Source organism: Notolabrus celidotus, chromosome 16, assembly GCF_009762535.1.
Source record: "Notolabrus celidotus isolate fNotCel1 chromosome 16, fNotCel1.pri, whole genome shotgun sequence".
NCBI lineage: Eukaryota > Metazoa > Chordata > Actinopteri > Labriformes > Labridae > Notolabrus > Notolabrus celidotus.
In genome coordinates, this window is record NC_048287.1 from 31,145,675 (window position 1) to 31,206,147 (window position 60,473).

At 40.0% G+C, this 60,473-nt stretch overlaps 1 protein-coding gene across 1 annotated transcript; it reads left to right on the top strand.

Annotated features, from left to right (window-relative positions):
• Window positions 1-3,791: 3,791 nt before the first annotated feature.
• tmem65 (transmembrane protein 65) lies at window positions 3,792-50,382 on the top strand. The gene is made up of 7 exons (XM_034705665.1): window positions 3,792-4,394; window positions 33,868-33,912; window positions 36,791-36,858; window positions 37,013-37,067; window positions 43,344-43,386; window positions 43,779-43,884; window positions 47,895-50,382. Exons 1-7 carry the CDS (start codon window positions 4,169-4,171, stop codon window positions 48,018-48,020), a joined length of 669 nt encoding a protein of 222 aa, XP_034561556.1. The 5' UTR covers window positions 3,792-4,168; the 3' UTR covers window positions 48,021-50,382.
• Window positions 50,383-60,473: the final 10,091 nt, after the last annotated feature.

Here is a 60,473-nt window from a genome sequence, read left to right on the forward strand (position 1 = left end):
TTTTTTAATATATTTTTTGTCTTTAATAACAGGACAGCTGAAGAGAGACAGGAAATGTGGGGAGTAGAGAGCGCATGGTCGAGCGGCCAAGAGTCCAACCGGCGACCTCTGCGACGAGGACTGTAGCCTCTATACGAGGGGCGCTTAAATTGCTAGACCAAGAGCGCCCCAGGTACACTTTCTTTGTGATGCTTTTGGCGCCCCCCTGTGGACAAAGCGGTCCTTTACATGTTTTTCTTTCTTGACAAATGACCTCATCCTGCGCTCCTTTCACAGACAAATCACAACAGAGTACTTTCAGACATTAAACATGACTTTGATGGACTTATTTGCAGTTTAAGGTCTTTAAAAGGCATCAGTCTTCCTTTCAGTTTGTTTGTTTTCATAAAAAAACTTCTCATAGGAGCTTTAAAAAAAATTAAAAAGTTAAAATTCTGAAATTAAAGTTTTATTTTTGAGATTAAAGTCAGAATTCTGCGTTTATTTGCAAAAAATAAGAAGAAAAAGTCTAAAAATCAGAGCTCCAAAAAATCCATGTGTCCCTCAGAAACCAGTATTCCGACTGAACACTGATCCGGACTCTGTTACTACTGGCATTAACTCACCTGACGCAGATCCTTCAGTGACCACACACAAATCTCCCTTTTGAATTTGTATTAAAAAGCTTTTAAGCACAACTCCTCTCCTGCGAGTATTACCGCTCTTTAGACTTCCACAGCCCGGGCGTCCTCTGGAGGGTCCCAGAGAGCTCCATCTCGCCGCTGTCGTACTTCCTGTTGGCGGAGAGAATCCGTTGAGTCGAGGATTCGGATTCTGAAGCGATGTTTTTTCTTGACACGTTTCAGTGATGAAGGACTTTGAAGATTAGTTTGATTGTTCTGAAAGCTTTTTAAAAAGGTGAAAGCTTGTTCATTTTGCCTTTTGTTTTAAAAAGAGATTTATGTAAATAAAATCATCTTTGATATTGAGCTTGGACTGGATCTCTGCTGCACACACCGCTCATGCATTCACTGTACACATGATTAGTCTCAACACTCACCTCCTGCCTGGAGGAGATGAAGGCGTGGAGGAGTCCCTCAATTCAACTTCTCTATATCCGAAGCCATACTTATTGGCACCCCCCCACCAGGTCCAATCATCCTCCTTAACCACCATCACCTTTTCTGGACAATTCATCCCCATTTCATCCGCCGTCACCAACCTCCATGTGAGATTGGACCCTCACCTAAATTTTGACAACCACATCAAACATCTGGAAATCCTGCTTCGTCCACTTAAAGCTCCTGTAAGGAACTTTCTGTTTGTCTTCTCTTTGGCGCCCCCCTGTGGACTAAGTGGTCTTGCTTATTTTGTCCTGTACATGTGTAAATTATGTTATCTCCTCCCACTTTCAACTAACAGTCAACTATTTCACTCATTAAGAATATTTACTGCAGGAAAAAAGGGGTTTTCTTTGATGCGCTGTCAATCACCTCATCTGACACCTACCCCCTCACAGCGATTTCAGGCTTTAAAATAACAAAACAGAAATGATCAATTCCTTTTCTATCAATCTTGTTTGCTTTTTCTAGGTCATAAAAAGGCATCACTGTTAATTTCAGTCCATTTCATGACTACTAAAAAACTCCTCACAGGAGCTTTAAGGAACATGGCCAGACTCCGCCCCTCCCTCACCGTATCTGATGCCAAAAAAGCTCGTCCACGCCTTCATCTCCTCCAGACTCGCCTGCTGCAATGCCCTCCTCATTGGGACCCCCAGCAAGTCTCCATAAGCTCCAACTAATCCAGAACACAGCAGCCAGGACCCTACTCAGACCGCAGGAACTTTACCCCTGAACTACGTGCATTTCGACCGGAGGAACCAGGGTCTAAATTTAGTTCAGGGGTAGATAATCTCCCCCCTGAACAGCCCCTGCTTTTCAGGGGGTTGTACTTCTCAAAGGTCCTGGGACTTTCGGTTGAACGTGTCAGTGTTTGTGGAGTTTACACAGCTGTTGAAACACAGAGGGAGTTCCTGGGAATGCAAACTAGTTTAGTTTTTCTTAAGATTTCAAAATATTATTTAATATAATTTATTTCTTCCATAAGTCACTGGACTGATTTACACAATCTACCCGGGACTTCAGCCCGCGGTCGAAAAGCACACAACAATGGGGGCACAGGAACCTTTTAGTAGTTCATGGGGCTAAAAGACCCCAGAACTCTTGGTCCAAATGCACCTAGAGTCAGAAAACACGAACCCCAGTACTCCGCACACTTCACTGGCTTCCCATCACTGTAAGAATCAAACCACAAAGTCGCTCTCATCACCCGTCAGTGCAGCTATGGAAACGCCCCAAACCATACCTCAAAGAACTCCTCACCCAGCAAACCCCAACCTGGAATTCACACTCTGCACATCAGAACCTCCTCCACCCTCCCAGAACCAAGCTCAGGACCATGGGAGACCGGGCCTTCTGTGCTGCTGCACCACGTCTGTGGAACTCCCTGCCCAGCCACCTCAGGACCCCACAGACCGTGGAAGCTTTTAAAAACCACTTAAAGACCTTCCTCTTGAAAGAGGCTTTTAACTCATTTAAGCACTTTTTTTTTTTTAATCAAAGTTTGTTCCCTCCTTTTTACTGTGTGTCTGTAGCACTTTAAGATTTCCTGAAATAAGAAGTGTGTTGTAAGTAAAGATGTATTGGTCACTTTAAGGGTGGAGGGTGACTATTTGACCAGTAGATGGCGCCATTTCATCACTTAGAATTCAGTGTGTCCTCAGTAGAAGGATTTTAAGATAGCTGAGGCTGAAGCAACAAAAGTAGAAGTTCTGCCACATTTTTTACTTGAATCCAACTTTAAGACAAACTTGAAGTCATCCACTAAAATGTTCATAACACCACGTGTCCTGTAGACGAAAACTGAGTACTCAAATGCGTAAAGTACACTTCGATCATATCATACAAGCCCTTTGTCACCGGTTCTCTTCATAACTTCTATGGACTGAATTTCGAGGCAGACACCCTCTCTACTTTTAAAATTAGGCTTCAAACTTTCCTTTTTGATAAAGCTTATAGTTAGAGCTGGATCTGGCTTGAACCAGCTCTTAGTTATGCTGCTATAGGCTTAGACTGCTGGGGGAACTGGCGCACTGACACACTCAAATTGCTACTGAATAAATATCTGTTGTCCCTAAATGGTGGAATGAATTGACCAACTCCATTCAATCTGCAGAGTCCCTCTCTACTTTCCAAAGACAGCTAAAGACCCAGCTCTTTAGGAAGCACTATGCACTTAGCTAGACTGTTCTCCACTGTTGTCCCCAGTGGCAGATCATGTCTTCCAGCTACAGTTGACTCACACTGTCCTGCTCTACTCTGGGAATCTGTGTTCAGATCTGGAGTGACCCAGCACTTGGTGCTTTGGTCATTATTGTGGTGATGTTAATTGTTGATGATGATAATGGAAGGTCTTAAATGGTTTGGTTGCTTCATTGTAGATGTTCCTTACTTACTTTTGTGCATTGCCTTTACACTGCTTGGCAGTACCTGCACCCAAATGGACTTGAAGCTCTTTGTTCCTCTTACTGATCTTGTTTCCTCTTGTCTAGATCTTTGCTTGTTGTATGTATGTCACTTTGGATAAAAGCGTCTGCTAAATGACATTGTATGTTCAAAAAACACTTAAAACACCTTAGATTTTTATATTAATTTTTTTAATTATTTAATTCCAATGATTCAGTCTCATTATTTTGCAAGTACTTTTAGTTTGAAAGGTTACCACCGGAAACACAGCATTTTACTTTCAAAGCCACCACCGGAAGTGGGGCACTACTTCGACGGGCTGGCTTCACTCGTGAATCTTGTTCGTCTTCGGGGTGAACTTCACGAGTCAAACTCCTGCGGACCCGACCATGAGAGAGTTAGTCCGGCTGTCAGAGAGAGAGGAAGAAGACATGAGCTGTAAAGTGAGTCTGAGTTTCAGAGAAAGCTTCCAGAAAACTCTTCTCTTTATCTCGCTTTGAATCGAGCGTCACAGAAAGCAGCGAAGAAGAAGAAGAAGAAGAAGTTCTCCCTGAGAGGCGTTCAAAGACGGCTGAAAGAGGCGTTTAAAGACAGCCTGAATCTCTCTCTCCTCAGACTCCACAGACTCCACAGGCTCCAGAGGAGTTTACTTTGACTCTACAATGTTCAGGCTGTCCTTCCAGAGGGCTCTGGTGGTGGTGGTGAGGATGCCGGGGACAGGGCGACACACGCCGAGCTGCTGTCTGGGGACACACGGGAGGAACGAGCCGAAGGAGCCGCTGAACTCCCCGAAGAGAGCCAAAGAGTTCATCTACCGGCTGCAGCCCGCAGAGAGGACGTGTTTACTGCAGGAGCTGCAGAGCTTCGAGTCTATAGCTATCACTCAAGGTGAGGAACACACAGCACGAGGGGGGAAAGGGGTCTGACTTTACACAATACACCTGTCCTGATACTCATGGACTCATTTCACACCTTTTCTAAAGAGTTCAGGTGTAAAAGTGCTCCAGCAGGTGATTTCAGTGAACTGAAAGCGCTCCTGAAGGAGGTGGAGTCACTGTTTGAATGAAGACCTGCACACTGTACAGGCACGTGACTGGCCACACCTGAGAAAAGTGGTGTTATAGGTGTAAAATGACAAAAATGGGCATTATTAAGCAGCTGAGGGGTGAAAAGGTGTCTTTATTTTAAGACATTTTTTATTTAGTTATTTTTTTATATAATTTTTCCTATTCACAGAAAATATTGCCAATAAACAGACAATAAATAAGCAAATTCACAAAGTTGGTTACAAAAACATTAAAATAATCTGAATAATATATTTACTTTACCTTTCGTATTTATTTATTTCTGAAATATTAAACTATTTATTTTATCGTATTTTAATATTAATAATAATTTATTTTTTCTCTTTTTATTTCTCATATTTAAAATTATTGTAATTATAATTTTTTATTATTATTTTATTTAGCTAATTAATTAACTTATCTACTTATTTTTGTTTTTTCTTTTACAAGAAAAAAATAACTTGCCTAAATAGTTTAAGTTATTAAACTTAAATATATATTTGCAAAAATAATATCAAATAAGTATTTTACCTTTGGTATTTATTTAAATATTTACCTATTTTTATTGTATTTCTATTATTGTCCTTTATCTCTTCTCTATTTATTTGTATTCTATTTTAAATTATAATTATTATTTATTTTTATTATTAATATTGTTTTATTTTTTTTAGCTATTTTATTCATGTTTCTACTTATTTTTATTTTATTTTACAAGAAAACATCACCTGCATTTTTTTTTTATTGATCATCTGTTTATATTGTGTAAAAGTTCATATATATATTAAAGAAAGAAAAGAAAAATATATTTAAACAGAGAGTGGGCTCAAACACTTTAAGATTCAACTTTAATCTTTAAGGTAAGACTTGTGGAAATGCTTTAAGTAACTAATTCATGAGTAATATAGTTTTAACAGATTTTAAAAAATATTTTCAGTAACTACAAACAATTATTTGTGCATTTTATAAGCTATGAAAAACATTTATTGATATAACTTTCAATAAAAAGTGTTGATTTCCATCTAGAAAAATAACATGTTGGTCAGTGCATGCCTGCAGAAACACAGCACTTCATTTTAATGTTAATTTTTCATACAATTTACTTTATCTAAGTTAAGTGCTCCCCTGCTAGGTAGCTATTTCTATTTACTGATCAGATGTTCAGCTTTTGTTCTTATAAACCAGAACTCCCACACACCACAAGCTCAAACTGAGATGAGTGGATGCAACAGTGCAGCAGCTAAAATTAGCATTTGGTTGGAATCCAAATACCGAATGCATGGCACAGACTTGTAATTGATTTTCACCCCACGCTGACCTGAAACAGCCTCCTGCAGGTAAACTAAGTACGACCTACAACTCTGAAATCTGACACACTTTCAAAGGTCGCATTAAGACGGTGCTTTAACGCATTATCACCTTCCTCTTGGCAAACATCCCACAGACTCTTCATGGGGTTCAGGCAGGGCCAGTTACAGACAAATCCCACTGTGTCCGTCTCAGATCCGTCACAGCACCAGATCTGATAGGTTTCTATTCTAGTCAATGTGTTAACTTCCACTGGATCCGGCTGCGTCTCCGATCCAGCAGGTAGGAGCCCCTGGGATCAGATATGCACGTTAAATTTCATATTCTGCTCTATTTCATCAACATATATTGGTCTAAGAGGTCCCCAAAACATGTCTTTAAAGTTTATTGCTCATAAAAACGCTTTGAAATCAGATTCTGGTCTGCCTGTTAACCCCTCTTCTTCAGCCCTGCTCAGAACAGGCTGTTTTCTGTGTCTGTGCCTTTAAATGAGAATGAGCTCTCTGACCACGCCCCCTCATGAAGTGGGTGTGGCCTCGGCTCTCCAGCACGTTGATCTAATGTTTACATGTTGGCTGAATATACACGGCTGCTCACAGACCCGCGTTACTTCAACCCTCTGAATCTGATCCAGAATCTGATCCTGACGGAGAGGCGCCTGCAGCAGGACCTTTCTGAACCATTGGTCACAGATTTAGTGTTTCTTGTTGTTTTATTTGTCAGTATGTCGACGTGTGTCTTGGTACACAGCTACCAACATGTAGCTATGTGGCTATGCTAACTAGTGCTAGCACTTTTCCATGAGAAATAAAAATCCTCCACTAGATCTTCAAATCTGCAGACGTGGGGAGTAAAACCGACCTTTGTGTTTATTAAGACAGCCTACAACTAGCATGCCTCCCTCCTAAGCTCCTTGTTAGCACACATGTGTGCAGGGAATGAAAAACAGAGGAGGGGTTGAGTTGTATTTTATACTGTCTATGGGCTGAACAAGCTCCGAGCTCTGACTTCCTGTTACAGACCGGATGGCGTTGTGACGTATGAAAAACACTGAAAACTGAAACGGCTGGTTTCAGCACACATTTACAGAAAGGTGGAGAAATCAGAACAGGGGCAGAATGGATTCTTTTACTTTTCGGGGGGTTTGTAGACAGGGACACAGATTTCAGGGAGAGAACCATTAAAAAGTCCATTTTGCATGATATGTCACATTTAAATAGTGAAAACATAAATCTTTGAATGTCTTGTGTTTAGTCTGCCGTGACATAAACGAAGGAAATCAGGAAATTACCTCATTTCAAACGCTGACAAAATTGCCTTATCATGCTTAATTGGTAAGCGTGATAAGTTGGTGATTTCCTCCTGAGCAGTGTTTACTCATCTTCTGATCAGTGCCGCTCTATTTACAGTACTTTCTTTTTCACTGTGTCGTTCGGTCCACAGTCAGCGAGCATATGCAGGCGGGCATGTGTGTGTGTGTGTGTGTGTGTGTGTGTGTGTGTGTGTGTGTGTGCATACATTTCCTCCCCTGAGTCACCACAGGGTTTCTCTGTGTTTATTTGGAAACACGAAAAAAAAATCTCCACGTGAACGAAACCACGCCAGGGTGAGTCACCGGACACTGAAATATCCAGATCAGCTGAAGAAGAGTCAGTAGGAGAGAGATGTGAGTAATGTGCTCCTTACAGCGTCTTGAGGACTCTCTAGTTCATGGAAAGTAAAGGCGTGGAAATTCAGGAGAACGATTATTAATTAAATAAATAAATAACTTTCATTTGAGAAATGTTGAGGGGCCACAGACAGGAAGTTGTCACTCTCAATTACAAGAAAAAAAAAATCTACATCTTAAGCTCAGGTTCAAGCTTATCAGTTGATATCTGATTACTCTAACAGCCAAATTCCACCAGATCCGTCCCCGGTCTGTCTCTGGATCTGATAGGTTTCTATTCAAGTCAATGTGTTAACTTCCACTGCATCCGCTCCGTTGCGTTCCTTCTGAGTCTCTGATCCAGCAGGTCAGAGTCCTCTGGATCAGATACACAAGACTTGTGTTCTTGCCGGATGCCGGAGCACGACGCATCAATCTCAACAGAGCAGCTGGAGCGGGACAGGAAGTCAGGTTTCACTGGTCTGGTTATCACCAGATTGTATTTCACTTAACTACAACAACAAACCAAAGTAATGATGAGAAAGACAACATGGATGAGGAGAGGAGGAGGAGGAGAATCCTTGATTCAGTGATTACCACGGGGGAAACCTCGGTCACATGACTCCAGCTGTCCGGCGGTCCTGCAGCTTCCTTGAAGTCTGGCGTGAGCACCTGCCGACAACGCCAAAACTTCCACCAAACGTTACTCTGCTTGATTGGCCTGCAAACTCACCTAGCCTGAACCCTGTGGAGAATCTGTGGGATATTTATCATATCTGAGTTGAATTCACTGACAAATACTCAAAAACTTTGTTCAATTATTACCTTTCTTTATGAATGAATGAATGAGGCTTCAGTGCTTTACAGAACCTCTATCCATACCTTTGCACAGACCACAGAGGACACATTCCTACAGAGAACACCTTACACAACACTCTCTCTTAAAGACGTGTTTGCCAATGGCAGGGTGTGGACTGTAAACTGGTTGTCTGGAGCATATTTTTCATTCATTCCTCCATTTTTCTACAAAGTACAAGTGATGTAATGCTGCCAACACATTCCTACATCCTCTTTAATGTGATTAAACCGCTGTTGCTCGGGTGTATGGATCAGCAGCCAGAAAAGGGGATCAATCCCCCTCAAAATCAGCATATGAATCATCTTACATAACACCCAGAGATAACACTTCACGGCGCCACAAAGAGCAGTTCAACAAAGTGATGTGGAGCTGCTTCAGAGGCACAACCGCAGCGCTCAGTGTGTCAGCATTATCTGACTGCAGCGACAAGAAGTCAGCACAGAACAGTGGGGTGCTGCAGAGACAAAGAGGACAGTGAATGCACCATGAAACGCAGAGGAGTCGGACCACCTGGTGGGCTGGATCCAGGTGCGACATGTGCTTCTTATTATTAAGCTGCTGCTGAGAGATTCTCTTTGTAGTTGAGCACAAAGGTCAGCTCTGTTTGCACACTTCAACGCTCCTCTTACACATTTGCAGGAACTTAAAGAGTGAGAGATGATCTATGTTGACGTGTTCTCACAGCTAGAAAGGCTGTTTGGTGTCAACGAAGGGTGGGGACCGGGTAGACCCTGAAGAAGAAGAAGAAGGAGTTTTACCCGGGACTTCCACCAGATCTGTGTCCGGTACGTCTCTGAGCCACTGTGGTTCGGACAGCTGGAGTCATGTGACCGAGGTTTCCCCGCTGTAATCACTGAATCAAGGAGTCTCCTCCTCCTCTCCTCATCCATGTTGCAGAAAGGGGCCAGACACAGATCTGGTGAGAGTCTGGCGTTAGCACCTGCCCTCAGCGCCAAAACTACTACCAAGTGTTACTGTGCTTGCTTGGCCTGCTAACACAGGACTGGATTGAAAGGATGCCTTGAAAGGAGCACGACGCATCAATCTCAACAGAGTAGATGGAGCAGGACAGGAAGTCAGGTTTCACCAAAAAAAAAAGAAAACATCCGGTTAATTTTCAGAATAAAACACTCTGTGTTAACTTCCACTGGATCCGCTCCGTTGTGTTCTGGTGCTCATTTAATTTCCTCACTTTCTTTTCTTTCCTTTCCTTAGCACTCATTTGCTCTCCTTTCCTTCCCCAAGCGCTCATTTCCTTTCCTTTCCTTATCGATCATTTCCTTTCCTTTCCTTATCGATCATTTCCTTTCCTCAGCTTTCCATTCCTTAGCTTCTTTTTCCTCTCCTTCCCTCGGCGTTCCTTTCCTTTCCTTAGCGTTCCTTTTCTTTCCCTTAACGCTCATTTCCTTTGCTCATCTTTCCTTTCCTTACGGCCAAATTCTACCAGATCCGTGTCCGGTCCGTCTCCGATCCGTCACAGCTCCAGATCTGATAGGTTTCTATTCTAGTCAATGTGTTAACTTCCACTGGATCGGCTCTGTTGCGTTCCGGCTGCGTCTCTGATCCGGCAGGTCTGAGTCCTCCGGATCAGATACGCAAGACTTCTATTTTTGACTGGATGCCGGAGCATGACTCATCAATCTCAACAGAGCAGATGGAGCGGGACAGGAAGTCAGGTTTCACCAAAACAAAATGAAAACTTCCGGTTAATTTTCAGAATAAAACACTCTGTGTTATCACCAGATCGTATTTCACTTAACTACAACAACAAACCAAAGTCATGATGAGCGGAGCCAGGCCTGGAGTCAACAGGTCAGAGGTTTTCAGAGGACCAGAAAGACAACATGGATGAGGAGAGGAGGAGGAGAATCCTTGATTCAGTGATTACCGTGGGGAAACCTCGGTCACATGACTCCAGCTGTCCTGGCGGTCCTGTAGCCTCCTGGAAATCTGGTGTTGGCACCTGCCGACAACGCCAAAACTTCCACCGAATATTACTGTGCTTGATTGGCCGGCAAACTCACCTAGCCTGAACCCTGTAGAGAATCTGTGGGATATTTGCCAAGAGGATGATGAGAAAAACCCAGTCCAAAAATACAAACCAGCTCTGGAGGCTCCTATCAAAGGAACCTGAGCTTCAATAACACCTCAGGAGAGCCACAGGCTGATGATTGGCGCCATTTTTATCACGTGTCTTGAATTTTTGAGCTTCCTAAAAGTTTTATGGGACTCATTATCAGCAGCTCTTTGTCAACTCCATAGATAGACTCCTAACCCCAGTCCTCCATTGTGTGGACACAGTCCAAAGTTAGCCAAAACCTTCTTTGAGCTCTGACCAGGCTGCATGTTCATCGAGTTTGGCTCTGAGAAATCTCACTAACAAGCTCGTGTCTGCGGCTCGGAAAGCCCTCGCTCCTTTTACTACTAATGAGCTAAACACACCAGTGAGGAGCGGTGAGGGATTTGGAGGCTTTTACTTTAGAGTTGTGAAAAGTGTTCAGTTCAGTAAGTCAGTTAGACAGCCGGCTTTGCTGCTCATTAAAAACCTTACAACTGCTTTCACACGTTTAGCAGACAGTTCTCACTACAGAGGCTCGTTGAGAGGGTAAAATTAGAGGAAGTGTGTGTGTGTGGTGAAATTGTGTAATAGTTGTAAAAGCTTAACGCTGATATTGGAGGAGTTGTCACTGGCTTTGTGACACTTCTACTGAGTCATTGTCGCCATTTTTGTGAGAAATTCATGTGAAGAAATGTCATAAATATGTCTTTACATGGACACTGTATCATCGCGTCCCTCTTAGGTCATACTTTAGCGCCTTTCAAGAAACTCAAGGTCGCCTCACAGGGTCAGGTAGGGGGTCTGGGGGGTAGGTGGGGATGTCTAACGGGGACAGGCCTTGAGGAAAAGGTGCTTTTTGATTGCTTTCTTAAAACTGTCCAGGGTTGGGGCGCTGCGGATGTGGAGAGTTCCACAGAGTAGGGGCCGCCACACTGAATGATCTGTCCCAGAAGGTCCGCAGCTTAGTCCGGGGGATGGAGAGGAGACCCAGGTCCGAAGACCTTAGGTTCCCTTAGGGTGGAGTGTGTTGGTGGAGGAGGAGGTCAGCCAGGTATTGGGGGGGCGAGGGCATGCAGGGATTTGTAGGTGAGGAGGAGCTTATAGGTGATGCAGTACTTTACAGAGAGCCAGTGGAGGTGAATGAGAGTGGGGGTGATGTGCTGCCAGGGCTTAGTGTGCGTGAGAACCCTGGCAGCTGAGTTCTGCACGTATTGGAACTGGTCCAGGGCATTGCTGGGTCCCCCGAACAGGACTCCATTGCAGTAATCCAGCCGGGAGGTAATGAAAGCGTGGATTAAGGTCTGGGCAACTGAATCTGAGAGAGATGGACGCAGACGGGAGATGTTCTTCAGGTGATAGAAGGCAGACTTTGTGACTGATTTGATGTGTGAACGGAAGGAGGACTTCAGGAGATGGGGAGATGGAACAGCCATCCACATGGAGGAGGAGATCTCCAACCTTCCTGAGCACTGGCTTGGCGGCCACAACCATGAGCTCCGTCTTTGTACTGTTGGATGTCATCCTGGTTTTTATGGTGTGAAGGCAGTCTGAAGTTTACACTATTGTCTGATTCTTCTGATACACAGCCCTAAAAATAAATGCAAACAGAATCCAAACCACTTGTAGTGAAATCTGATTTGTGTTATTCGCCTCAGCCTGTGAAGCTTTCCTTCAAGACAGCAGGCCACAGCTTGAGTGTCACTGACTCCAGATTCTGACACCATAACTGGCAGTAGGTCATATCAACTGTCACTAACAGAGTAAGTGAATGAATTAACTCTGTGACCGATTGGCTTCCGGCTGGTGAAGTGCTCTCTGCAAGCTGGTGTTGGTACCGTGCCAAAGATCTTCTCTACGGGAAGACGCTCCTGCATCATTCTACTGTTCTTAATACGATTTTCAGACATGAGAGAAAGAGACTCCTCACAATAGATAATCATCTCTACCTGCTTCACACATCAGTGACAGTGAACTTACACTCAAGTAGAAGAAAAGCACAATGGAGCTGTGTTGTCATTTGTTGTTTTTTTGTCCACAAGGACTGAGCGGTAACAGATTTAGTAAATTGTCTGAAATGTCAGACCGCTAATCCCTCATTCTCTCTAATAACACTCCAGAGATCTGCTCGGTTTTCATATAATTGAATCGGTTATTGATGCCATCCTTATGTGGTGACAGGAGGAGGAGGAGGAGGGGGGCTAAGAGCTGCGGTTTGAAAAACCAAAGAGGGAGATGTATTTATGAACAGCTCTCTTTGTCATTTCTTTCAAGGGAGAGGTTGATGTAAAGATCTCTCTTCACACTTTAAAACCACAAATTAGATTCACACAAAAATCAGACTTCAGTTAAAAAGCTTGAGATTGTGTTGAGTGCATCAGTAGATACACAAAGTGGAAGCAAGTCAGGTTCAGGTTCAGGTTGCTTTATTTGCACCCGTAGGTAAACTTGTTTTGCAGCCAGTGAGATGTTAGGTCGAAACAAAATTACAAGATAGACTTCAGACAGAGCAAACTACTTAATGTGCAAAACATACAAAAAATATCCTAAAACTACTCTAACACTAAAAATGGTAAAATGAATAGACATGATAAAATGATAGAAGTGCTTAAGGTTCCATTTAAAAAGCATATCAGAAAACAGTCAACCAATAAAAAGGATAGAATCACATGAATAAATAAGACAATCTGGGCTCACGTCATAAGATCGGGGGCTGACTGTGTAAGAAAATAAAAGCTATTGCTTGTTCAGCTCAGTGATAGCAGCAGGAACAAAGCTTTTCTTGTGACGCTGTGTCCGGCACCTTGGGACTAAATACCGTCGTCCAGAGTGTGGAAGCTGGAAATCACTGAGCAAAGGTGTGAGGCATTCTTTAAAATAGAGGTGGCTATCCGCTGTAACTGATTAGTGTTAGATGCTGTGGATGCCTGTGGCTCACCAATCAACTTGCTTGACCATTTACAGGGTGGGCCAGAAAGATTTACCCATCACATATTTCTATCCTATTTCCTTAGCTTTTGTCCTAGAAGCTCAACATTTTGTATAGTTTCTCTCAAGAGCCATATCTTTTGAGATACCTGAGTTCATTTGTTTACTCCTAATGAGTGTTGAGTATGGCATCGAAAGGTAAGCGCGACCAGATTGTGGCCTTGAAGGAGGCTGGACTGACAATAAAGCAAATCATGAAAAAGGTGAATGTTTGTCGCAAGAGTGTCTACAACGTCATGAAAAGATACAAGGAGACTGGCAAGACCACCAGCAAGCCAATTCCTGGAAGAAAATGTTCAGTTCGCACCAAAAGAGTTGCTGAGATGGTGAAGAAGAGAATCCAAAGGAATCCTCTCAGGAGCATGAGGGCAACAGCGAAGGAAGTGAAAATCTCAGGATCTCGGACTGAAAGCACTCAAAATGCAACGCAGACAACTGATTTCAGCCGCTTCAAATAAAAAAGGCTTGACAGGGAAAATGATGCTGCAGGAGATCCAGAGTGCCACAGACAAAGTCCTGGTTTGGTCTGATGAGAAGATCTTCACCGTTCAGGCTGTGGTCAATTCCCAGCACCTTCCCGAAGGCTGCAGAACCCATTTCCGGCGTCAGAAGCCAGCTGGAGTCATGGTGTGGGCTGCTGTTGCATCTGATGGCTCGAAGTCTCCTTTGGTCTTCATTGAGGAGGGTGTGAAAGTGAACAGCCAGGTCTACCTTCAAATGCTTGAAGAAAAAGTGTTGCCATGGTGTACCAATGCATTTGGAAACAAGTATATCTTCACACAAGATGGTGCAGCCGCTCACACATCCAATGTCACACAGGCCTGGTGCAAGCAACATTTGTCTGGCTTCTGGGACAAGAACACGTGGCCTCCGTCAAGTCCAGACATCAATCCTATGGACTTTGCAATCTGGTCTATCCTGAAGAGGGAGGTCTCAAGAGTATCTCACAGCAGTGTCACCGCTTTGAGGGAAGCTTTGATGAAGTCATGGTCAAAACTTGATGCAGAGACAGTGCGGCGCTCATGCCAGGCAGTTCCAAGTCGTCTCCAGGCTATGATCAAGGCAAAGGGTGGCCATATTGATATGTCAATTTTTTGGGGTGGCTGACTATAAAGTATAGAAACTGTGTTCAAAGTGTGTTTTGTTTGTCTGCAAGCATTTTTGAATAGTGTGGAAAAAACGATGGGTAAATCTTTCTGGCCCACCCTGTAACTATCTGGTTTAAAGAGTTCCTTTCCTTCAGAGTGATTTGGCCAAACCATGAGACTAAAGAAAAGGACACAGCAGATTCGATAAAAGCATGGTAGAACATGATCGTGATTGTTCGATCAAATGAAAGAAAGCTAGTTTTCTCAAGCAATGCAGACGCTGGTGAGCCTTTTTACACACTGCTGCACAGTTTGCCTCAAAGTTCAGTTTCATGTCAACACGTCAACATGGACGTAGTATCCGTGACGTCACCCATCTGTTTCTGAAGCGCTGTCTTGAGGCCAATCGGCGGCGGCGGCCATATTGGAAATGCTGAACTCAACATAACTGCTGTGGAGCGAGTGTGATGAAATATCTTTGAAGTGGCCGCGTTATGAAACAATTCACCCCCCGTACAGTGTGTGCGGATCCAGACTACACTCGTCTTTTGTACCAGGATGACATCTAAACTCCTCAAACTCAACAGTACAAAGACGGAGCTCATGGTTTTGGCCCCCGAGCCACTGATCAGGAAGGTTGGAGATCTCCTCCTCCATGTGGATGGCTGTTCCATCTCCCCATCTCCTGAAGTCCGCAACCCTGGGTGTCATTCTTGACTCGTAAGAAGGCGCAAGGCGTCTCACTCCTCAGCGATTCAACTCCAGAGAAAGACCTTATCATCAGTTTTGTCAACTACGTAGACGAGTTGTTGCACCTCTACCTCTCATTGATTGAGTGATTACTGAGTGGTGTTGGGCTGTTGATTAACACCTCTGAGCAAGTTGTTGGAAAACTCCTGATAGGTGACACAAAGTCACTTGCTGACAAATTGCCTTTTTAAAAGCTTTCCATGCTTCAGTGACAGAAACACAAACACAATGTTTGTGTGCTGCAGATTATTTTGCAGGACTGAAAAAGGATGCATGAATATTTTAAAGTTAACCCGCAGCACGAGTTCTGTGTTTACCTCAGACTCCACATTAGTTTTATCCATACCTGCTGATTTCTCTGATATTAACGAAGTGAACTTTTTATTCTCAGGTCTTAGACTGTTCCACTGAGACCAATTAAAATGCACCGTAAGAGTGGGAATCTGTCGCTGCTGTCATGAAGGCAATTACAGGAAGCTGGGAACTACATTCTTAAAAAAAAGCCCTGCTGAGATTCAAACGGTCGCTCACACGCCGGCTCTGAGGTGTTGGATACTCGTGCCAGCCTCAGTGTTGTAAATGAACGAGTCTGGATTATCCATAACAACTCAAATGATACATCAGCGGTATCAGTATTGGAAAATTAAAAGCGTGGCCTTTCAGAAATTAAATTCCATCGTCCCTCTGAGGCTCCACTAATTGCCTCTGCATCAGCAAATCAGTGCTGTGGCAGAGCGCCTGAGGACAGTGGAATAACTCCTAATGTTATAGATTTAGTTGGAAATGTCAGGCCTGTACTGTGGATCAGCATTTCACCGTCTCACTGGATTTCAGATTACCTTAATTTAGACAACACAGTGAGGTGACATCTCATCCTGTTGATGCAGAGCAGCCAGGTTATAATGCATCCTCAGTTTGTGGCTCCACTCATTAGCCACTTATGAGCAGTAGAGAGTCTGCTCACACTGTAGCTGTTAATTAACCACTGAGCTCATATCACACACTGAACAGCATGCCACACTCAGGTTACACTCTGGCTCTTTAAGCGTGCACTTCAGACCTTTATCTGGACTAAATGTCCCTCTGGGTTTTACTACCGCTGCAACTGAGGTTTACATTTTCAAGTCTAGACCGTACTCTATGTTCTATTATTAACAAAGACCCAACATCAAGACCGGATCACATCCAGTCCCATCTTCCAGACAGGACTCAGTCTGATCTCATCTTAATCCACCATGAGCAGAGCACTTTGCAGCATTTAGCAAGTTACAGTGGCAAGGACAAACTTCCTTTAACAGGCAGAAACCTCCAGCAGGACCAGACTCATGTTAGACACACATCTGCTGAGACCGGGTTGGAGAGAGGGATAGAGGGAGATGAAGAGAGAGAGAGATGATAGTGGGGAGACGGATAGTAGTAGTTGTAGCAGCTGGAGTCTGGCACGTCCACAGCAGCAGAGATCCAGAGGAACCTACGAGACAAGGGAGCTCAGGGACTCCAGAAAGGTCTAAGAAAAGAGAGAAGAGAGGGAGACCAGAAGAAAGAAAAAGAGGAGAATACATGGTGAAGGAATGATAGAAGGAAAGGAGGGGATAAGAAAAGGAGACAAAGGAATACGAAAGAAAAGAATGAAAGACAGAAAGAGAGAATTGAAGGAAGAAAGAAAGAAAGAATGAAAGGAAAAGGGAAAGAATAATAGAACAAAAGAAAGTAAGAGGGAAGAAAAAAGAGAAAGAAGTAAAGAAAGCAAGAAAGAAAAAATCCAAGTAAGAAAGAAAGAAGGATAGAAAAGAAAGGAGACAAAGGATGAAGAAACATGGAAAGAATGAGAGAGAACGAAAGAAAGCAGAAACAAATTAAAGGAAAATGGAATAAAAGAAAGAAAAAATGCCAGAAAGAAAAGCGGGAAAGAAGGAATGAAAGGGAAAATGAAAGAAAGAAGGATAGAAAAGAAAGGAGACATACATGATGAAGAAACATGGAAAGAACAAGAGAGAAATAAAGAAAGAAATAGAAAGGAAAAAGGAATGAAAGAAAGAAAGAAAGGATGAATAACAGACCCCAAAAAAGGAATCTACAGCAGAGATCCAGAGGAACCCACGAGACAAGGGAGCTCAGGGACTCCAGAAAGGTCTATGGTTAGTAACTTTAATGGGACAGGAAGAGTTAAAGTGAGAGACAGGCAGAGAGAGGAGAGAGAGGGAAAGACAGGATCCCAGTGTGTCAGTCTAAGCCTATAGCAGTCTGATCCTAAAGTAATCTGATCCTATAGCAGTCTCAGCCTATAGCAGTCTGATCCCATAGCAGTCTGATCCTATAGCAGTCTGATCCTATAGCAGTCTGATCATATAGTAGTCTGATCCTATAGAAGTCTGAGCCTATAGCAGTCTAAGCCTACAGCAGTATAGGGAGCTCAGGGACTCCAGAATGGTCTATGGTTAGTAACTTTAATGGGACAGGAAGAGTTAAAGTGAGAGACAGGCAGAGAGAGGAGAGAGAGGGAAAGACAGGATCCCAGTGTGTCAGTCTAAGCCTATAGCAGCATAACTAAGACCTGGTCCAAGCCTGATCCAGCTCTAACTATAAGCTTCATCAAAAAGGAAAGTTTGAAGCCTACTCTTAAAAGTAGAGAGGGTGTCTGCCTCCCGGACCCTGACTGGTAGATGATTCCAAAGGAGAGGGGCCTGATAACTGAAGGCTCTACCTCCCATACTACTTTTAGAGACTTTAGGTACGATTTTGATGCAGTGTTGACAATAAGAGTGTTTTTTGAACCAAGTTGCTCTTTAACAGATGAAAATACTCAGTATTTCTGACACAACTTGTTAGTTTTTAAAGTTTTAAAGGCAGTAATGAGTGCAGCTTCAGTGGAGCGGACAGGGTATCGATATTTTTAATGACTTCAAATCTCATTCTGATTCTTGTTCTTTTTCATGTTCAGCTTTTATCCAAAAACGGTCAATATTTGATCATGTTTGGATGGGTGCAACAGGCTTACCAAATTTCATATGCACTCCTGTTTTGAATATCATATTTTTATGACTCCTGCTGCAAAGTTCGGTGACTTTAAGGTGTGTTGAAACTTCCAAACATGCAAACTATTTAAGAAAGATATAGGAAGAAGAATTCCTCTATCTTTTATTCTTTTATATGGTAATAAAAGACTCTGAAAGGAAACACAACACCTCCTCCCGGCTTTGTATTCTGCAGAATACATGCTGCACAACATGCCTGTGATGGGCCTTTAACAGTCTGTAACGGAGGAAGCAGACGGATCTATTTGTTGAGCTTGTCTTTGGACTGAGCTCTGGAGGTTTGCCATCTCTCCCTCTGTGTGTCTCTGCACAGAGGAGCGACTTTTATAGACGCCTAAAATTAATTCAAACACAGTGTAAATCTGCAGGGAGGTAATTAGTGGGAACAGGACACCTCCCTCTGCAGAGGAAACACACCGTGCATTCTTCTTTGTGTGTTTGTTTTCATGCTAATCCTGCTGACTGCAGTCATACGTGTCGTCCTTATCCAGGTTTAGGTAGACGTTTGGAGCTGGATGAAGAAGACGGTAATAGGCAGTTTAATCATCCTCTAACGGTGATTCATTCAGTGTGTTATTTATGAAGCAGTAACAAAAGTAAAAGCATCCACAGCTCAGTTTGTCATTTCACTCCAGCACCTCTCAGACACTTGTCAATCTCCTCGCGTGTGGTGGATGCGAGGTGGAGGAGTGCCGGGGATGAAGCTGTTATTTCCTCTGAGACTTCAGAGGGATGAACAGTCTGAGACGGAGGGGGGTCGGAGGCACTCGGCACACTCGGCAGCACCTGGGAAGTTTAGAACAGATTAAAAAGGAGAGGTGATGTTTGATTGACACATAAATTTAGGCCCTCGCTCCTTCTTGAGAGCGAGCCCGCCGGATCGACAGCAGCGTGATATCCCTCTCAGCCGAGCCTCATGCCGGGAGATTGAGATAAACTCGGCGCTCATTTCGAGCTGACAATTACATAAAGAGTCAGAAGAGGGAGGATGATGGAGAGCGACAGGGGGGAGAAATACAGAAAGAGAGATGTGAGGCAGAATCAGCTGCAGAGTGACACTTTAAACCTCAAGAATGATTTCAAAATAGTGCTCGTAAAGACAAAGAATAGTCCCGAGGGAAGTCATATTTAGCGACAACTACCTTCTGACTGAATCCCTAAAAATAGTGAAGCGACTTAACTTCACAGGCAATCAAACAGACATTGAAATTCTGACTTCCTGACTTGTCTTAAGGTAAGAAAACACTGACAAAGTTCAAGATGAGAACATTTCATCTGACACGGCTTAACAGAAGATCAGAGTCTGCAGGTAAACAGTGGCTGTTTTCCAAACCAGCGTCAGGCATCGTTTGATTTTCGGTTTTGGAAAGCGGAATTAAACAACGGCCAAGCTGAGAGTTAAACTGCTACTTTAGCATCACTTATGTTACAATAAAATAAAATAAATATATTAAAGCACTGGACATTGTCAATGAAATAGTGCAAAGAGTGCATTTACATATTACAAAATTACAAGTATGTATATTATACAAGGCATACAATTCCCAGACTTCTATATACAGACAAGTGACTTAAAAACTAACATAAATAAGTAGATAAATGCATAAATTAAGTAATTAAAATAATATCAATAATTAACAATGTATTATAATAACAATTTAAAAAGATCATATAAAATAATAATAACAGTCATAATAATAATAATAATAATAATTAAAATAATAATAATAATAATAATAATAATTAAACATATAATAATAACAGTCATAATAATACTAATAATTAAAATAATAATAATTAAAAATACATAAAGAAAGAAATACAAAAATAATGAATACAAATAATAGTAATAATAGTAATAATATGTTAAATATATAATAATAAAAACATATATAATAACAGTAATAATAATAATAATAATAATAATTAAACATATAATAATAACAGTCATAATAATATTAATAATAATTAAAATAATAATAATAATAATAATAATAATTAAACATATAATAATAACAGTAATAATAATAATAATAATAATAATAATAATAATAATAATAATAATTAAAAATAAATAAAGAAAGAAAAACAGAAATAATGAATACAAATAATAAAAAAGAATAATGAAAAAAAAATTTTTTTTTAATAATTATAATAAAAATACTAAAACAACAAAAATAAATAATGAATTTAAAAAAAATGAGAATAAATTGAAAAATAAGTAATAAAAAGAAGAAAGAATAAACACCCCACATAACTACTGATTTCTTTCAGTTTAACATAAACAGCTGTTTATAGTCCGGTAAGGTTTAGTTTTATCAACAGCTATGTTTGAGAATCCTGAAAACCTGGAGCAGTATTTAGACCTTACAGAAAACAGGAAATGCTGTTGTCTCACAGCTTTGTTTGTGTTTCAATGAATCAAAGTGTGCAGATCTCTCTGTTACATTGCTGTATTTATAACCTTAAAGATGTTTGTCGGCTCTGCTGCAGGTTTGCAAACAAATAAAGACCGTAGTGCAGAATGTTCCAGACTCTCCTCCGGCTCCCAGACCTTGTTTGCATTAAAATATGCCGGATTTTCTGCAACAAGCTCTTCCAATGTGACAGTAAGTTGTCCTTGAATGAACGACCGCAGTGTTTCTGTGTATTTCTAGAATCTTTTGGGGATTGTTGTGTTCACTTTAGAAAAACTGGTGACAGTTTACTGGAAAGTTTTCAAGGACGAGGATCCGCCTCCTGCCAAAACTCTGCAAGTTTTAAAAATGCAAACGTCTTGTTTTTCCTCTTTGAATGATCGTACTCTAATACTGAAGAGCTTCAACCTTACACTGTGGAGTTAGAAATCACGACACTTTTCACAATGGTTCCTTTTTTAATTGTTCACTCAGTCGTTTATCTGTCTCTGACTTTGTGTTCAGGCGTTACTCTGAAGCTCTTCTGTGCTTTAACTTTTATAAAAGTGCTGCACAGAGAGGTCTGGTGTATTGATTGATTGATCGATGGCGTCGTGCAGGAAGCAGTTTTACTTTGTTGATCAGCAGTCTGACAGCAGACAGATGATGTAGCATCTGCCTGTGTCTACACAAACACACACACACACACACACACACACACACACACACACATGAGATGAGGTAGAACTTTATAAGTCAAGAAGTTTTTGAGTCAGGTTGCTACAAAAAGATGTGAAGGTGTTGTAGGTAAAGAAAGATTTCCTAATGAAGCATCTAAAGAAGTAGTAGTTTTAAAAAGATCTTCTGTAAGTCAGGCTAAAAAAAGGCAAAGAGGTGGAATAAAAATAAAGAATAAATAATAAAGAATATAAAAAAATGGCCTCACAAACAATCCTGTCTAAAACCAGGTTTTGATTATTCTTTGAATAACTTTTAAAATAACTTCTGAAAGAGAGAGAGAGAGAGAGAGAGAGAGAGAGAGCAGAGGAGCGAGTAGCGATAGGTTTCCCTACGTTGCTTCCTCTCTTTCTCTCTTCCTCCTTCCCTTCCCTATTTTCCTTCAACTTCATCCCTAGTTCCCCCACCCTACCTTTATCCTGTTTTCCTTCCATCATCTGTTTCTTTCTCCTCCTTCATGTGTTGAAAAATAAAGCTCCTGCTGAAGCACCAAAAAACCTGCAGTCCCTTGAGTGTCCACTTGAGGCTGACTCCAAAAGTGAGTCAGACCCCATTAGACGCAGTGTTAAATGTTACTTTTTGAGGCCTGGTGCAAAAAAACAAGGTTATGTCTTTATGGTTCATAAATGTAATCGCAAAAAATAAACAAAAGGTGATTTTTTTTTTTATATTTCTTGAACATTTTGATGATTTTAAGATATTTATAATTCCACTAGATCCGTCTCCGGTCCGTCACAGCACCGGATCTGATAGGTTTCTATTCTAGTCAATGTGTTAACTTCCACTGGATCCGCTCTGTTGCAGAGTCCAGTCCGGCAGGTCTGAGTCCTCCGGATCAGATACGCAAGACTTCCATTTTTGACCGGATGCCGGAGCACGACTCATCAATCTCAACAGAGCAGATGGAGCGGGACAGGAAGTCAGGTTTCACCAAAACAAAATGAAAACCTCCGGTTAATTTTCAGAATAAAACACTCTGTGTTAACTTCCACTGGATCCGCTCCGTTGTGTTCTGGTGCTCATTTAATTTCCTCACTTTCTTTTCCTTGGCTTTCCTTTCCTTAGCGCTCATTTGCTCTCCTTTCCTTCCCCTAGCGATCATTTCCTTTCCTCAGCTTTCTTTCCTTGGCTTCTTTTTCATCTCCTTCCCTTGGCGTTCCTTTCCTTCCCTTAGCGATCATTTCCTTTCCTTTTACTTATCGTTCATTTCCTTTCCTCAGCTTACCATTCCTTAGCTTCTTTTTCGTCTCCTTCCCTCGGCGTTCCTTTCCTTTCCTTTCCTTAGCGTTCCTTTTCTTTCCCTTAACGCTCATTTCCTTTGCTCATCTTTCCTTTCCTTACGGCCAAATTCCACCAGATCCGTGTCCGGGTCTGTCTCCGATCCGTCACAGCTCCAGATCTGATAGGTTTCTATTTTAGTCAATGTGTTAACTTCCACTGGATCCACTCTGTTGTGTTCCGGCTGCGTCTCTGATCCGGCAGGTCGGAGTCCTCTGGATCAGATACGCAAGACTTCCATTTTTGACCGGATGCCGGAGCACGACTCATCAATCTCAACAGAGCAGATGGAGCGGGACAGGAAGTCAGGTTTCACCAAAACAAAATGAAAACATCCGGTTAATTTTCAGAATAAAACACTCTGTGTTATCACCAGATCGTATTTCACTTAACTACAACAACAAACCAAAGTCATGATGAGCGGAGCCAGGCCTGGAGTCAACAGGTCAGAGGTTTTCAGAGGACCAGAAAGACAACATGGAGGAGGAGAGGAGAGTGTGAACAACATTGCAGACTGGAGTCTCTGTTGAAAGAGTGATGCTGTTTCATACAAACAGCTCCAACGTGTGCTGTGTGTGCACGGATTAAGATGTGCCAAACATGCTCATGGATTTGCACATGGCTCTTTTTCTTTGGTGGGCTCCACAGCGTCCACAGTGGGTGTTTGATCTGAGTGTCTCCACCCGTTTCTCTCACCGTCTTGATGCAAATCTTGCACAGAGCCATGTAAATATTTGCTGGTTCTCTCCTGTCTCTTTAGTCCTTATCTTGAGACTGGCAGCTGTCACATGACTATCCATAAACTTAGTCTCATGTTGTCTCTTAAATCAGAGTTACCGCCCAAGCTGAGTGGTAATTTAACCACTGCACGATAATGCCTGTATCTGTGCTAAATCCCACTGAACTGGACTCGCCATCATTAGGGGACTTTCCAAGATACTCTCCACACACTGAGAGACGCCCCCACGTTTACTCCTCTGACTTCAGATCTGCTGTTCTTGGTGGATCCTTCCAGCGATGTTAATTTTGGCCTGCGTCAGTCGGACCTATTCTCGGACACGCTCTCCCAGGAGTCGGAGTGTTTGTACTCACACCGCAGTCATTAGAAAGTCAAAATCTGAAACTGTGAAAATGAGTTATTCCCTCAGTGTGGCCTGATATTTTCTGCAGCGTGTTGAATTAATATCCTTCCTTCAACAAGGCAGAGTCAACCCCAAACACAGCCGCCTGCAAGGATGGAACCCTCCACACTCCTAGATGGGTGCAGAAAAACTTCCTCGCCTGAGTAACTTAAAGGGGACATATCACGCTTTTTTCATCAACATATATTGGTCTAAGAGGTCCCCAAAACATGTCGTTAAAGTTTATGCTCAAAAAAACACTTTGAAATCAGATTCTGGTCTGCCTGAAAAGTCCTCTTCTTCATTCCTCATCAGAACACTCTGTTTTCCCTCTGACCACGCCCCCTCAGGAAGTGGATGCGCCTCGGCTCTCCAGCACGTTGATCTAATGTTTACATGTTGGCTGAATATACACGGCTGCTCAGAGACCCGCGTTACTTCAACCCTCTGAATCTGATCCTGACGGAGAGGCGCCTGCAGCAGGACCTTTCTGAACCATTGGTCACAGATTTAGTGTTTCTTGTTGTTTTATTTATCAGTATGTCGACGTGTGTCTTGGTACACAGCTACCAACATGTAGCTACGTGGCTATGCTAACTAGCGCTAGCACTTATCCATGATAAATAAAAATCATCCACTAGATCTTCAAATCTGCAGACGTGGGGAGTCAAACCGACCTCTGCCAGAAAGGCAGCAGGACATTTTCTGAAGGATTGGTCACAGATTTAGTGTTTCTTGTTGTTTTATTTGTCAGTATGTCGACGTGTGTCTTGGTACACAGCTACAGCTACAGCTACAGCTACAGCTACAGCTACAGCTACAGCTACAGCTACAGCTATGAACATATAGCTATGTAGCTATGCTAACTAGCGCTAGCACTTATCCATGACAAATAAAAATCATCCACTAGATCTTCAAATCTGCAGACGTGGGGAGTAAAACCGACCTTTGTGTTTATTAAGACAGCCTACAACTAGCATGCCTCCCTCCTAAGCTCCTTGTTAGCACACATGTGTGCAGGGAATGAAAAACGGAGGAGGGGTTGAGTTGTATTTTATACAGTCTATGGGCTGAACAAGCTCCGAGCTCTGACTCCGTGACAGACCGGATATTGTTGTTACAAAAACACGGAAGTCTGAAACGGCTGGTTTCAGCACACATTTACAGAAAGGTGTAGAAATCAGAACAGGGGCAGAATGGATTTTTTTCATTCTCGGGGGGGTTTGTAGACAGGGACACATATTTCAGGTTAAGAACCATTAAAAAGTCAATTTTGCATGATATGTCACCTTTAAAGTTTCAGGCTCATCTCTATACTGTCATAACTGTTTTATTAATGTAGTATGGAGTGGACTAAAGCAGACTAGAAGGGGGAACAGCCAGCTACCTCTCATTTTACTCCTTCCCTCTGCGCTCCTTCCCTTTCCTTGAAGTTCCTTTTCTTTCCCTTAACGCTCATTTCCTTTGCTCATCTTTCCATTCCTTACGGCCAAATTCATTCCACCAGATCCATGTCCGGTCCGTCTCCGATCCGTCACAGCTCCAGATCTGATCGGTTTCTATTCTAGTCAATGTGTTAACTTCCACTGGATCCACTTCAGCTGCGTCTCTGATCCGGCAGGTTTTTTTGGTTTCTTTGTTGGTTTGTTTTTCAGGCTGTAAACATGTTTATTCCTGCTGTAACTATCAGCCCTTTTGAATTAGTGTGTATGTAGCTTCCGGTACTTATGGAGCCAGCCTCTAGTGGCCACTCGAGGAACTGCGACTTTTAGCCTTTCTACATCAGCTTCATTTCTCACAGCGGGAGGTTGCTGCTTGATTGGAAGTTGTGGTTGAAAAATAAAGGATAACGGATTAACAATTAGTAGATATATAGCAACAGTCAGGAATTTCATTTTGTGGGGATTTTGGCGCCCCCAAAGGAACAGTATGTACTTTGTAGTCCTTCAGAGGATTGTTTATCTGGACTTGGTAATCTTGAAAAGTCTGTACCTGGATCAGGTTGATTCAAAACAGTTTTATTTAGATATAAAAGGAACAAAATGACACAAACACAAGTCTTTTATTTATACATCTGAAAAAGCGTCCGTCTTGTATTTGTGGGCTGCACTCATTCACAACAATGGATGGTTCCACTTATCCCTCCGTCACTCACAACCCCAACACCAGAGGGATGAAAGACGGAGCGACACAGCGATTGTCCGCAGCAAAGAGGGTCAAAAGTAGGCGGAGTTTGACTCAAATTTAACACCTTATCTTAAAGATATTATAGAAACAACACACCTTGTTTTATTTAACGTGTTTCTGATATTATCAAATATTATCTTGTCTTTGTTTGAACAAGTTTTGGTCTTCAAAAAGTAAGTCAATCTCAAAACAAACGAGCCCTTAGGATCACAAACACCTTCTCTTTATTCTCCAGGGTTGAGGTGAGGACACATTAATTGCCTTCCTGATCAAGCATTAGAAAAGTTTTGTGTCTGTGTGTTTACAGCGACATGAAAGAGATGTTAATGAGGTGTGAGCCGTGGCTTCCAGAAAGAGTTTAAAGAGATCTGCCCTCTTCAGGAGCGATGGAAGCGTGTTTGGTCATTTCATTGACGAGCACAAAGATACAAAGTTGTGCTTTTTTTTGGATGTTTTAATGACATGTCCGAATGCAGGGATGACAGTCCTCTTTATAAGGAATAAGAGTTACTGTGGACTTTGTTAAAAATGCCTTTAAAAGCAGAAAATAGATGCCTAATAGAAGAAGTGAAATTCCAGAGAGGCAGACCTACATTTGTTCTCCTTACACACACATCAGCTGAATTAATCATGTAACGGATGAGGCAGCTGTATAAAAATGTCATTTTTTATTATGTTTTCTGTTTAAAAATGTTAAAAATGTTGAATTATTCTCGTAAAGTTGTTTAAAATGAAAGAATGGATACGCTCCGTCATGTTCGGAGATGTCCTGCTTCTTAAAAAACAATCTTTTTAAAGTTCTGATACCTGACATCTCCTCGCACCCTCCGCTGAGTCCCCGTGTCACTTCCTGGATGGATGTTGTTGCTAAGCGATGCGTCTCACCGAGCGGAATGGAATTTGTTGCCTGGCAACTTCAGCTTACTGAGCGTTCCCATCAGGAATCAGAAAGAAGGAGAGAAGCATCAGATCCTGGTGTGAATGTAACGACACAGATCTGTGTGATCGTGAAACTCTGGATGAGGCTTTGATTTAGAGACGCTTGGTTTCAGCAGCTGAAGGGAGGACGCTCCAACATGGAGGCTTTAAAAAGACGACAGAGAAGAACTTCACTCCTGAACTATGTGCGTTTCGAAATTTAGTTCAGGGGTAGATACCTCCCCCCTAAAAAGACCCCGCTTGGGGGGTAGTACTTTTCAAAGGTCCCGGGACTTTCAGGGGGCGGGGCCTGCAATGCTGAACACGTCTGATTGGTAGATTAACCGCAGTGTTTTTATTCCGCCCGCCGTCCACAATAACATCACACACATCTGTGATTCACTTGATTTCTCTTTCTTTCATTAGTTTTTATTTGTTCTATCTTTTTTGTATGTGTGTGTACTTTTCAAAAGAAGAAGCTGTGATTCTCTTGATTTAGCAGCTTGTAACAGTAGTCTTCTCTCAGCCCACCGTGAATGCGTCTCTCCTCCCGGTGTTCCGGTTTTAAAAGTGACCCTGTAAACTGGAGACCTTCAGCTGAACGTGTCAGTGTTTGTGTCGATTCATTCATTGTTTTTTCCATGTTTTTCACCGCAGGCACATTTTCACTTTTTTTCATGGTTTTCTGCTTTTGGAGCACAATGTCAAGTTGGAGGAAAATTTAATTTTTTGACAGGGTCAACTTTTTTGTTCAATTTTTTTTTTCAAAATTCATTTAAAAAAAATGTTTGTCAAAAAAAAAAAATTCTCACAATTTTTTTTTTAAATTCGTTTGTCAATTTTTTTTTCAATTTTTTTTTTTCAAATTTTCTTTTTCAAAATTTTGTGTTCAAAATTTTTTTTCAAATTTTTTTTTTCAAATTTTTTTTTCAAATTTTTTTCAATTTTTTCCAAAAACCATTCACAGTCATTGTTTTTTTCATCTGTGATTCACTTGATTTCTCTTTCCTTCATTAGTTTTTATTTGTTCTATCCTTTTTGTATGTGTGTGTACTTTTCAAAAGAAGAAGCTGTGATTCTCTTGATTTAGCAGCTTGTAACAGTAGTCTTCTCTCAGCCCACCGTGAATGCGTCTCTCCTCCCGGTGTTCTGGTTTTAAAAGTGACCCTGTAAACTGGAGACCTTCATCTGAAAGTGTCAGTGTTTGCGGAGCTTACAACAGCTGTTGAAACACAGAGGGAGTTCCTGGGAATGCATCCTTAAAACGTCCAAATGTCCTCATCAGATATTTAATGATCGTCTAAAACACGTTTGTGAGGGATGCAACTGGCTGAAAGTCTGCAGTTAACAGGGTCGCTCTTTAAACTGAAACACCGGTTGATCTCTGCCATGGCTTTTGGAATACCTCTTCTATATTCAGCCCTGTGGTAGGCTGGCTACCTGTACAAGGGTGGCAGCTGGGGTTGGCTCCAGCCCCAAAATAACCACAAGCATGCATTTTTTCTTTGCAGCTTTGAGGATGAAGAAGAAATAAATACTTCAAACACTTCTAAGTTCTAAGTTTGGACCCATGCACAGCTCAAGTGCAGGTCTGGGTCACCCAAAAGGCAGGAGTTCAAGTGTGTCTGCATAAGAGGTTCAGTAATTTCCCATCCTGGTTTGATCTACCGTCACACTTGAATTGCTCAGAGACGAGTGGAGCGGCTGCAGACTCAAAGAGAAGTGGGTTACTGGAGCAGGGTGCATTCTGGGCCTGAGACCAATTATAGGAAGTCAATTATAGTGCAAGATTTCTCTGCTTCACTTTCTGACCTCCCCGTCTGCTTTTTTTTTTTTTTGTAGCTTCTCACACAAGTTTTGCCAACTTCTCTCTGCAGCATTTTGGGAGAAGGAAAGCAGGATGCATGACTAATGTTTCAAAACAAACAGGAAGCAGCGGCGTGGACACATCGACACCTCTGTGAACGACCTGTCACTGTGGAAAGGTCAGGGTCTATTTCAGAGCACAGAGTCAAAGGCTCCTCACAAACAACACAGGAGGCGCCGGGAGTATCTCCAGGATGTGCTCCTCTGACTTTACCTTCTTTACTGCCTATACAAATATTTACGTTACACCTGCAAGACAGCATTCTGCACAAGGTCCCATTAGGTGCATTTCGAACAAGAGCCCCGGGGTCTTTTAGCTCCCAGAACTACTTCACCCTGAACTAAAAGGTTCCTGTGCCCCCATTGTTGTCTGCGTTTCGACCACGGGCTGAAGTCCCAGGTAGATTGTGTAAATCTCTCACGTGTTGATTCAGTGAATCCATCTGTGATGAAATATAGCACCATCGAAAACAGACCAGCTGAGTCTCTTCATGCTAACAGGCTAACTGTTGTGTTGCTCATAATGATACCTGCCTGTCCGTCTGCTTCTATGGTGTCATCTGTGATGAATGGGAAAGAAAGAAAGAAGGAATGAAAGAAAGGAAAAAGGAATGAAAGAAAGAAAGAAGGAAAGAAAGAATGAAAGAAGGAATGAAAGGAAAAAGGAATGAAAGAAAGAAAGAAAGAAAGAAAGAATGAAAGAAGGAATGAAAGGAAAAATGAATGAAAGAAAGAAAGAAAGAAAGAAGGAAAGAAAGAATGAAAGGAAAAAGGAATGAAAGAAAGAAAGAAGGAAAGAAAGAATGAAAGAATGAAAGAAGGAATGAAAGGAAAAAGGAATGAAAGAAAGAAAGAAGGAAAGAAAGAAAGGAAAAAGGAATGAAAGAAAGAAAGAAGGAAAGAAAGAATGAAAGAAGGAAAGAAAGAAAGAAAGAAGGAAAGAAAGAAAGGAAAAAGGAATGAAAGAAAGAAGGAAAGAAGGAAAGAAAGAAAGGAAAAAGGAATGATAGAAAGAAAGAAGGAAAGAAAGAAAGGAAAAAGGAATGAAAGAAAGAAAGAAGGAAAGAAAGAATGAAAGAAGGAAAGAAAGAAAGGGAAAAGGAATGAAAGAAATAAAGAAGGAAGGCTCAGATGGATTCACTGAATCCATCTGAGCCTTCCTTCTTTATTTCTTTCATTCCTTTTAATATAGCACCATATAAAACAGACCAGCTGAGTCTCTTCATGCTAACAGGCTAACTGTTGTGTTGCTCATAATGATACCTGCCTGTCCGTCTGCTTCTATGGTGTCATCTGTGATGAATGGCATTCCTCTTTGTTTTACTGCCCTCTACTGGTCTGGTGGTGTAGTGCATTTACTTTATATCCTCCATACGTCACTGGCCTGATTTACACAATATACCCGGGACTTCAGCCCGCAGTCGAAACGCAGACAACAATGGGGGACCAGGAACCTTTTAGTTCAGGGGAAAGTAGTTCTGGGGGCTAAAAGACCCAGGAACTTTTGGTCCAAATGCACCTTAGTGTATCTCTACTCTCAGACACCCCTCATTCAGAGTCCTCTTTGTATGACTTGATTAATGAGTCATGTTATCTGTCTTTAAGCTCTGTCTTTGGTCTCCACCACCGTCACTCTCGCTCCATTAAGCCAGTCTCTAGCTGTTTATATCTGCTGTTGTGCGTTCAGATGTGTCTTTGTAAACGTTGCCAGGGGAGCACTACACAAAACCTAAACTGTAACGCAGCTCCTTTCCTGTGTCACACTGCTCCCCCGTCGGAGTTTAAGCTGCTGATGAAGACCTTTCACTTATCTTGAAACGCTCAAACCTCAGGCTGCCTGCCGTGTGTGTTGGAGGTGCTCTGCTCCAAGGCTGAATGCAGACTCATCTTTCTTTTTAATTAGATCTCTGGGTTTTTTGGCACATCGGCAATCCTGCAGCAGATGCTCTCACAGAACTCTGAAAGAAAGCTTCTGTAGTGAAAGAGTGGGACTCAGACTTATCCAATCCTTTTTAGGGCTTCATTATTCAGACAGTTTTTATTTTCAGACTTCCTTTTAGTGATTTTAAAACAACTTGAGGTATAAACATTTATACACACCAACCCCTTATATAAACAAATAAGAAAAATAAAAACGTGTACATTATTATTATTATTGTAATAAATATATATAATACAAATTATTACTAATAAAAGTATGATTATTAATATAAAAAATATATGATAACCATAATTATAATAAAGATAGCAATGATAGTAGTAATAAAAATCATAGTAATCATATTATGTAAAATAATTATAATAAAAATTAGGAAAAAAAATAAAAAAAATAATACAGTTGTAATAATAATATTAAAATTATGATAATAAAAAAATGTAAAAATAATAATAGTCATCATAATAAAATTAAATAGTAAAACAAATAATAGTTATACTATGTAAATTAATATTAACACATATAAAAAAAAAAGTTATTGTAAAAATAGTTTAAAAAATAATAATAAAAGATAGTAAAACAAAAAATAATATTAAAAATAGCAATGCTAGTAATAATGATGATAATAAAAAAAGTAGTAATCATATTTTGTAAAGTAATAATAAAAATAGGAATAATAATAATAATAATAAAGTTGTAAGAAAATTAAAATTATGATAATTTAAACAAAAATAATAGTTATCATATCAATCATAATAACACATAATACATAGTAAAACTAATAGTTATAGTAATAATAATTATTATAAACTATGTAAAATAATATTAACAAATATAACAAAATAATAAAAATTAATATAAAAATAGTTTAAAAATATTAATAAAAACATTAAAATTAATAATAATAATTATGAAAATAATAATTCTAAAATAAATAAAATATAATACAATTATAAATAATAAAATTAAACTTAATAGCTCAGAGAACCCTGGATATAATTGTGATTTAAGTTTCAGTTGTTGGTTTTACATGTTGTATCATCCTACCAAAGTTAAACAAGTCCCTTAGAGTCAAACATACTGGAGTTTGTTTTGATGTTAATCAGAATATTAAGTGTGTTTTGATGTCTAGACAGTCTTAGAATAACTAAACAATCTGAAAAGATGATGCATCATCAGCTGCCCTGTGTTATTATTAAAAACACAGTGATTGGCATTCAGACGTTATTTACAGGTAAAATATGGAACTGAAACATAAAGCAGCCGATATGACTTTTAATAATGATGAATAATTCATGCATTGGCTGATTAAAGGCAGCATGGGTTATTGTGAGAGTTATATCTTCTGCGTCACTTTCTTAAGAACTGATGATGTTTAAAGACACAGGAAGATAAATGGCATGCATCAAAAGTTTGCTGTGAGAGCCGTCAGTCCAGTTCTGGATGAGCTGTCGAGGGTTGATTACATTTCAGGGTGTCCGTCTGCAGCGGCACAACAAAATGTGTTAGTGTGGGACAAGCACCTGTCCTTTCCTTATGTGAAGAGAAGGGCTGTGAGGATGTCAGATTTATTATACTGTCATGATATGAATGGAAAACTTTAAAAAGAAACAACGCCATCAGTCGAATTAAAGACAAGAGTCAAGCGACAGGTTACTTGACACCCTGTCTCTTTTACGAAACTCCCCAAATTCCCAAACTGGTGAGGAAACTTCCCTTCGGGTGCGGCAAAGGCTAGCTAGCTGGTTACTGAGTCTTCTTCTGCTGCATCTTCATCTTCTTACTGTTTAATGGTGATCTACATCAAGCTCAAAGAACCATCACTGACTCCTACAATGAACCAATTAGTTACACATAATTTCTATATGCATTTTTTTTGCACAATATCAAATAAACATTATATATAAAATTATATATTATAAAAATATATTTCTATTTATTTATTTATTCATACATATCCATTTTTATATGTATATATATATATTTGTATTTATATATATTTATATTAATACAAATATATTTTATATTAATATATATTTTATATTTATACACATATATTAATAGATTTATATATATATTTTATATATGTATATATATTTAGATTTATATATGTAATGTATATATATTATATGTATGTATTTATTTATATTTACATATAGATATATATGTATACATATATATATTATTAGATATGTATATATGTTATGTATTTATATATATTTAGATTTATATATGTAATGTATATATTTATATTTATACATATATATTATTAGATTTATATATGTATTATGTATTTATATATATTTATATTTATATATGAAATATTTATATTTATACATATATATTAGATTTATATTTTTTATGTTTGTTTATTTATATTTATATATATATTTACAATTGTCAATATATATGATTTGATTTATATATTTTTTTATGTTTATATATATTTATTTAGATTTATATATATATATATATTTACATTTATCAATATATATTATTAGATTTATGTATATTTATGTATATATATTTATTTAGATTTATATATATATTCTAAATATATATATATATATATTAAAGGCGATTATCTTCAATCCCAGACAGCCCTTGTAAAGAGGCTGAGGCTCCTGACATTTGTAGAGATGTTTATAAAATATTAATATTTGACTGTGCTGCTCGATCAATGCATGAGGCTCAGTGTGTGTGTAACACTTGAGAAAATAAGAGCAGTTTTATTTTATACGGTTGAATTTTAAGAATTGTTTTAGTTTTTGTTTGACTGATTTTTCTTTGTTAATTTGTATTTTTTAATGCGTTTTCTTTTTCTTTTCACAATATTTGAATTGTATTATCAACACGTTACCTTTTCTATTCCCAGTTTTTTTATAGTCACACTAAAAATGTACCCCTGCATGTGGTGTGATATCAATAATGTAAAAAGTCCAATAAGAAGCAAAGTAAAAAAAGTAACTCTGGATCGCCGCCTTTGAGTGCAGAGTGTTGAACATCAGAGGTGACTGTGACGAGTTCAGGGTGGACAAACTGTGTCTCTGTGTCTCTGCGTCGCTCGGGGCTCTCAGCAGTTAACGAGCAAACTTCTGACGCCTTTGATGTTTTCTTTTTCTTCTCAGAGACGTTGGCGCCCTCGCCGCCGACTGCAGCCCAGATCAGACACAGTAAGAGAAACGCACACACTAACACACACATGCACTCATCTTCTGCATTTGTACTGGGAAAACTTATCATAGGGAGTATATGCATCTTTTTTAATGTGATGTCAGCAGTCTGAGATTGAGTCTTTAGGAAATAGAAAATCAAATCACAATTCATGCTCACGGACCTGGCTGTAATTAACTTTGTTGGTTTTTCTCTTCCATTAAATAACATTTTTCTTTGAAGTCTGAACACCAGACTTGACTCCAGCTCAATAACTGACCCTCTTAATCACACTCCACATCTTTGTCTCATCTTTCCTGAGAGAATGGCGGCCATTTTTTTATTATTAAGTCTTATATAGTGTAAATCAGTATTTAATCACCATACTGTGTTCTCTTAACTCTTAATTAACTTAACAGCAATGAAACAGAACACCTCCTCATAGGCACTAAATCCACCTTATCCAAAGCCGACAGGTTCTCCCTCACCATAGACAGCTCAACAGTGTCCCCCTCCCCTCAGGTAAAGAGTCTGGGTGTCATCCTCGACAGCTCACTCTCTTTCCACTCTCACATCAATAACATAACCCGGTCTGCATACTTCCATCTCCGCCCCTCTCTCCCCCCTCACACCACTGCTATCCTGGTCCACAGTCTCATCACCTCCTGTATTCACTCCTCTTCGGTGTCCCTCACAAATCCCTCCATGAGCTTCAGCTGGTCCAGAACTCTGCAGCCCGCATCATTACCAGAACCCCCTCCTTTCACCACATCACCCCCGTCCTCCAGCAGCTCCACTGGCTCCCGGTCATTTTCAGAATCGACTTCAAAATCCTCCTGTACACATTCAAGGCCATCCACAACCTCACCCCCCCTCCCTGTATCTGTCTGATCTCCTCCACATTGTCACCCCCTCTCGCTCCCTCAGGTCTTCCTCCTCCTCCCTCCACCTCTCTGTGCCCCCCTGCCTGTCTCAGCACCATGGGGAGCAGAGCTTTCAGTCGCTCTGCTCCCCAACTCTGGAACTCACTCCCACTAGACATCCAAAACTCAGACTCACTACCCCCTGTTCAAATCCAAACTTAAAACCCATCTGTTTCAAACTGCATTCCCTGTCTAATTTCACTGCCTCATTTTAACTTGGTGTAACTTTGCTTGTTTTTATTTATTGTGTTTAATTCTGTCTGTAAAGTGACCTTGAGTGTTTTGAAATGCGCTTCTAAATAAAATGTATTATTATTATTAATTGTTTTAGAACTTTTACAAACTTTGCAACTTTTTGCTCAGATTTGATCTAAACTGTCTGCAAACCATCATCGTTGTATTTTCAGTCACATTAAACCAGAGGTTTTGGTGAAGAAATGTGTAATTTAGAGAAAGTTTTATATATAAAAATCACATTTGAAGAAGTAACTCTGGTATGATTTAAAGCTTTAGTTGTTGATGAGTCTTTGGAGTAATTTACCAAGCTGAAATATCTCTCATTTTCAGGTTCTAGCTTCTTAAAAATGAGGTTTTCTTGCTTTTCTGTGCCAATTAAAACAGCAATTAAAGAGTTAATTTGAAAGTCACTTACAGAAATTCTAGGATAAATGAAATAAATTAATAATAATAAAAAAACAGGAAAATAATAATAATAATAATAATAATAATAATAATAATAATAATAATAATAATGAAGTTGTAATAATAATATTGAAATAATAATTATAAAAAAATGTAAAAAATAAATAAATAAATAAATAATAATAATAATAAAAAAGTTGTAATAATAATAATATTAAAATCATGATAATAATAATTTGAAAAAATATTAAAAGTTATCATAACAATAATAATAATTATAATTATAAATAGTAAAACTAATAATAGTTACATTAATAATGATTATACTATGTAAAATAATTATATGATCAAACAAAAAAAAATAGTTTAAAAATAGTTTAAAAAAACAAACTAAAAATAATAATTATAATAATTATAATAATCCTAAGATAAATAAAATATAATACAATAATAAACAATAATAGAATAAAATGAAAACAGACAGTTGTAGTGAAGTAGCATTAAACATTTAGTTATACAATAATAGTTATACTTAGTAAAATAATAATATTAACACATATATAATAGTTTAAAAAATAATAATAAAAATAGCAATGTTAGTTATAATAATGATGATAATAAAAATCGTAGTAATCATATTTTGTAAAGTAATAATAAAAATAGGAATAATAATAATAAAGTTGTAATAATATTAAAGTTGTGATAATTTAAACAAAATAAATAATAGTTATATCAATCATAATAATAACACATAATACATAGTAAAACTAATAATAGTTATATTAATAATAATTATTATAAACTATGTAAAATAATATTAACAAATATAACAAAATAATAAAAAATAGTATAAAAATAGTTTAAAAAATATTAATAAAAACATTGAAACTAAAAATAATAATTATGAAAATAATAATCCTAAAATAAATAAAATATACAATTATAAATAATAACATTAAACATGTATCTTAGAGAACACTGGATATAATTGTGATTTAAGTTGCAGTCTTTTTAAAAGTTGTATTATTCTGCCAAAGTGAAATAAGTCACTTAGTGTCAAACATACTGGAGTTTGTTTTCATGTAAATAAGCATATTAATTTTAATTTAAAATTAACTTAAAGACATTCTAGGATCAATGAAATAATTATAAATGTATTGTTTTATTTATTTATCTGCCACACTCAGAACTCAATCAGTCACTTGAGCAGTCTGACGCTCGTCTGTAGTTCCCTCACATTAAAGTCCAGGACTCACATTCAGCTTTAATTGTCAGATTATCTGTTAATCCCTCTCGTGCTGTTAATTAACTTCTCTCTTGTTTTTGTTTGCAGTGTTATTCCACAACGCCATCCCCTTTGTTGGATTTGGTTTCCTTGATAATGCCATCATGATTGCAGCAGTAAGTGGAGTAATTTACAGAGTGATGAGGTTTAATCTTTGTGGAATTACTTCTCTGGAAGGAAAAACACAATGTTTTTGTGAGATGGGATGAAAGTCTGTGTTTTATAAGAACTAGTTTTCTCCAGTTGATGTGGACCTTTTTTGTTCTACAGGGAACACAGATTGAGCTTTCTATCGGAGTCACTCTGGGGATCTCCACTATGGCAGGTAAGAACATCAAACATACTTACAAGTTTAGTCTCTAATATATCACTGGATCCAAAAGTGTTGAAATGCAAGCTACTCCTGCTTTACTTTATGTATGTAGACGTGCTCTTGGTTGCAGATAATTGCAGCAGCACAACCAATTTATTCTACATCTATAAACAGAGGCATGCAGAGGAGTGGGAGAAATGTCTCACTATGAGATGCACAACACTACTACAGCCAAAAACAGCCACCATCAATAGAATCACTTTCCCACTGCATCGCTTATGAGAAGAAAGCTGTGAGGCCTACTGATGCAGTCGTGCACCCTGAGTTTAAGAAGAAGAAGAACATACTTTATTAATCCCCAGGGGGGAAATTCAATTTTTCACTCGTGTTATTTTTCATCATGCTACACATACAGCTTTTGGTATATACATACAATCATGCACACACATGCACACACATGCACCTAGGGAGAGATGTCAGAGTGAGGATGCTGCCATCAACCAGTGCACCCCGAGCAGGTCGGGGTTCAGTGCCTTGCTCAAGTGCACCTCGGCAGTGCCCAGGTAAGTGAACCAGCACCTCTCCAGCCACCAGTCCACTTGCCAAACTTTGTCCATACTGGGACTCGAACCGGCGACCGGCATCAGCTCTCCTCTGGATCCTGTGGCTGACTGAGGCGAGAGAGTGGCCCAATCTCAAAGTCCACCCTCAAACACTCACTGACTTTGAGGCGCTCTGCTCAGTCCTTGAGGGCTTTAGGGCTGTCCCACTGTCAAATCATCGAGTGTGTGAGGGATCTCTCACTGACTTTTTGAGTCCTTTAGAACCCCCTTTCCGTAAGTGGGCATTTTTGCAGACTTAGCAGGTCCCTATGGACTGAGCTACTGCCGCCCCTATTAGCCACATGCTTTAAACTATCGACCCCATGTGTGTGCTACTTCAGTGTTTTGTTGAAGTCACTGTTCACTTGAGAATATCACAAGAGAGAGCTGGAGGGGATGTGGTTTTATTCCAAGGCTACAGACATAAGGTACAGTCAAAACATGCAGCCTTAAGGCTGGTTTATACTTCTGTGTCGCCCCTTTGCAGCAGGGACTGACGCGGACATGAGCACCACATACTTGTGTGTCGATGTGTCGACTCAAAGCGTGTTATGTTAATCTACAGCTGATACATGTTGCTGTTATCAGTCCCTCCAGGATTTCACAGGATTTTTTTTGCCCCCAATAACATCTCAGGGGTAAGTAGATACGCTAAATTACAGTTGTTTTTAGAAAACAGTCTTGATGTGGCCACTGTGACTGCAGTCGCAAAAAAATGCCATGAAAGGACTGTATTGCACATTTACAACGGTCCTTGAATGCACCTCGCAGTGACAGGCTCACTGGACAGACAGTCAGTTCACGGCACTCTGAAATGCATCTGCATCTTTCAACAAGGAGTTGATCCAAACTTATTAATGTGTCTGATGTTTCACCAAACTGGATTAAATCAAGCTGTAGACGCAGAGCTCTTTACAGTAACCACGGCAACAACGTCAAACAACGTTGTGTCTTTGTCACTAACGCACACCGGGGGGTAAAAATCCTCAATGAAGATGAGACAGATGCATGGAGGTGAGGAGAGCTGGTTCATAAAGCACACCTGCTGCAGGTAGAGACCAAGCTAACACTGAGCCCCTCAGATAAGAACTCAGCCTGTCACAGTGCTTCATGACCAGACGCTCCCACCTGCAACGGAGCGGATCCAGTGGAAGTTAACACACTGACTAGAATAGAAACCTATCAGATTTGGTGCTGTGACGGATCAGGGATGGACCGGACACGGATCTGGTGGAATTTGGCCGTGACTCTGTGCATCGTAAATTAAGTTTGGTGTGAAAAAAATACACATTTTATTTTAAGGCCATATCGCCCAGCCCTAATGCAAATCAGCTAACAACCTCCCACCTCTGTTAGTGTGTGTTGTTTTGCACACAGCTGTTCCTGAAGAAAGACAGAAAGTAGTATGTTCTTAGGGATGTGCACATTTAGTCACTCTAATGATTAATCAATATGAATATTTTTGTAACTACTGCATATCTGCTGTGTCTAGAGTGTTTACAAATGGTATATAACCACTCAATCAGAGCAGTGAGGAACCAGCACAGGCATGTGGATGTTTACCTGCAATGCAGACCAAAGGCTGGTGGTGCTAGCTCTGCTAACCTTAGCCACAGATTCAAGTAAATCATGCTCAGTTTGGACGATTCACTGAGTGCTTCCTTTCCTTTCTTATTTAAATCTCATTTGCACCCCACACGTTTTGCTTCAAAACATCCCTCTCAGATGCTTCTGAGACCTCTTCATCAAGTGCTCGTTGACATGTTTCTTGACCTTTCAGGGGTCCTGGAGGAGGCTTTGTTTTCCCCAACAATGCAACACTCAACAGAAGCAATAAAACAGTTGTAATAAAACTGAAATAACCTCTGCAGAGAGTGAACAAACTCTCTTTGAAATCATCAAATACACAATTAATGTTACATCCAATTATACAAACCAATTAACCAGTGGTAATAGAAACCAAAACAAAGTGTCAGACTTAAAACAGCCTGTGTTTTGTGAGGTAGAGTCACTGCTCTTGCCGTGTCAGCCTCGTCTGTGCTGGATTCTTTCTGTTTCGGACACTTTAATTACCAATCAGATCCTGTCAGTGGTTCCTTTGCTCTTTAAAGATGTTCCTGCTGTCCAGCTGGAGCGATCAAACGTGTTCCTGTTGCCCTCTTAAACACCAAAACATGAGAACTCATCTCTAAACCCTACAGGTGTTCTGCTTTATTCGGCCTTGAAATCACTCTGGCGTCCAACAGCATGAAACCTCCTTCATCATCCATCACTCTGGGGACTTTTATTACCCTTAACAAAGGTGTATCTCAGATAATCCCACCAGGTGTGTGAGATTAAAGTCACAGCCCAACCTTTGTCATGCATGTTGTTGCAGCTTTTTTTATAACTGTCCCCATGTCCGCTGTTCTGGGTCTCTGATCAGGTCTTTATTAGAGAACCGAACGCTGCGGAAACCATAAAGCCACGGCGCTCCTCGCCTCCTCCCCTCCTCCCCTCTTTTCCTCGCCACTAGATTATTCCGTTTCCATGGATACTTGGCTCCAATTTCCTCTGCAAAGTGCAAATCAGAGGCTGGAGACGGGCCCTAGATCAATAGCTGCGCTCAGGCTCATGCTTTATATTTGTTTCATCATCGTCGTCATCATCATCACCCGTCCTGCACAGATGCTGCACCAGCTCTCTGATTTCATACTTTTATATTCTCTGGTATGAGACGACCTGCTGCTGCTTTCACGCTCACCCCCCTTCTTCATCAACGCCGTCACAGTCAGCGTCAGAACGTGAAAGCTTTGATCGACGTTAAACTTTGAAGGGAAGTTGAGATTGAAGCCGTCCATCTGCTGTTTACATCCCAGCAGGAAACTCTTAAGCTTCAGGCGTCGTCGCTTTGAACGCCTCAGGAGAGTGAAAACAAACATCCCTTTGCACGTGTGCGGCTGTAATGACCACGGACGAAATATATTCCCCACCATACTGTCAGCAACACCAATCCACAGCGTGAATAATTCATATCTGCCAAGTATTAGAGATGGAGTACATAACGTCGGATTGTTGTGAGGCTGCCTTAGTGGTTTTCCCGTCAGCACATTCAGAGGGAGAAAGGAGCTGACTGGTATCTTGGTGGTTTTCCAAAGGTGCTCTTTGAAATGTAAAAACTTTCACACCTTCTCTCACTCCTACTGACTCTCATTCTGCATTGTGCAGCTTTGATCTATTGTTTATTCCCCTCTCTGCTTCTCATCTTTTTATAACACAAAGAGATGCATGTGGGCCACTCAGCACTGGAGAGTTTCAGGGTTTTCTCTTATTCCTGCTGGTCGTCTTTAAGTGTGGGTGAGATGCTTCATGTTTAGGGGCACGTTTGAGGGGCGGCACAAGGTTTTGAGGTGGATAACGTTTGGTTTAAGTGGATTAAAGGATTGAATTTCATCAGCAGTCATGTTGGTGTCGACTGCCAAAAAGCTCTACTACCTGGATGTAAACAAGCACAGATGACAGATGTCACTCGTAGCCAAGCAGCAACCTTCGGTCTAAAAATATGAGTCCAATGAGGAAGTGCTAAAAACTGCAGTTCATGGAGGATCACTCAATCTTTATTTATAAAGCGCCAAATCACAACAAATGTTCTCCTCATACTCTTTCAGAGCCCGTCTAGACCGTACTCTATGTTCTATTATCAACAAAGACCCAACATCAAGACCGGATCAGATCCAGTCCCATCTTACAGACAGGACTCAGTCTGATCTCATCTTAATCCACCATGAGCAGAGCACTTTGCAGCATTTAGCAAGTTACAGTGGCAAGGACAAACTTCCTTTAACAGGCAGAAACCTCCAGCAGGACCAGACTCATGTTAGACACACATCTGCTGAGACCGTGTTGGAGAGAGGGATAGAGGGAGATGAAGAGAGAGAGAGAGAGATGATAGTGGGGAGACGGATAGTAGTAGTTGTAGCAGCTGGAGTCTGGCACGTCCACAGCAGCAGAGATCCAGAGGAACCTACGAGACAAGGGAGCTCAGGGACTCCAGAAAGGTCTAAGAAAAGAGAGAAGAGAGGGAGACCAGAAGAAAGAAAAAGAGGAGAATAAATGGTGAAAGAATGACAGAAGGAAAGGACGGGGTGAGAAAAGGAGACAAAGGATGAAGAAACATGGAAAGAACAAAGAGAGAAAGAAAGGAAAAAGGAATGAAAGAAAGATAGTAAAGAAATAAAGGAATAAAAGAACAGAAAATAAAGGAAAAGAATGAAAGAAAGAAAAAAAGGAGAGAAAGAAACAGAGGAATGAAAGAAGGAAGGAAGGAAAGATGAAAATTAGGAAAGAAAGAAGGAAAGAGGGAATAGCAAAGAAAGAAAGAAAACAAAGGATTGAAAGAAAGAGGGAAATAAATAAAGAATGAATAACAGACCCCAAAAAAGGAATCTACAGCAGAGATCCAGAGGAACCTACGAGACAAGGGAGCTCAGGGACTCCAGAAAGGTCTAAGAAAAGAGAGAAGAGAGGGAGACCAGAAGAAAGAAAAAGAGGAGAAGAAATGGTGAAGGAATGACAGAAGGAAAGGATGGGATAAGAAAAGGAGATGGAGAAAGAAAGAAAGAAACTAAGAAAGAAAACAAAAGAAAGAAAGAAAGAAAGAAAGAAAGAAAAAAGAATGGAAGGAAAGGGAAAGCTAAAGAAAGAAATAAAAGAGAAAAAAAAAGGAATGAAAGTAAGAAAGAAAGGAAAAGGGAAAGATTGAAAGAGCAAAAAACAGACAAACAGAAAGTAAGGAAAAGGAAAGAAAGAAGGAATTAAAGGAAAATGGAAAGAATGAAAGAGCAAAAGAAAGACAGACAGAAAGAAAGAAAGAAGGACAGAAAGAAAGTAAGGAAAAAGGAAAGAACGAAAGGCATGAAAGGAAAAGGGAAAGAATGAAAGAGCGAAGGAAAGAAAGAAAGAAAGAAAGAAAGAAAGAAAGAAAGAAAGAAAAGAAGGACAGAAAGTAAGGAAAAAGGAAAGAAAGAAGAAAAGAAGGAATAAAAAAGGAATCTACAGCAGAGATCCAGAGGAACCTACGGGACAAGGGAGCTCAGGGACTCCAGAAAGGTCTATGGTTAGTAACTTTAATGGGACAGGAAGAGTTAAAGTGAGAGACAGGCAGAGAGAGGAGAGAGAGGGAAAGACAGGATCCCAGTGTGTCAGTCTAAGCCTATAGCAGCATAACTAAGACCCGGTCCAAGCCTGATCCAGCTCTAACTATAAGCTTTATCAAAAAGGAAAGTTTGAAGCCTACATTAAAGGAAACAACTCGAGCTTTTGCTTTTCACTTTTCTGTTTGTCTGCGGCTGATTGACAGTCGTGGGAACTTTAAATCTGTCAGATTAAAACTGCCTGAGATAAGATATCAACACATCAGAGCGAACATTTCCCCCGAGGTTTGGTCCAAACAGACGGAGAGGAAAATGAAATTGACTGAAAGCTGATGGCTGCAGAAGATTGTCAGTCTGGACTACGGATTTAATCCGAGGGAATCACAGATGCAGGGATTTTGAGTATCAAAAATCATCATCAGGTGCTTTAAATCATCTCTAAATTATCACTCAGAAACTCTGAACCCTTTCTTTATTCATGATGCATCCTTTCTGTTTGTGTTTCATCAGAGTGAGGCTGATATCAAAGTGTTTTCCTCTTTGTGTTTCTGCAGCTGCCGCTCTGGGGAACCTGGTTTCGGATCTGGCGGGTCTCGGGTAAGCAGCTTTGTAAAGCGTCTCTGAGGGGACCACTTTATTTTGAGTCAGATGTTTGAAGTTTATTGAGGACTGCTGGCTCAAGGTACACTCGTGTTCGCTGCGTTTCTGAATTAATACAGTAAAAGAAAGAAGAAGTGTCTTTGTCCTGAAATATCAGAGTTTTGTTTTCCTCTCTCATTAAATTCATGCATTCACTTAGCTCTTTTATCTTCTACCTACAGTCCTTTTTATTGGTTGTTTGTGTTTATGCATCTATCCTTGGAACAACCAGTTGTCTGTATACCTCTATATTTGAATGATTACTCATCGATGAGAAAGGTTAGACTGAATCAGGATGTGTTCTAGCTCCTCCTGCCACTCTAGACTTGAATGTTGTTGTGTGTTTGCAGCCTCGCAGGTTACGTGGAGGCGCTGGCTTCCAAACTGGGGTTTCACGGTCCAGATCTGACGCCCAAACAGGCGGACATGTGGCAGACCAGGGTCAGCTCCCACATGGTGAGAACTCATGCACTCCTCCTCTCTGCAACTCGTGCAGAAATGTCCATCCCTGTCTCTTTAACGTCCCCCAAAAACACTTATTTTTGCATACATTTTCTGCACTGTATCTTTAAATGTGCAGATTTTAATCCCTCAAAAATGGTATTAACATTGTGGTAGATGCATTGCGGACAGTTGAAGGAAGAGAAAGGAGAGAAATGTGGAGAAGAGAGGGGGATGAAATGCACTAATTGCTCACAGGTCAGGAGTCAAACTAGCGACCAATGCGACAAGGACTTAGTGTCTGTAAAAATATGGCATATGCTCTAAAGATCAGCGTCTCTGGACTTTCAAAAACTCACCGACATGTTCACAATCATGTTTAATGACAAACGTCAAGCTTTGAGAAATCTTTATGTTGCACATGTAATGTCCTCCAGGTCAGCTGAAAAGCGCCAAATCCCAACAAACGTTCTCCTCAGACTCTTTCCAAACAGAGCCGGTCTAGACCGCACTCTATGTTCTATTATTAACAAAGACCCAACATCAAGACCGGATCAGATCCAGTCCCATCTTCCAGACAGGACTCAGTCTGATCTCATCTTAATCCACCATGAGCAGAGCACTTTGCAGCATTTAGCAAGTTACAGTGGCAAGGACAAACTTCCTTTAACAGGCAGAAACCTCCAGGAGGACCAGACTCATGTTAGACACACATCTGCTGAGACCGTGTTGGAGAGAGGGATAGAGGGAGATGAAGAGAGAGAGAGAGAGATGATAGTGGGGAAACGGATAGTAGTAGTTGTAGCAGCTGGAGTCTGGCACGTCCACAGCAGCAGAGATCCAGAGGAACCTACGAGACAAGGGAGCTCAGGGACTCCAGAAAGGACTGAGAGAAGAGAGGGAGACCAGAAGAAAGAAAAAGAGGAGAATAAATGGTGAAGGAATGACAGAAGGAAAGGACGGGATAAGAGAAGGAGATGGAGAAAGAAAGAAAGACGGAATGAAAGAAAGAAAGAAAACAAAAGAGAGAATAGAAGAACAGAAAAGAAAGAAAGAAAGAAAGAAAGAAAGAAAGAAAAGCAAAGGAATGAAAGAAAGAAGGAAGGAAGGAAAGGAAAAGGAGAGAAAGAAGGAATGAAATAGAAGGAATGAAAGAAAGACAGAAAGAAAGAAAGAAAGAAAGAAGGAAGGAAGGAAGGAAGGGAGGAAGGAAGGAAGGAAGGAAGGAAGGAAGGAAGGAAGGAAGGAAGGAAGGAAGGAAGGAAGGAAGGAAGGAAGGAAGGAAGGAAGGAAGGAAGGAAGGAAGGAAAGAAAGAAAGAAAGAAAGAAAGAAAGAAAGACCCAAAAAAGGAGTCTACAGCAGAGATCCAGAGGAACCTACGGGACAAGGGAGCTCAGAAGAGTTAAAGTGAGAGACAGGCAGAGAGAGGAGAGAGAGGGAAAGACAGGATCCGAGTGTGTCAGTCTAAGCCTAAAGCAGCATAACTAAGACCTGGTCCAAGCCTGATCCAGCTCTAACTATAAGCTTTATCAAAAAGGAAAGTCTGAAGCCTACTCTTAAAAGTAGAGAGGGCGTCTGCCTCCTGGACCCTGACTGGTAGATGATTCCAAAGGAGAGGGGCCTGATAACTGAAGGCTCTACCTCCCATACTACTTTTAGAGACGTTTGGTACGATGAGCAGGCCTGCATGTTGGGAGCGAAAATGAGTAGAAGTCACACGATAGAGAACCTGATGATGCTGATTAAGTGTCATATATCTCCTTTAGCACTGAGCGGTCTAAAATAGAGACACATAACTCCTTCCTCTCCCTCCTTTTTGTCTCTTTCCTCTCACTCTTTATCTTCTTCTTCCTCCTCAAAGCGCCCGGCCCCCCGACTGATGACTCTGCAGCAGCTATAATGATCTTCTTTGAGGGTTTTTTATGCATTTTTCATACGGCCTGCAGAAGAGAGACGACTAATAAGGAGGAGAATGAGAGGGAGAGGGAGATAGGAGGTGAAGGGAAGTGGTGGAGCTGCTCTTATAACGGCTTCTCGACTCCCTCAGCCACAAGCGTGCTCTGAAGCTGATGTGTGAGAACGGTTTAATACTGGAAGTAGAATTTAACACGGCGTTAACAACATGTGTCCTTCAGCTTTGAAGGTGCAGCAGGAAATGTAATAATGAGGAAATAAGGTGTTTTTCAACCGGTGGACCCAGGGTCTAAATTTAGTTCAGGGGTAGATAATCTCCCCCCTAAAAAGCCCCTGCTAGGGGGGTAGTACTTTTCAAAGGTCCTGGGACTTTCAGGGGGCGGGGCCTGCAATGCTGAACATGTCTGATTGGTAGATTAACCACAGTGTTTTTATTCCTCCCTCCGTCCACAATAACATCACACACATCTGCGATTCACTTGATTTCTCTTTCTTTCATTAGTTTTTATTTGTTCTATCTTTTTTGTATGTGTGTGTACTTTTCAAAAGAAGAAGCTGTGATTCTCTTGATTTAGCAGCTTGTAACAGTAGACTTCTCTCAGCCCACCGTGAATGCGTCTCTCCTCCCGGTGTTCCGGTTTTAAAAGTGACCCTGTAAAGTGGGGACCTTCAGCTGAACTTGTCAGTGTTTGTGTTGATTCATTCATTGCTTTTTCCATGTTTTTAACCGCAGACACAACATTTTCACTTTTTTTCATGTTTTTCTGCTTTTGTAGCACAATTTCAAGTGTTTGGAAAATTAATTTTATCGACAGGGTCAACATTTTTGTCAATTTTTTTTGGTCAAATTTTATTTTTTTTCAAAAACAAATTTTGTCAAAAAAGAAATTTGTCAAAAAAAAAAAAAAATTGGTCATTTTTTTGGTCAATTTTTTTTGGTCAATTTAAAAAAAAAAAAAGAAAATTCAAAAAAAATGTCAAAAAAAAATCAAAATTTTTTGTTCAAACTTTTTGTTCAAAATTTTCAAATTTTTTTTGTTCAACATTTTTTTTTTAAATTTTTTTTTAAATTTTTTTTTTTTTTTTTTTTTAATTTTCCAAAAACCACTCACAGTCATTGTTTTTTTCATCTGTGGTTCACTTGATTTCTCTTTCTTTCATTAGTTTTGATTTGTTCTATCTTTTTTGTATGTGTGTGTACTTTTCAAAAGAAGAAGCTGTGATTCTCTTGATTTAGCAGCTTGTAACAGTAGTCTTCTCTCAGCCCACCGTGAATGCGTCTCTCCTCCCGGTGTTCCGGTTTTAAAAGTGCCCCTGTAAACTGGAGACCTTCAGCTGAACGTGTCAGTGTTTGTGGAGTTTACACAGCTGTTGAAACACAGAGGGAGTTCCTGGGAATGCAAACTAGTTTAGTTTTTATTAAGATTTCAAAATATCCTCATCAGATATTTAATGATGGTCTAAAGACGTTTATGAGGGATGCATCCGGCTGAGAGTCTCCAGTTAACAGGGTCGCTGTTTAAACCAAAACACCGGCCGATCTCTGCGATCACGGCTTTTTGAGTTCAAAAGGATTTTAAAGGCGTGTTGAAACGTCTTTGCTACTCGCGCTTATCTCCTCTCACGTGTTGATTCAGTGAATCCATCTGTGATGAAATATAGCACCATCTAAAACAGACCAGCTGAGTCTCTTCATGCTAACAGGCTAACTGTTGTGTTGCTCAGAATGATACCTGCCTGTCCGTCTGCTTCTATGGTGTCATCTGTGATGAATGGGAAAGAAAGAAGGAAAGGAAAAATGAATGAAAGAAAGAAGCATTTACTTTGTTTTCCTCCATACGTCACTGGCCTGATTTACACAATCTACCTGGGACTTCAGCCCTTGGTCGAAACGCAGATAACAATGGGGGCACGGGAACCTTTTAGTTCAGGGTGTAGTAGTTCTGGGGGCTAAAAGACCCCGGGACTCTTGATTGAAATGCACCTATAGAGACGAAGAGAGGAACTGACGTCAGCAGTCTGCAGATAGGTTCCAGATCAGATCTTTGAGTCCAGGGGAATTGAATGCATCATTTTTCAGGGTGTTGATATATTTGTTTCCGTCCTGCAGGGGAAAGCCATCGGAGTGACCATCGGCTGCATCCTGGGGATGTTCCCGCTGCTGTTCCTCGGCGACGACAACGACAAGGAGAAGGAGAAAGAGACCTGCAGTGACGCAGCATCAGACTCTTCCTAACAAAGCACTACAGCTCCACCTCACCACCTCACCACCTCACCGTCACACCCACAGACTCGATACCGCTGATGTCAAACCGTAACAAGAAGTATTTACATTTGGATGTTTCTCTCGTGTGTCCTGCTCTGGAGGCGCTCTGAAGCACTTTGTGTAAACTCCTCCGGCCCGCGGTGATATTTACACACTGTCTGCTCCGTCAGCACGCCGTCTGTTTACTCCGTGTGTCAGTTTTAATCGGACATCCAATTACAAATCCACTAATTCTGAAAAGAGGCGAGCGACGGGCGCTGGAGGAGTCTTCCTCCTGATTCTTTAATTCTTTGTGACCGGATTGATTCATCGTTTGTGATTTTAAGCTAAACTGAAACACTCCCAGGATCCTTTGGAGGGATTCCCTGAACAGAAACAGACGTAAAAGGAGAAACTGGAAACTGGAAATCTACAAAAACCTCTCAAACAAGACTTTAGAGTCAACCAGCACGGCAGATTTTGGGATGACTGTCGAGCTAAGTGGTGATTCATCCTCTCCTCTCCTCGTCGGCGTGATCGTGTTACAGGACACGCCGGCCCTCTGCTTCTGATGCTCATCTGGATCTTGCTCCCTGATTGGCTCTTGTTTCAAGTCCTCAGAGTTCCCTCAATCCAACTGATTCTAAAAATTGAACATGTTTAATATTTACGATTTCAAATTGGGGCGGCCCGTTCGTCTTCTGAGCAGACTAGAGGAAGTTAAATCTCTCTTATGGCGAGATGATCTTTAGAAACATAGAAACATCAGGAGTTTGCAGACTTAGGTTTGAAGATCTCTTACCTCTGGAGCTTGAATTCCCATTTACAGCTTCATCCTGATGTGTGGAGGTAAAAACTTAACATGTAGTGAAGCTATAATGAAAATACAGAAAAGTATAAGACACTATAAACTAAATTAGAGGGTTTTTAAAGCTGAGATTAGCATAAATTGGAGACAGCTGCTAGTTTCTTTGATTTAAAGTAGAGGAGTCTGCACCAGGAGGCTGATATTAGGCTGCAAGAAGCTACAACATATGACTATTGATTGTCCATAAATGCAACCATTAAATTCTTATTTTATCTCTTATTGCTTGGGCTTTAAAATAAAAAAAAATCTAGGATTTTTTTAAAGAAGCTGCAATCAAATAATTTAACTTTCTCTTTTATTATTTTGATATAAAAATAGATCGATATTAATTTAATAATTCATGAATGATTAAATACTCAAACTTCAAGCTCAAATATATTAAAAGAAATTCTAGGATTTTTTTAAAGAAGCTTCAATAAAATTATTCAACTTTCTTTTATTATTTTGATTTTTAAAAAAGACTTATATTAATTTGATAATTCATAAATGATTAAATACTCAAACTTCAGGCTCAAATATAATACAAAAAAATACAGGATTTTTTTAAAAGATGCTGCAATAAAATAATTCAACTTTCTTTTATTATTTTGATTTAAAATAGACGGACATTAATTTAATAATTCATAAATGATTAAATACTCAAACTTCAGGCTCAAATATAATTAAAAAAAATTTTTTTTTTATCTTATATTATGCAGATGATTTCCTCAGCAGACACTTTATACACTTAAATATTTCATTTAGAAAATACTGTTTCTTTATTTTCTGTCAAAACTCAAAAGTCCTCCAGAAACTGAGGCACTGTGACTTTAAATATGTCACTAAACTCTCAATTAAGTCTCGTGCATCTTCAAACTTTCACCAGAAGTGAACAAACGTCGTCTTCAGCTACCTCTGAGGTGATCGGATCAGTCCTGCATGAAGAACGAATCACATCTGAGGTTTTAAACTCGCTGCACAGGCTTCATGTATCTGGGCACATGAGTGAGGCGTTCAATGGCAGCACAAACTATAGGAAACTGGAGTTTTAGGCGTTAAAGTGATGTTATTCAGGGTCTTTCTTTCTCTGTGTGTTTTCTGCCTGCCACTATCTTCTCTCTCTCTCTCTCTTTTCACTCCTCCCTCTCTCGCAGACACTTGACTCACATCCAGCCGTCTGTGTAATTAGTTTTCTGGAGTGTGTTTCCTCAGACTGGAAGCTACAGATGGTCGGGATTTGCGGCACACGACCGTGCAGCCCGAGAACAGTTTAGAACATAAGGAGACAGTTCACTGGTTTCTCTCTCTCTCTCTCTCTCTCTCTCTCTCTCTCTCTCTCTCTCTCTCTCTCTCTGCACAATTCAAGTGTTTTGTTGTTTTGTAAACGAGGGTGAATCCAGTCAAACCTTTGCTCCTGATGATGAATCGGCTGCGTCTGGAATTCGTTTGTTGAAGTGTTTTAATTTAACTCTGATTATTAAATATCACGGTGATCATTTTAACTTCTAAGGGATCAAATGTTTAATCTTTAAAAAGTGGTGAAAGTAAAAAAACATCCCTCATAACGTCACAGAGATGATGCTGCTGAAATGTTAAATCTGCTTGTTTTTTTGGTGACCAATCAGAACTCAAAATATTTTTTAGAAAGAATAAATTCTCTTGATTTTACGGAAGAGGATTAGGGCCACTGAAATTTTTTTTTTAAAAATAAGGTAAAAAAAAAGTCAAAATTCTGAGATTAATCTCAGAATTCTGAGAATAAAGTCAGAATTCTGAGAATAAAGTCAGAATTCTGAGATTAAAGTCAGAATTCTGACTTTATTCTCAGAATTCTGACTCTTTTTCTCAGAATAATAATTTAAAAAATAAATGTTTTTACCTTCTTTTTTTTTTCTCAGAATTCTGAGATTAAAGTCAGAATTCTGAGAATAAAGTCAGAATTCTGAGAATAAAATCAGAATTCTGAGAATAAAGTCAGAATTCTGAGATTAAAGTCAGAATTCTGACTCTTTTTCTCAGAATAATAATTTAAAAAAAAAATGTTTTTACCTTAATTTTTAATTTTTTTTCAGTGGCCCTTATCCTCTTCCGTATGATTTAGACGCTCGATCTGGAGATTTTTTTCTGCTGTAGGTCAAAAGTTAAATTTTTAGAAATTAAAAATAGTTAATATTTTTCATGTGTGTTGACAAGTGGACTAATGTTTGATAAACATCTCCTCCATGAGTAATTAATGAGAAGTTTAACTTGGAGTGGCTTCAGGAGTGGCTGTATCCCCCCCCCCACCTTAAGATCTGATTGGCCACCCCAAAATCCTCATCTAGGATTGGCTACTGACCTTATCAGAGGCGGGACTTATATTACAATGGACTACCTGGGATGCGCTGCAAAAGACTGCCAGTAACTTTCTTCATATTTAAATCCTGCACATTTTCTTTTGGTGGGGTCCAAATTTTGGATGAACATCTTCTTGTTGAGTCCTTAAATTTTAAAGATCTTAAGAAAGTTAAACTGTTGCCTCCCTGTTGAAGTCAAAGTAGATGAATCCAGAAGGAAAAAGCATAAAAGGCTGTTCGTCTGTGAAGCACATCACGTGATTTCCAACATGCAGGATCTTTTTGAAGCCGGGTAGACTCATGCAGAAGCTGAAGGTACCTTAACCCTCTTATGACCATAACTATATTCAGACCGCCTGGATTTATTTTGATTTTATGGCTGTAGAATTGTTAAAAAATGTGCAATGAGTGAGTGCTTCTGCCCCTTTTTCCAAGATGACCTCAACTTTCAGTATCTGGCAGTTATTCAACATTATTGTTTGTTTATGATACAGTAATAACAGTTAATAACGGTCGTACTGCGGAAGTCCTAGGGGCTACCGTCATGCCAACTATATGGGCGCAAAGGTCTATTTCCCTGCTTTCTGCTGGTTTTTGAATGTTCCAGATATCTTAAACGGTTCAGGAGTTACAGTTTTGAGAAGTAGGCATGTCAAATCCTGTCCGCGGCTACGGTTTAAGCTGCAGTATGTAGCTTTAAACTTTAAAGCTCCTGTGAGGAGATGCTTCTTATCACTTTCCTGATTATCCTGCATGAGCATTAATTTAACAAACCTCTTGTTTCTTTTTCTTTTAAGACTCAAATGCATCACACACGCCTTGCAGAATGTGTCAAAAGAGCCTGTTTTGCAGCTTATCACTTCCTCTGACATCTACTCTGAGACGAAGGATTCAGGCTTTAAAGAAGGACTCGATAGAAATGATCAATCTTAGTGTCTTTTGCTTTTCTCATTAAGATGCATGCATACTAAATCCAGCCTGCCTCACAGGAGCCTCACAGGAGCTTTAAAGTAAGGCTGCATCAAGAGTCTTTAAGTGTCTCTGTGCTGCAGTTGCAAAAGCATCAAACTCATCTCCTGTTTCACCTCCTTTTTTATTCTAGTGCAGCATAAAACACAGATATGAACGTTAGAGTGTCAGTTATGGAGGAAGAAGTAAGTGAGGGAGGGATTTCAAGACATCAAACTTCTGCAGTAACTTCAACTCTGGTTTAAAAACTTTATTTGCTGCACAAGACAAAAACAACGTGCAGATTTTGATGCCTTAAAAAGTTTGAAAACTGCCAAAACTTTTGGAGCATGTGACGATAAAGATTGATTTACTCTGGCTGATGCTTAACAGATTTTTCTCTTAGAGGGATGAAGACAAAAATCCGTCCACGTCCTCAAATCAAAAAGAGATTACAAGCTGACGTCTGAATCCAAACTTAAGGCGGATTGTCGAGGGGAATGTTTGAACAATGTTTTAATGAGTGTTTGGACTCGGCTGAGGAAGTTTTTCAGCGGCGCCTGGAGGGTTTTATTCTGTCTCATTAGTAGGAAGATGAGGACAAGGAGCAATATACCAACGATTGGTAACTAATTCAGTAATAATATGATATAAAAGTGTTTGTCAGGATGTTTGTTGTCATGTTTTTGTGTTTTGGAGGAGCTGGTTTTATTTTGTTTTGATCCTCCTCGACTTTGATTCTGTATTTTATTTTGTAAAGAAAAAAAAAAGACAGAACGGAGGAGGAGAAACTTTGAAGCATAGAAACAAATGTAATCTCATGTCAGTTAAAGGAATGCTGTGTTGTGCTGCCATCTAGTGGACAGTCTGGGACTGCAGCAGCTGTCATGCACTGGAACATGTATGTACTATAAAAAAAACAAGTGATGTCAAAGGTTTGATTTTTAAAGTATGCATTTTGAATCATGTGTGATTTAACCACAGATAATAAACGTGGGAGTGTTTACCTCTGGTCTGCAGGTGATGCTGGCTCCTGAGGCTCTTTTTGTTCTCCAGCTGAGGTTCCTCCTCGAGCGAGGCCGACTGGAGGAGGCGGAGGTTGATCTGAGCAGATCCAAGGTCAGATTGTTTTGCACACAATCTTTTCTTTAAGGCACAGAAACTAAGTCTGATTTAAAAGTAAAGAAGGGCAGGATTTAAATTTCATGCTAAGCCGTGTTAGGGAGACTTTACCTCCAGGTGTTATATATTATTTAGGCTGTAAGATCTCCTCCTAAGCATCAACCTGCAGGCTCCTACTTTAGTTATCACTTCCCAACAAATGTTCTCCTCAGACTCTTTCCAAACAGAGCTGGTCTAGACCGTACTCTATGTTCTATTATTAACAAAGACCCAACATCAAGACCAGGATCAGATCCAGTCCCATCTTCCAGACAGGACTCAGTCTGATCTCATCTTAATCCACCATGAGCAGAGCACTTTGCAGCATTTAGCAAGTTACAGTGGCAAGGACAAACTTCCTTTAACAGGCAGAAACCTCCAGCAGGACCAGACTCATGTTAGACACACATCTGCTGAGACCGTGTTGGAGAGAGGGATAGAGGGAGATGAAGAGAGAGAGAGATGATAGTGGGGAGACGGATAGTAGTAGTTGTAGCAGCTGGAGTCTGGCACGTCCACAGCAGCAGAGATCCAGAGGAACCTACGAGACAAGGGAGCTCAGGGACTCCAGAAAGGTCTAAGAAAAGAGAGAAGAGAGGGAGACCAGAAGAAAGAAAAAGAGGAGAAGAAATGGTGAAAGAATGACAAAAGGAAAGGACGGGATAAGAAAAGGAGATGGAGAAAGAAAGAAAGACGGAATGAAAGAAAGAAAGAAAACAAAAGAGAGAATAGAAGAACAGAAAAGAAAGGAGAAAATAAAGAAAGAAAAGCAAAGGAATGAAAGAAAGAAGGAAGGAAGGAAAGGAAAAGGAGAGAAAGAAGGAATGAAATAGAAGGAATGAATGAAAGAAAGAAAGACAGAAAGAAAGAGGAAGGAAGGGAGGAAGGAAGGAAGGAAGGAAAGAAAGAAAGAAAGAAAGACCCCAAAAAAGGAATCTACAGCAGAGATCCAGAGGAACCTACGAGACAAGGGAGCTCAGGGACTCCAGAAAGGTCTAAGAAAAGAGAGAAGAGAGGGAGACCAGAAGAAAGAAAAAGAGGAGAAGAAATGGTGAAAGAATGACAGAAGGAAAGGAGGGGATAAGAAAAGGAGACAAAGGATGAAGAAACATGGAAAGAAAGAAAGAATGGAGAAATGAAAGAAAGAAGGAATGATGGACAAAGTAAGGAAAAAGGAAAGAAAGAAAGGAATGAAAGGAAAAGGGAAAATTGAAAGAGCAAAAGAAAGAAAGAAAGAAAAACAACAACAAAGGAATGAAGGACAGAAAGTAAGGGAAAAGGAAAGAAAGAAAGAAAGAAAGAAAGGATGAATAACAGACCCAAAAAAGGAATCTACAGCAGAGATCCAGAGGAACCTACGGGACAAGGGAGCTCAGGGACTCCAGAAAGGTCTATGGTTAGTAACTTTAATGGGACAGGAAGAGTTAAAGTGAGAGACAGGCAGAGAGAGGAGAGAGAGGGAAAGACAGGATCCCAGTGTGTCAGTCTAAGCCTATAGCAGCATAACTAAGACCTGGTCCAAGCCTGATCCAGCTCTAACTATAAGCTTTATCAAAAAGGAAAGTTTGAAGCCTACTCTTAAAAGTAGAGAGGGTGTCTGCCTCCCGGACCCTGACTGGTAGATGATTCCAAAGGGGAGGGGCCTGATAACTGAAGGCTCTACCTCCCATACTACTTTTAGAGAGAATTTTGAAGCTGTTTGCAAATAGCTTTTTGGTTCAGCTGGAGTCTGGCACGTCCACAGCGAGAGGAACCTACGGGACAAGGGAGCTCAGGGACTCCAGAAAGGTCTATGGTTAGTAACTTTAATGGGACAGGAAGAGTTAAAGTCAGCATCGCTCCTTTAAAATGTTGCGTGTCAGATAAATCTGTGAGGAGTGATGAGGATGTTGATCTGCTGGAAACATGTTTCCTCACACTGCTTCTTTCCTTTAGTCAGGGCATCTTACATAAGCATGCTAAAGTTAAGGTTATTTCCTGCTTTAACTCTGTGAGTAAATGTAACTGAACGGAAACACAAAAACACACGTCAGCCTTCGTCATCAGATGCACATCGTATGCTACCATTTTTATTATTTAGCCAAAAACAGCCGGTTTACATAGAAAACAGGAGAAATGAAATTCAACATATAAGGTACAGGATCATCAGAGCCGGAGAGAGGAAACAAATCAGCTCGGTCGTTTAAAAAAACATTAAGAACAGGTTGCCAAAACTTCGACTATAAAACTGTGTCAGGAAAATGTGTTTCTGTTGTGGTGTGTTCAAGGCTGGTCGGGAATTTCATTATCTGAGTTGATAGAGGTTTACATTCATGCGCTGTTTTTTTTTTTTTTTAAGTCAGATTAAAACTACAACATAATCCCACATGTGCGGTAAGAAGACGACAGGAAGTGAGCCTTCGTAAATCAGGTGTGACTTTACCGACTACTACTTAACATTTTACAAACGTACGGCCCTTTAAATTAGAGAAGGAATCAAAATGTCAGCATACTTTTCAAAAGCCAAATTAACTGAAGGCTTCAAAGCATCATGCATGTTTAATTTAGGTACTTTTTGATGCTTTAATTCAGCCTCTCCTCAAACGATCAAGCTCACTCCCTCCAGACATTTAGAGCAAGCTCACTCTCCAAGGCGTCGGTTAGAGCTGGGCGATATTGAAAATTCTGTTATCACGATAAAATATTTCATATCAGTCGATATCCATAATTATCACGATAAATATCAAATCGTTTAAATTTAAAGTCACATTTTTGCTCCTGAGTGAAAGTTGAAGACAGTCTGTTAGCTTGTATCTGGATTTAGTTTTCGTATTAGCTTCTTGAATCCATCTTTTTCTGACACCGCTAACAGGAAGCAGGTCTTTAGTACAAAATTAGATTTTTGTCGCTAGTCTCAGCTGTCTCAATGTCTTTAAGCCCCGCCTACCTCTCACTCTGCGACATGATTGGCTGTTCAATGCCTTCTTCTTCTTGTGTCTAATGTTGGGTGGCAGCTAGCGTTGAAGGCTCATTAGCGCCCCCTCATTTTTAATTGGCCGGGGTGTGTGATGACATGTTTATTTATATAGAATATTTTTGAACATTTTTTATATTTATATCGAGAAAAATTATATCACGATAGTTATCGTTATCGAATTATCGCCCAGCGCTAACGTCGGTAGGGATGGGTACCTTCACATTTGAACTGATACCCGGTACCTGGGAATTGGTACGGGTACTCAACGGTACCAATTTTCGGTGCTTTTGTGTGTTTATGTGGTAATAAATGTTAATTTGTTAAATAATAAAATCTCAAATTTGTTTAATTTAACATGAAATGAACAGAAACAGGATTATACAGGTGATTAGATATATTAGCTGACACGTGCTCGTGGCGTCTAATTGCTCTTTCTGGAGTTTATCAATGAACACACGTGAACGCCTGCAGACGGGAAACAGTCAGTTCTCTGTCTCTTTATAATAACAGACACACAACTTACTTGTTGGACATTCACGCACACAGGAACAGTTCTAAACAGGGCAGGTAGTCGGAGCGAGAGAGTCCGTCTCAACTTAATCCTCCTGCAGCTCTGCCTCGCCGTGATGCAGAGAGCAGAGACGTACAAGCGATCAGTCTCTAACTTTATTACAGGGCGTAAGTATGGAAAATCGCCTTCTCTTCCACTCCTGCACAGTCACAAGGATGCGTTCAGGTACCGAAACATGGTACCGTTTGATTTTACGTGAATCAGTACTCAGTAGTATCGACGGAATTCGGTCGGTACCTATAAAAGTACCGAGTTCAGTACCCATCCCTAAGCGTCCGGTATCGTAAAAATGAAATCCAAGGAAACACAAATGTAAGAGTGGTGTAGTTTGTGATGTAGTTTGTGATGTAGTTTGTGATGTAGTTTGTGATGTAGTTTGTAATGTAGTTTGTGATGTAGTTTGTGATGTAGTTTGTGATGTAGTTTGTGATGTAGTTTGTGATGTAGTTTGTGATGTAGTTTGTGATGTAGTTTGTGGTGTAGTTTGTGATGTAGTTTGTGATGTAGTTTGTGGTGTAGTTTGTGATGTAGTGATGTAGTTTGTGGTGTAGTTTGTGATGTTGTTTGTGATGTAGTTTGTGGTGTAGTTTGTGATGTAGTTTGTGGTGTAGTTTGTGATGTAGTTTGTGATGTAGTTTGTGGTGTAGTTTGTGATGTAGTTTGTGATGTAGTTTGTGGTGTAGTTTGTGATGTAGTGATGTAGTTTGTGATGTAGTTTGTGGTGTAGTTTGTGATGTAGTGATGTAGTTTGTGATGTAGTTTGTGATGTAGTTTGTGATGTAGTTTGTGATGTAGTTTGTGATGTAGTTTGTGGTGTAGTTTGTGATGTAGTTTGTGATGTAGTTTGTGATGTAGTGATGTAGTTTGTGATGTAGTGATGTAGTTTGTGGTGTAGTTTGTGATGTAGTTTGTGATGTAATTTGTGATGTAGTTTGTGATGTAGTTTGTGGTGTAGTTTGTGATGTAGTTTGTGATGTAGTGATGTAGTTTGTGATGTAGTGATGTAGTTTGTGGTGTAGTTTGTGATGTAGTTTGTGATGTAATTTGTGATGTAGTTTGTGATGTAGTTTGTGATGTAGTTTGTGATGTAGTTGTGATGTAGTTGGTGATGTAGTTTGTGATGTAGTTTGTGATGTAGTTTGTGATGTAGTTTGTGATGTAGTTGTGATGTAGTTGGTGATGTAGTTTGTGATGTAGTTTGTGATGTAGTTTGTGATGTAGTTTGTGGTGTAGTTTGTGATGTAGTTTGTGATGTAGTTTGTGATGTAGTTTGTGGTGTAGTTTGTGATGTAGTTTGTGATGTAGTTGGTGATGTAGTTTGTGGTGTAGTTTGTGATGTAGTTTGTGATGTAGTGATGTAGTTTGTGATGTAGTTTGTGATGTAGTTTGTGATGTGTAGCTGCATGGAGTTAAATATTCACCTGTCTGTTGCATATTTTGACTTGATTTCAGAAGTGCTACACCTCAGTGAAAGGATCAGTTAAAAAGAAACCAGGGCAGCGTATACTTCAGGGAATTTGGCAACTTGTCTTAAAAAAGAAGGCAAAGTATTAAAAGGAGGAAACAAACAGACATCAGCTGTTATCAAACAGCTCAGACAAAACCGGCCTCCGCACACACCGAGGACGGAAAGTGAGTTTTTTTAAATCGAATTTGTTCCCAGATTTTATCGGATTCGTCCGATCATGCATGCAAAACAAAGAATCCAACTGTCTTCAGTCACGTTGTTGTTCCTCAGCGTGTGTTTCGGCCTCACTCAGATCTCCAAAAACAGACACAGTTATTGAGCCCCTCGCAGGACGAACATTCAGCTTCACACGCTTGTTATCGCATCAGCTACATGACTGCGTCCGTTAAGCCTGCGCGGGAGGGGGGAGGGGGGGGTGACGGGACGGGACGGCTGGGGGGGGGAACTGCTGTCGCACAAAATATGAAACATTAAGAAAAACATTGAATGACGAGCAGCGTCTACGATGCATTCAGGTCCTCTAGAGGCGGACCGACCAAAAAAGTAGCTCCAGTAGAAAACAGCGGACTATTAAATCTTTAGTTGAACTAAAAAAAAAAAAAGACAACATGCATATTCAAATATATCTGCTAATATGTTTTATATGCTCAACAGGAGAGGTGTGAGTTAAGAAATGTGAAATAATGTAGAATAAAAATGAATAAATACATAAATAATCTGACACGCGATGGCTCTCCATGGACAGGAAGTAGCAACAGGGAAATCTAGTTCTGCTTGTTTGGCTAATTTACCGCTAACACACGTTAGAGTTCAGCTCGTTGGGCTATTTAACATTTAGTTATGACAGCTTTATATATTTGCTGCAGTTGTACATTAATATTATTGCACAGCAGGGTATACTTGAGTTCTGTGGTCACCTTCTCTTGAACCACAGCTCACACAGTTCTGTTTCATACTTGCGCCAATGAGGGACAACTCACCATCAGTGCACTGTTTCCACGGCGACAGATTAACACATTTAATCCACGTTACTCCAGTTACTGTAGCTAAGTCGCTATTAGCACCACAGACTTCAAAGTGTATGATTAGACGGCGCACAGTTGCCACATACTTGTTTTTAGGCTAGCAGTTTGTTACAAGTTGAACATTGAACAGGAAGTTGGTGAATGTGGCGGCCAACTAAGTCACAGAATCAGTCTGTGTGAAGTACCAGGACATATATTTCATAATATTTATATATGTCAAAGTGATCTCTGGTTTTTATTTTGTCTGCTTTTTGGAATTTCTTCAAAACAAAGTGCTTTGCTGAAGCACAAATGTAGTGGCCTGTAATGCAATTACATAAGAGGATATGGGCCACAGGAAAAACTTTTCATGTCTGTATTTTTTTTTTTCTAATGCTGCTTTTGAAATTAGAATTCCAGATTAAAGCCAGAATTATGTTTTTTTAAAAATCAGAATTCTAAGACTAAAGACAGGATGTCAGAATTCTGGCTTTGATCTCAGGATTCCAGAATTTTGAGATCAAGGACGGAATGTCAGAATTGTCAAAAACCTTTTTTTTTTGTTTATGTAATTTTATTTTTTTTCCAATGCTGCTTTTTAAATTAGAATTCCAGATTAAAGCCAGAATTCTGTCTTTTCTTCATCAGAATTTTGAGACTGAAGACAGAATGTCAGAATTTGCTTTTGATCTCAGGATTCCAGAATTGTGAGATCAAGGACAGAATGTTAGAATTCTGGCTTTGATCCCGGGATTCCAGAATTTTGAGATAAAGAGCGGAATGTCAGAATTGTCAAAAACCTTTTTTTTTTGTTTATGTAATTTTTTTTTTTCTAATTCTGCTTTTTAAATAAGAATTCCAGATTAAAGCCAGAATTCTGTCTTTTTTAAAATCAGAATTCCAGAATTCTAAGACTAAAGACAGGATGTAAGAATTCTGGCTTTGATCTCAGGATTCCAGAATTTTGAGATCAAGGACAGAATGTTAGAATTCTGGCTTTGATCTCAGGATTCCAGAATTCTGAGACTAAAGACAGAATGTCAGAATTCTGGCTTTGGTCTCAGGATTCCAGAATTCTGAGACTAAAGACAGAATGTTAGAATTCTGGCTTTGACCTCAGGATTCCAGAATTTTGAGATCAAGGACAGAATGT

What these genes read in the sequence shown, in the direction of transcription:
- tmem65 (XM_034705665.1), top strand. Translation starts at nt 4,169, where the DNA reads ATGTTCAGGCTGTCCTTCCAGAGGGCTCTGGTGGTGGTGGTGAGGATG. An exon ending in ATGCCATCATGATTGCAGCA is followed by an intron (nt 36,859 to 37,012) that starts GTAAGTGGAGTA and finishes TTTGTTCTACAG; the next exon opens with GGAACACAGATTGAGCTTTC. An exon ending in CCAGGGTCAGCTCCCACATG is followed by an intron (nt 43,885 to 47,894) that starts GTGAGAACTCAT and finishes TCCGTCCTGCAG; the next exon opens with GGGAAAGCCATCGGAGTGAC.